This window comes from Sinohyriopsis cumingii, chromosome 3, assembly GCF_028554795.1.
Source record: "Sinohyriopsis cumingii isolate HCF-2022 chromosome 3, ASM2855479v2, whole genome shotgun sequence".
In the NCBI taxonomy this organism is placed as follows: domain Eukaryota; kingdom Metazoa; phylum Mollusca; class Bivalvia; order Unionida; family Unionidae; genus Sinohyriopsis; species Sinohyriopsis cumingii.
In genome coordinates, this window is record NC_142963.1 from 66,726,710 (window position 1) to 66,798,798 (window position 72,089).

Consider the following 72,089-nt stretch of genomic DNA (forward strand, 5'->3'; position numbering starts at 1 on the left):
AAGCTGTTGTCAACATACTATACATGCATAGCCACTGAGGTTGCTTATGTATAGTTAGACATTTTTTGCAACAAGCTCTGATTATGGGCAACCTGGACTGATTATGGTCAACCTGGACTGTTTATGGATAATCTGGGATTGATTAAGGCAACCTGGACTGATTATGGATAACCTGGACTGATTAAGGCAACCTGGGTTGATTATATTATGAAAAAGAAGGCAAAAAGCTTGAAATTTCATCATTTATTTCATTAACAATAAAGCCTACCTCTAAGACTAGAACATTCCCATTGGATGTATATGCCAAACGGATTAATGTAAACCACCAAATTGTTGAAAGGATTCAATGAAGATTACAAACTGTAAATTTTTAAAGATATTTTTTCTTTTTTCCAATACACAAAACTGAACTGCACACATGATGCTAAAGAGTAACTTGGAAAGAGGGTAATTTCACAAAGAGACATCTAACAAGACAAGGCTTTTCATACGTATGTCTTAGTTTATATTGACCTTTGTCCTCCTGTCTTGCTGACATCTCAACTATTCTGATATTCTGACATTTACTCTGAATTTCCACATTTTTTTAACGTGCAAGGTTTGTATTTGTGTCAAAATAAGAAAAAGAATTTCGTGTACTGCAGCTGCTACATTATCATCACAGTTCAAATATAATGACATAGAGAGGTCTAACAAGATAAAGCATTTCAAAAGTATATGTTAGTATAACATGCTTTTCCTCATCCATACACTCTCAAATCTCCATTCATACAAATTTTATAGTAGTATAATACCTTGATTTCCAAAAGGTAAAACATATACATACTTATGTGAGATAATTACTGTGTAAATTTACTGCACTATCTTACACATGAACAAACCCAATGGTACAGAAAAGAGCAGATTTCTAACCCTCAAAAAGCAAACTCCTAATTTTTGCCCTTTACTTAACAAGACATTTAAGTCATGTTAACAAGGTGGATTTTCCATAATGACAAAAAAGCAGACTTTACTTTTGCTTTAGAAATAACAATTTTACTTAAACAGTTCTCGGGTAAATGAGAACCAAATTGTCCTCAACATTACACAGCTCAGCATTACTTACACCAGTAGCCTTGTAAACACTGTGCAAAAAATAAATTCATATTAATGCGATCATGACCCCTTTTTAAAAAAAGAGATTTCTTGGAAATTTTAACAATTAAACTTTGAATCTTTGTAAAGTTTAAAATTTTAACTTGCAATCAGCACTATACAGTCAGTATTGTGCTAACATACTGTGAAACTACTTAACTATGCACTACCCACTAACCCACCTATGTACCTATTGTGACAAGGCACGTAAGACAGAAACAATAAAAAAGAATTTTCATTCATTCATATCAAAGTAGAGGTACCATAAGTTTATAAAATTTAGTGATTAATGATGGCTTTTTTCAAATAAAGTTTTAATAACTGTTCTTTAAATACTTCTATCAATATCCACCTTAGAAACCAGATTTTACTGGGTGAAAGTCACAGGCTTTGAGCAACCTTGGAGTGACAGCCTGTAGTACATAATTCATGTATCAGTTGTTGTTGTTGTTGGGTTTAACGCCATTTTTCAGCACACGATAGGCTATACATGGCGGCCAGTATTAATGGTGGAGGAAGAACCCGGGAAAACCCCAGAAAGAACCACTGATCCACGAGAAGCTACTGGCAAGCTTTCTCACATATCCACATTGGCTGAATCTGAGACTCGAACCGGTGCAGACAGAGGTGAGATGGCAGTGATCCATAACAGAGAGCGCTTTAGACCACTCGGCCACTCAGGGCCCCTCGTGTATCAGTAAGACGCAATGTAATGACATACATGCTCATCCTTACAACCATTTTCATATCCACTATATCATTCTGATTTCCCATCATAAAACACACAGAGATATATTTTTTAAAATAATATCAATTGATAACCAATTTCCACACAATCTTTTTTTCTAAGTAACATGGACGGATACAAATACGAATAACAGAAAATAGGTCATCTGTAAAAAATCTAATCAACAAATATTTTATGTTATTGTTCAATAAACAGTTCATTGCTATCCTTGTTGAAATAGAAATGACCTGGTTTTAAAATTGTCAGTAATTTAATTGGTACTTGGCAGACTATAGAGTATTTGTCAAAGATATCCTCAACTGAACACATCTTATAAATATTATCAACAACAAATAAACTATACAGTGTATGAACACATTGTATACAATAATTGCACTTTTATTTAACTGGCTCATGTGCCAATTATGCTGCCTGTATACTAGACTAATCTAGCAAGACATTTGTATGCATTTAGTTAATGAGGTAAACAAAGTGTTGAGGTTTTAAAAAAAATTATATAAACATGGTTATTCTATATTTTCTTACTGATGTTACAGAAAGGATATATATATATATATATATATATATATATATATATATATATATATATATATATAAGAGAGAGAGAGAGAGAATGAAAGAGAGAGGGAGAGAGGCAAACAAACAAATGTGCTCATGAGCTAAATACAAAAACAACCTAGTCAGCAAAATGTTAAAGTTAGCTCACAATGACAATCTTCTGTTGTATGGGTGTGGTCATAATATAGCTGCATAAAAACATCAGAGTTAATAATTCTAATTTTTAAAGTGCATGAGAAATAACCTAAAAACACAAAATCTAACCAAATATGGTACATAGTGACCTATTTTAGTAATGATGGCACGGTACTCGTCAAAATGCATCCCCTCCCCAAGTTTTACGATTACATAGTATGTCTAACAGGCATAAAAATAACCTATATGGTCATGAGCTGAACACAACAATTTAACCAAGAATGTAAAATTGATGTACAAAATTTGCTTCTTTAATTCCCAGATGACATGAAATCCACTCCAAACTACGATCTAGGAAATAAGAATGGCTTACAATGCAGTGATGATGTACATACATACATGCTTTTAACTTTGATACCAATGCTGATGACAGCATTATAATCAATTCCCTTTTGGTTAATCTATTTAATATAAAGTCATTGTTTCAATTCTACTGAAATAAAAAAATCCTTAGTAAAGTTATGCAGCAGAAACTGAAGTTAGAACTATGGGAAATCAGACACCATAATTCCTCCTCAAATAAAACTGACTAAGAATATCAGTAACTTACAGTGGCTTGTTGTTTTGGGGTTTTTTTTGGTGTTGCTGGTCTTAGCAACATATGCCAGCACATGACAGACAATACATGATGGCCAATATTTTCCAAGGAGGAAAATCCCATGAAGAATCACCAACCCAAAGGAAGCTAAGTTTTCTCAAATACCCACACTGGTCCAGATGAAATTTGAACATAGGTGAGATGATTTTTGAGTGATCTGCAAAGTCAAGTACTTTTTACCAATCAGTTACCAGGGTAATTTAAAGTGTGGGAAAAAGTGATAATTGAGTGATACAGATCATGGATCTTGGCATTTTGACTTAAATGTCATCATGATGATTATACCATTTGAAATTTTCATGAGAGATTTCTTTAAATATAGATATATCAAATGAGTGAAGTACCACATATGTGGCACCTGAATGATCTGTCTCACAAGTATTCTATGGAAAACTAAGTATCACTTTTGGATGGCATATTAATTCTGCTAATGCAGGTGAGTCAGGGAGTGCCAGCATATCAGGTACACTCTTGAAATGTATTGTAATATTCTATTAAAACTGCAGCTAATTACAGCCACTAAACATATATATAGCACCTTAACATTGCTGAAACTGACATTGCAGTGGTATTTTTTTAACCCAATGTCATGTCATTCATATTTAAGACAGTGAAGCTGAATGTACTAGCAACACAACAAAGTTACTCCTAAGCTGAAAATTGTACAAACGTGAGATTAGTACATTGAATTCACTTTTTTTGTCTGTTACAATTGTTGTGGGATACCATTTTTGTGGAATTTGTGTTGATATAGAACACCAATTTTGTGAATCAAACAAACAAAAGATCATTCTGTGGAAACAACAGGACAACTTCTATGAGTTTAAGTACCTACAATATTGTCATTTTTCACTAAATCACAAAAATGTATACCCACAAAAATTAATTCAGTGTCTTAAAATCTGTCCAAATTAAAAGTAACAATGCAGATAAAAAGCAGGCCACAACCATGGGCTTTCTTCTATGTGCAATCATGCTTGGTAATTATTGTCTTCTTCCTCCTCCTGCTCCTCTTCCTCCTCCTCCTCCCCATTATTAACAGATCTAAATGCCCCAAGTGTAAATGGATGACTCACTTCCATTTCCTCAATAATTTTGTCCAAAGAACCAAAATATTCATCCATTAAAATGTAAGACTTCAACCTACTGGCCAAAGGTAACTGCTCCACTTTTGAATGAATACCTTGTCCAAGGATCTGCCTTACAGCCCCTCTACAAATTTCCTGCAATTTTCTTGTATGTTTGGTAGCATTACAAAGAGCATTTAGAATCTCTTCTTTCAGCTGAGGGGAAAAATGCTCACTCATCTCTGGGGTTGATCGAAAGACATCAGTCAGCATTTTGATTGTATCTGTTGGCAGGGTATAATAGCAGTTGATAAAGAGTCGTATAAGATCAACATCTTTGTGAGTGAGAGCAAGAAAAAGGGGCTCCAGGCAGAAATGTGGGTGCTGGTCTTCCTGTTTCAGGCAGCATCTATACAACCTCTTAATGTGGTGGTGGAAATTGAGATCACAGTTGTATTTAAGTAAGAGTTTAACAATATGAAAGTTGCGCTCCTCCGTAGCATGTTGGACTGGTGTGAGGCCTTCAACATCTATCTGTCATTTAAAAAAAACAATAATTAAAAAATAGAATCTCTCTAAAAATTCAAACTTGGAATTAAAACAATTTTAAAATACTCTGGGAATGACATGTAAGGTGTTGATTGGTCTTAAAATGTGCAGCTGAAAATTTGTAATGTGCATGTCAAATTTTTTTTTATTATATGCCAATAAGAAGCTTTTATGATGTTGCATCACCAAAAACATTTTTGTTCTTTCTAAAACAATTCTTTTTATGTATAAAAGTTGACATTTTATCTTAAGGACTCACCTATTTAATATATCTTTCATTTTATATACTTTATAAAGAATTTTTACATCTTTTCTATCATTTACCTACAGGAATATATGTTTATCTTTATTCAGAAGAGTTTATCTTCCTATCAATTTTATCAACATTTTAACTTCACCATTTTTACTACCTAACATTGACCTGACACTACATAACAAGGATTGTACTGACATGTCTTTAAACCTTATCCACACAGGACATGTGTATCATGTATGTACATGTCCCACTGACATGATTTAGTTCGATGTTAGCAATGAAATATTGCAACACTGAATGCACTTCTACCTTGATAACTCACACACAAGTGGTCCAAAAACACAGACCACAGTTTAAGCAAGGGCACAAATTACTGAGGGACCTCTGAAAGTTTAAGGTGGGGATGCCATCCCATCTAGACAACAAAAAGATAGACAGGGGAGCTGTTTAATGGTTTAATATGCATTTCATGTTCATGCTGGGAAAAATGGACAATAAAATGCTTTTACTAATGAAGTTGTTCATTTTTCTGTATAAATTACCTTTATTTTCAAGACAGCCAACCTCTGAAAGATCATTAAAAACATTACTCCAAGAGGTTTTGAGACATATCATGTGCACCTTCAAAAACATTGTATATTATATCACTGCTTTTTCATGTGAATGTGGATATATTCAAGTGTTATTGCTAATTCACAACAAATTCTAGATTTCCTGGTTTTTTTCAAGTACTAGTGGCATTTAATTCTTCAAACAACAGTCAACATTTAAACTTAATTTTAAAAATATTGTTCTATTAATAAGATACAGATGCTGTAATTTCATTGCAAGTAATACTGAATTTTCTGCTCATCCTTGTGCAAACCTCTGAGTGCCATTTTAGGAATTTAAACTCAATACAAACTTTGGAACCCACTTCTCTATAATGAACTGTATTTGTGTAACAAAGCTTTACATGCACCAAGTATTCCTTTTGCTTCTCTTGCTATCATTGATCACATTTGTGAATTAGTTGGACAAACCATTGATTAATATTACATACTTTAATTATGTTACCTATAAGATAATATTTATAGCAGTTTTCAGTTGGTCAACTACAATGTTTTGACCTGACATATTATTGTGACTGCTTGCTCTTATATGGATAGAACTAAAAGCCATTAAACTTTTTGATTCAGTTTGATTCAAAAGATATTTAGGATAATACAAAAGTCTACTTTAACTGACTGAAAGAATACGATACATGCTTCAAAACACAGCACTTAATTAGGTTATCAGAAATGCTTGCTGACAGCTGTGGTGGGTGAGGGACACTTTCACATTTGAATAAAACACAAAAATCACTTATGATGTATTACACTGAAATTGAATTAAAGGACAGAACACAAGCATGAATTTTACTTGACAGAACTTATCTAACTGGCATTTATTTCTTATAGTGCTGCCGTATGTTTTAATTGCCTCTACATCAGCCATAAGCCCCAAGGACAGGTTTAGCTGAGCTTTGAGCAGGACTGTCTACCATTCATACATACTACAGATTACAGGCATATATCATGGTAGTGAAAAAAATATAGGCTTTTTGTTGTTGTAAAAACTTAGGTGCTAAGATTCCTGAAACTCATGTTTTTCTAAATACCACCATGTTATGGGGTTTGGGAGTCCAAAATCATGTTTTACATGCGATATGGCATGTTATGGCATGCATGACATGGGTATTCCCTATGGAATAACCTGTTGTACCTGATATTTACACAATTCTTCATTATAATTTTAGTAACAGATTTTTTTATCTGTTTACAACTTAGAATTTTCTAGAAATGAGCTTTGGACCCACATCCTGGCTCTTCTTTTGTCTTAGTTTTTTTAATATAATCTTCTTTACTTGAAAAATGATTCATTCTTGCACTAACATCTGAAGCAGAATTCACTTGTATTCTGTTCAGGTTTTGATTTGGGTTGATTTATTTATTCAAATTATTATTTGCTGGAAATACAAAGTACTCTTAAATAATAATTTTCTACAGAAAAATTAATTTGAAATTAAAGTAAATTCTTGGACTATATTACTGTGATTAATTGAAAGACTTAGTACATCATCACACTTCTGACTACTGGTACATTAGTATATTCAAGACTAAAGGCACATCAACACCTTCAGTACTGGATCTTTTTTCAAACACAACTGGAATTTAATTAGAACTTTATTCATTAGGACAGGTGAAAGTAACATTTCCATTGAATTGTGTTTATTTCTGTATGAACTGTAAGGAGAACTACTTTTCTAAGAATACCCACTTCTATAAATAGAGTTACGTGTACAGCATAAGATAAACACTGCCAGTGAAGGCAGACACGAAGTAAGCATTAAAGGAAAAGAACATTCTTACAATTTAAAAAAAAAAATATTGAATAAATTTGGCTTTGTTTGCCTTAAGGACTGGTATTATGATGACCTTTTCATGATCAAGCAGGACAATCCAAGTGCTATAAATAGCTACGTAACAGAAAACCCCAAACATGTATTGCTACGCTCAATTATGATTTCTGTCTGTTAATGATGCAAACAAAATAACATAACAAATAACTGAAATTTCAAATATAACAGTTTAACGTTTTTTTCTGAGTTTATCGTGGTATAAACTGTTAGTTGCCAACTCACACAGCTTACATAATGCCCTTTGGCTGTTATTTGCTGTGTGAGTTGGTAACTGACAGTTTATACCACAATAATTTCAGAAAAAACGTTAAACTCTTAAATCATGCCAATGATTTTTTTAACAATTTCCTTCAATAATATGGGCCAGGAAGAATGACTTGACATGCTGCACCAATGTCACAGATGTTGCATCTCTATGGTCATAATCTAAGTCACAGAAAGAAGCAAAACCAACAAGTTTTATAAAACTTAAAAAATAATTTAAGTATCGAAGTTATAAAATGAAAATTTAAGAGGAACTTACAGTATTATGAATTAAATCCCAAAAAGTTATATACAAGTCCAAAATAATAGAATGTACCAAATGAATTCAAGATCCTAGAATGTAATTGCCTGCCAACAGTCCTGATGTATCACAATGGCACTGTTCAGAACTCCTTTGAATAAGATAGACCAATGAGCACTATGTGGTTCCAATGAATAATCCAAATAAATATCTCTTCTCAAACTATAACTAAACACAACAATAAACAAATATGCTAACAGATATTAACATAAACACATGTGAAATAAGAATCTGAAATAGAAATGAAATAATTGCTCCTTATGTACATCTTCATGAGTCTATTATGACTCTATATGTTGCAATATACCCCACATTACAGACCTTACAACACAATCCAATATTCACAAGACTTACTCATATTACCTACAAAGTACCTGACTGGCCCATCCAATGGAAATAACTTAATTCTTCTAAGAACCAACCTGACTTCACTAACCAGTGAGAAATTACTCCAAACCTGACAACAGGTTCAATATATTGGTTGAATTTTAACTTGTAAACACCTATTTATAGCTCAATATCTTTAAAATAGAATGTGCACCCATGGACAAAATGTTAGCTATGTTATATCTTGTTTATAAATTATCACTACAATTGATAGTCATGAAAAAAAATTACACACAACATAGTTGCAGTTATGTACCAAAGGATACACAAAATATAGATATGCCTAACACAGAGTTGTAGTAACAAGATATATTTTTGTAAAAACCTATGACCCACCTCAGTCAACCTATCACCACCACTAACTTGTTAATTTCAACGAACAACAAATACAAACAAATAAACAAACAAAAAGAACCAAACAACAATTTGAACAAGAGACCCGTAGCTGACATCTACCTAAAAGTCAAATACAAGAGCTACTGGTCAAGAAATATCAGTTAGTATGGTACTTTTGGTCTAAATTTCTTTAAATTCTCTTGATTGGTAATGAAATAAGTTTTTTTAAAGTTTTTTTGGCCCATCCTCCTCCTCATTTGCACAAACTAAAATGCTTTAAACCAGGATAAAATTTGGTCAAAATTTTAGCTGATTTGGTTTTGGTAAAGTTGTTTAAGGTTTTAAATGTTTAGTAACAGCAGCCATATTGGAATGCAGGAACAGCTGCATAAACACAAAAGCCTTCAAACAATGCTGTCTCAAGTCAAATTTGAGTAATTTTGGAAAAGCTGGTGTTTATAGGTTTTTCTATTAAATTAATTGTTTTCATCCAATAATTCAAAGTCAATCATCATAATTTGTAAAAGAAATGAGTATCCTTCAGCCAGCATGTTTTTAGTCAAATTTATTCAAATTCACTTGAGACAATTCTCAGAAGAATTTTCTTAAGGAACAGAGCTATATTTGATGGAAGATTGGTTTCATTTGTACAAAACTGAAAGCCTCTTCGTCCAATTTAGTCAAATTCTGTTAAGTAGTTTCTGAGAAGTGATTCAAATGTTTGTCCATTTTTAGCAACAGCAGACATATCTGATGTCAGATCAGCATCATTAGTAAAAGTTTGAAAGGCTTCATGCCAAGATGCTGCAAATTTGATGAAATTTGTTCAAATGCTTTTTGAAAAGAAGTTGCTTAAAGTTTGGATTTTTTAAAACTATGCTGCTCCCAAACCTTGTCAACAGCATGGGCAAGTGTATAATAAAGCTTGGTTTCTAATGTGGTGTTAGAAGAGAAAGCACAATAGCGGTACATAAAAAATGGAAACAATAACTGACATTTTAATGACACTTTCATAGAAAGTGTATCAATAAGAAACTTACCAAATTGATGTCACAACCAGCATCAACAAGCATCTGTACAATACGAGGATGTCCACTGACAACAGCTGCATGTAGAGGTATTGCCGAAGTGCGAGTGATTTTCAAGCTACACTTGGGGTTTTCCAAGAGTCGCTTTACAATCTCATCATTTCCCTTCTCACAAGCAATATAAAGGGCAGTTTGGTCATTGTCATTGCGGATATTGATATCACACCCTGCAGAAAACAGCAATGAAAACTGAATTATCAGGACATAGTTTTCTACATCTACTTCATACATGTCATACATAATCAGCTGAACTAGATCTGTACATAAACAGTAATCCATTACTACATTCTTGGTACCAATGGATAGATTTTAAAATAGTAAGAAATTTACTTAATCACGCAAAATGCAAAAATGCACGAGCATGTAGTAAGTAAAAATCATTACAATAGACCCATTTATTATTGAGAATGCCTTTTAGTTTTAGCTACAAAAATAACTTCAACACTGAGGTTAATTTAATGTGTGGAAAGATGTATGGATGGACAGATAAAAAGATAGACTCCAGAGTGATTGCTATATTAAAATTCTGCAAAAGTGGGTTCAACAAAAAATACTTCTTCATCATGATGATGGTTACTGTCTTTTGACCACTTGACATGGATCTGCTAAAAGCAATGCTAATGTACAACATACTACAATGCTGGAGTTCTACTAACTCAATAAGAACTATATAAAAACTGGAAAATTATCTGTAATTCTAATTTTCCATGCCATTTAAAAAAAACAATAATAAGTGATGTTTTATGAGGGCTATTCCATTTAAATCTACATGGAAAGCAGGGGAAAGATGCTGTTTTTAAGAGTACAAGCACCAGAGAAGAATTAAATTATATAGCTCAAACAGTAAGGAAGATACAGAAAAAAAAATACATTCCCCCACTCTCAGATTCATTGAAAAAAGACAGCCATGAATCACAAATGAAGTCATTACTATCTGCGAGTTTTTATTGATAATACATGCAGTGGAAAAACATCATATTAACAGATCTCTTATGTTCAATGAAGCTGCAAATCACCACTGTCGTACTCAACAAGAAGAGAATTGCCTTTTTTTCTATTCTATCCATGATGAGAACAAAGACAACTCACCCGAGTCCATAAGCAGGAAGGCAGCCTCTGAATAATAGTGTAGAATGGCTCTGTGCAGTGTTGTCATGTTCTGTGCCTGCTTACACTGCAGATTCAGGTCACTGCCAGCCTCAGTCAGTAACCTAACTATCTGAGGAGCAGAAGAAGAAAATGGGAAGAATGTTTAAATGTTCAGGACAGACCTACTGCTATTCAAATTTGGAACTACCTCCTATGTTAAAACTTATACCACATATGGTTAGGTATAAGCAGTATTTTCAATTGGGATACTGAACAATGTATGAAATTTCTTGTGATATGTTTATTGATGTAAAGTAAATAATTTAGGGATGGTATTGTGCTATTATAGAAAACAACATGCCATAACTGAATTCTCATTACAGACCAACACTTCCTTTTTTACAGAAACAGCCATGTTTGAAATACTTATCAGTATCAAACATAATGAAATGAAACTGAAAAGGAAATGTCATTACATTATAAAAAATTAAGACTATTGGGAGAGAAAAATATTAAATTTTTTTAATGCACTGTATTAAAGACAACTGAAAATAATGACCAGATTTTTTTCTTGAAATTTCAAATCTCCTTTCTAATGTATGTAGACAAAATAAATAAATATCAGTTTTGAAACTCTTCTAAGACTTCTAAACTTTTCCAAAATAGGTGTTTCAATGGGAAAACATCTATGAAATGCTAAATATTTTGAACATACTGTATTCACCGTATATACTAGGACACCACATTTCTTGGGACACCATAAATGTTATTTTTTAAAGTAATTTTTTGTGCACTGTATGTTTTGGGACACAGCATTTTGTTCAAGTAGTAAGTTGTGGGAAACAATTAAAATCATTCAAAAATTACATGTCAAAATGCACTCAAACATAAATTACAGAAAACTTAAAATAATGCTGTGAGTGTTGTTTGTATATATTTTTCTTCCTAGATGCAAATTTGCTAAGAACAAGAGCTCAGGTATGAATGAATCACCCGTGTATATGAAAATGAGTTCAACTTTTTCTTTTCTAATTTATGCTTCAGCAAAGTTTTTTTAATTAAATGTCAAGGTTTATTTGCCATTCATGCTCATTACATAACTTAGATTGGCAAAGAGATAGAGACAGTACAGAATGACTATCAAACATACTAATTTCCGAAACAGAACATCTTTTATTTACACAGCAGTAATATCTGACATAATCCTAGTACTGCTGAACAAACCTGAATGCCGCTAATATCTTTAATTTAAATCCTTCAATCTGTCCACATTCTTAATCGCCCACTCAATCTCCTCAGGCTCAAATCCATCAAATTCATCCTCTCCACTATTTCTGCCATCACATTCAGTATCTGTTATGATACTGTCCTCACATCCATCCAAGTTATTGTTAATACCACAAACTTTAAATGATTTTCAGATCAGATCTGGTTTGTCCTGAAGCAATTCGATTGCTTTTACAATCCAGTCCACAACTGTTTGTTTATCTGCACTCTTAATATGAGACATGTTTTCATTTTCACTGGAAAGGCCTTCTGCTGCTTTACGAATAAAATTTGTCCAGCTTTAACTCATGTCAGACTTGATCAGTTTATTAACACTGACATCTAGTGGCTGCAGCTTGGAGGTGCATCCACCTGGAATAACTGCAAGCACCATGTTACCCCTTCTCAAAGCCTTTTTTACAGCATCTTTAATATGTGCCCAGAATGAATCCATCACCAAAAGAGATCATACCTTTAATCCACTGCAGCATCACCTCCTCATCAACCCAACCCTTCTCCTGCATACGTACGATCTTTTAGCTCTCTCACACCACAAAAAATTATCATTGGAGACAACACATCTCCTGCTGCAGAAACTGCAAGTGCTGAAGTTAGATGCTTTTCATCTGCACCAGTCGTACAAATTCTCACACTTTTAACACCTTTCTTATCAACAAATCATCTGGGAATGTGATCAAAGTACATAGGTGTTTCATCCATGTTAATTATCATATTGTCTTTGAAATCATCTTCTCTTCTTGCCTTTAGAAATTCATGGAATAATTTTAGTTTCTCCTCCAAATCTGCTGGACAATTGTTGTCCATGAACAAAGCACAAGGTTGTGCCGCTTTAAAAAACCTGTCACCCAGTTCCTACTGGCTTGAAACTCATTTTCTGGATGTTCACTTGATACCAATTCCATGGCATAAGTGCATATAGTGTCCACACTAACAGGGATCTGCAGATTGCACTGGATGAGAACCTAGTTTTTAATTTTTCTATCTAACTCATTGCCATATGATACTGGTCTTCCACTCCTTGCTAAATGCCCCAATTCATTCAGCTGCTAAGAAAAATCTATTTTTGACCAATCAGCAATGTCTGATTGGGGATTTTGAATTATCTTGCTGTTACTCAAATTCTATGCAATTTTGAGAAATTTACAACATCCTCCTTTTGCTTTAATGTAAAACGCATGTAATGCCCTTGCCTGACATCATCATTTTCATAGGCATCGTCTCTCTCCTGACTCAGGTCTCCAATTTCGTGTTTTTTTTTGCAGCTAATACATTTTCATTTAGATCACACTCTTCCTCTCCAGCACTTTTTGGGTCGACCTACAGGCCTCTTAGGTGAAGATTTAAGCAACGGATTTTCCTTCTATGCACGAGGCAAGGCCTCTTTACTACTTGAGCATCACACTACAAACTTATCCATAACAGTTGAGAGCTATAATGTGGTTTATTTTGTTTCATTTTTATTCCCCTTTATATATGCTATGTATGTGATAACAATGACTGCGAGGAAACACTTTTTGTGTAAATGCATGAGACGTTATCACTTCAAACTCTTCAATGTTTATATTTATTTTCAAAATTACAGTGAATAGTTATTTTAAAAAATATCCATGCTAAAAGGATTCCAAAGTCTGCTCAGGGATTAGCTTGCTTCGAAATCAATTAACCTTTGTATTTGATATACCAGTAAGTTCAGACAATGCGTTTACAGCTGTTACAAGGTGGGTTTATTCAACACCTGGGCTTTCCTTTGTTTGCCATCTGTAGTCATAACCGACAAAAACGGGCAATGAGTTCTTCAGTGTAAATAGTATACACAGCATTAACTTGCCTAATAATACTTTTTGTAACCCATGGATATATTTTTCCTTTAATAAATAAAGTCGAACAAAAAAGTGAATAAATGATAACAGTATGAGGTCAGTTTCTTTCATTTTATTATCAAATAAGTAATTTATTTATCTATTTTATTGTAACATGTGGTGTGGCCAGTTTGGTGGAGTGTATGCAAATTGAACACAATTTATTTAATTTCCTAAGTCTTGGGACACATGACGGAAGTAAAAAGAAAAGTTCTGGGACACATAAAAAAATTTGTGTATATACAGTATGTCTTTTTTTAAAAAATATATCAATCTGGAGAGCTTTACACTTTCAAGAGTGTTTGTAAAATATGTCCATCACCATAATTTTTACTACTGTAATGTGCACCTAACAGCATGCAGCATAGACTCAAAGCTGACATTGCATTATGAGCTGGTAGATCAGGGTCCTCACCATTCATTGTAAAAGTTAATACAGACAGATTTGCCACTGCATACTGAGCTGGTAGATCACAGTCAGCAACATTCATTCTAGAGGTCAACACAGACTCAGATCTGTATTGCAAACTGAGCTGGTACAGCGAGGTCCACACCATTCATTATATAAAAACCAACAAAGAATCAGATCTGCCACTGCAAAAAGAGTTGGTACAGCAGGGTCTACACTATTCATTCTACAGGTCAGATGAAAGTCAAATCTGTCATTGGATAATAAGCTGGTAGCTCAGGGCTACATGATTCATTCTACAGGTCCAGTAAGACTCAGATTACAATGCAAACTGAGCTGGTAGATCTGGGTTACACCATTCATTCTACATAATAACAAAGACTTGAATCTGTCATCATATCATGAGCTGGTAGATCAGGGTCATCAACATTCATTTTACAGGTCAACACATATCCATTAATCACAATAATAGTCCAAGAATTCACTTTGATTAAAATTTAATTTTTCTGTCCAAGATTTGAATCTATCGTCATATCATGAGCTGGTAGATCAGGGTCTACAACATTCATTTTACAAGTCAACACATATCCATTAATCACAATAATACAGTGCAAGAATTTACTTTGATTTCAAATTAATTTTTCTGTCCAAGAATAATAATTAAGAGAATTTCTATTTCCAGTGAATTATAATTTCAATAAATAAATCCACCCAAATCAAAACCTGAATACAACAAGTGATTTCTGCTTCAAATGTTATTGCAAGAATAAATCATTTTTCAAGTAAACAAGATTTTATTTTTTAAAAAAGGCAAAAGAAAAGAGAGGATTAGGATTAGGCTCCAAAGTTCCTTTCTAGAAAATTCTAAGTTGTAAACAGATCAAAACATGGGCTTATCTAGAAACAAGGTAATCATTGCAACATAAATGCTATGCCTACACTACACAGACATTCAAAGCTGCATCTGATTAGACTGCAGGCTCAGATCACCGAGTTAATGCAGCATGCATAAACAATCTGTAATTCAACCATGTTCTGACTGAAATTTTCTTTTTATATTTTGTTTGCAATGCAAGTTCCATAGTGATAAATAATTCTAATCACCCATGTTATTACGTATTGAGCCAACAGATTTGTTTTTACGATTTCAAACAAACAGCATAGATTATCTGCATAACGCACCATGAAATCTGTCTATTGCAGAAATATGACACAAGAGTAAGTACAATAGAAAACTCTGCTAAATTTGGGGAAGTATGGAAATTTATTTCTAATCATACGCGATGTACTTGAAAATGCTGAAGATTTAAGAACCAAATTAAGGCAAGATTAAATGTCAATATAGTTATCGGACCATGTATTTACCTTTATATCAGAATGGTTCAAGATTGCAGTCATCAATGGGTGTTCTCCTCTTTCATTTACTACATTAATGGGACAACCTGAAAAATAAAACAATTTGTCTTCACAAAACATTACTAAACCCTATAAGGCATGAACTCAAACAAAAACTCAATGTTATTTGTTCTACTGATTACCCCTAAATAAAACAACAGCTTGCAGTTGGACTTGACTTATAAGACTTATACATGGTTCTCAAAGACAAGATGAAGACTTATCAATAAAAAGATGGGCAAAGAAGAGGAGAGAAATTTATGTCAATTAAAATAAAAACAGTTATATATTGCATGAGTCCTTAATTTCAATTCTCTTTATCCCAGTATCTGAAGCAAATGTTACAGGACTTTTAATGGGATTAAAATTTTGCAACATTCATATTTTTTCTACAAGCAACAATGTTTAGAAACTAGTTCAAAGAACACAATTTGCAACAGCAAATGAACCAGGATTTTTAAGTTAAATAATTGCAATGAAAGAATTAAGATTTTGAAAAAATGTAAGAGGTCAAAAAACAAATTTAAAAGATGATTGTAATTAAAATGAGTGCAATAGCTCTTTCTGTTATCAAACATAATAATCAGCTTTGTTAAAATAAACATTCTGTAATTATTGACAGGTACTTGTAAGTCAAAATTGGTAAACTGCTACATAAAAGAATTCATAATAAAACCTATCTGAAACCATGTGATCAAAATAAAAGAAACAAAATTATGAGAAAATAGTTCTTACCAGCCTTTAACAACAATTCCATCATATCTGGTTTGTTTCCATATACACCAGCATGCAGAATACCTTCCCCTTTATTTGTAATGACAGTCGGATCAGCCTTTTTATCAAGAAGGTATTTAGTCAGTTCTGTAAATATAGTTAAAAGTTGTCTAAAAATAAAACTATTGTCTGACAACATCATCCAAAGGATGCAAGCAAACAACTATTTTTTATGATTCATGGACAATGCAGAAACAATCCAACAAACATACAAGTATGTATGCTTTCATTCAAAAGTAATGATAAGATTTTTAAGATGGCTGCTGTGCTGGCCATATTGGCTGTCAGAGAGCACATTTATCATTTTTAAATAAAGTTGACATTGTATGAAATCTTTTAGTGAAAACCCCATGTTGGTGTGACCATTCATTCAACATTAGTGGTAACAAGATTTTCAAGATGGCTGCCATGGTGGCCATACTGGAAAACCACTCAGTTGTAACCATGAAATATTGCATGTGATCGACTAAAGATCAAACTTTCAACCAAAGAGGAGAGAGGTCCAATGGTGGCTCAGTGGTTAGTATGCCAAACTCATGACCGAAAGGAGGCAGGTTTGAATCCTATCATTATACCAGCCTGAGTTAACTTTATAGTTACTGTGGTGTGTCCTTGGGTAAAGCACTTTACTCAAATTGCCTTGGCACTAAATAACCTATTTGTGTTGATGCACCTTAAAGCACGAAACCAAACCAATCCAAACCACAAAGAGTAAAATGACTACTTTATCCACCATGGCTATCAAGAGCAATCAATCAATCATTTAGTGCAGGGGTAGATGCATATGATTTGTACATCGGTGATCCATGTTTTAATCAATAAGCCAATAAATTAAAGTGCTAATGCAACCCATTTAAATCAATTGTATCATCAAGGTTTTCAGGTTTCTTCCACCTTCAAAGCTGATACCACCTTGCAAGATACAAATGTGCAATTATAAACCTCTTTGGGTTAAATATGAAGCTTTATGAACCATGAAATCTTATAATAAACAACACAAAGCTGAGGTCAGTATGCAGCTTCATGAAAATTTCTAATTATTTCTGAAGTTTTAATTAGTAAATATTCACCATTTAATTTGCTTAAAAATAATAAATTTAAGCTGCATGATGCAACAAATCTAGTGTTTTGTCATGTATGAGTCAATGACATCATGACCATGCAACATAATGGTTTCATGATTTATTGTATATCACATGAATGGGCCATCCTAATAAAGAATAAGCTCTCAAAACAAACTGTCTCATAAGATTACTTGAAAACTTGTTGCAAGCTGATGTAAAATTGTAATGAAAGTATTCAGAATACTAATGACTTTGAGTGATGAAGTGATCCTTGTTTACAAAAGGTCAGACTTCTTTTTAAAATAATTCTGTACTTTTTTACTACCATTACTGGAACAACATCCAAGTGAAGACTACTATCAGGTACAATAATTTTCTTAAATCTTAGTTCGCTCCCTTGAAACCTAAAACTTAGATGAAAGGATAGTGGATGTAATATTTTGTTACCAATTTTAGTAAGTCCATAAACACAGATAGAAAAATCAATTGCCTACGAGCCCAGGATAACTAAAATTTAATGCCAGGCAACTATTTTTCCTATTATGAAAGCCTGGTAGGGCAACCAAAAAATATTTAAAAAATGACTGTGTTAAAAAACTTAGAATTCTGCACATTTTCCTGCAGCAAATGTTTGGTCATTGACTTTTTCCCTCTGTTTAGCTAAAGCATATAAGTTTGTAGTTGAGTGAAGACTGGTGTTTGTAAGAGGCCTGCATGTGTCTACTCTCATTATCTGATTGTCAGAGGCCTGCATGCGTCTACTCTCCTTATCTGTTTGCAAGAGGCCTGTATGTGTTTACTCTCATTATCTGATTGTAAGAGGCTTGCATGTGTCAACTCTCATTATCTGTTTGTAAGAAGCCTGCATGTGTCTACTCTCATTATCTAATTGTAAGAGGCCTGCATGTGTCTACTCTCATTATCTGTTTGTAAGAGGCTTGCATGTGTCTACTCTCATTATCTAATTGTAAGAGGCCTGCATTTGTCTACTCTCATTATCTAATTGTAAGAGGCCTGCATGTGTCTACTCTCATTATCTGATTGTAATAGGCTCACATGTGTCTACTCTCATTATCTGAATGTAATCGGCCTGCATGTGTCTACTCTCATTATCTAATTGTAAGAGGCCTGCATGTGTCTACTCTCATTATCTAATTGTAAGATGCCTCACATGTGTCTACTCTCATTATCTGATTGTAAGAGGCCTGCATGTGTCTACACTCATTATCTGTTTGTAAGAGGCCTGCATGTGTCTACTCTCATTATCTGATTGTAATAGGCCTGCATGTGTCTACTCTCATTATCTAATTGTAAGAGGCCTGCATGTGTCTACTCTCATTATCTAATTGTAAGATGCCTGCATGTGTCTATCATTATCTGACTGTAAGAGGCCTGCATGTGTCTACTCTCATTATCTGATTGTAAAAGGCCCGCATGTGTCTACTCTCATTATCTGATTGTAATAGGCTCGCATGTGTCTCCTCTCATTATCTGATTGTAAGAAGTCTGCATGTGTCTGCTCTCATTATGTTTGTAAGAGGCCTGCATGTGTCTACTCTCATTATCTAATTGTAAGAGGCCTGCATGTGTCTACTCTCATCATCTAATTGTAAGAGACCTGCATGTGTCTACTCTCATTATCTGATTGTAAGAGGCCTGCATGTGTCTACTCTCATTATCTGTTTGTAAGAGGCTTGCATGTGTCTACTCTCATTATCTAATTGTAAGAGGCCTGCATGTGTCTACTCTCATTATCTTATTGTAATAGGCTCGCATGTGTCTACTCTCATTATCTGATTGTAAGAAGCCTGCATGTGTCTACACTCATTATCTGTTTGTAAGAGGCCTGCATGTGTCTACTCTCATTATCTTATTGTAATAGGCTTGCATGTGTCTACTCTCATCTGATTGTAAGAGGCCTGCATGTGTCTACTTTCATTATTTAATTGTAAGAGGCCTGCATGTGTCTATCATTATCTGACTGTAAGAGGCCTGCATGTGTCTACTCTCATTATCTGATTGTAAAAGGCCCGCATGTGTCTACTCTCATTATCTGATTGTAATAGGCTCGCATGTGTCTGCTCTCATTATCTGATTGTAAGAGGCCTGCATGTGTCTACTCTCATTATCTAATTGTAAGAGGCCTGCATGTGTCTACTCTCATTATCTAATTGTAAGAGGCCTGCATGTGTCTACTCTCATTATCTGATTGTAAGAGGCCTGCATGTGTCTACTCTCATTATCTGATTGTAAGAGGCTTGCATGTGTCTACTCTCATTATCTAATTGTAAGAGGCCTGCATGTGTCTACTCTCATTATCTTATTGTAATAGGCTCACATGTGCCTACTCTCATTATCTGATTGTAAGAGGCCTGCATGTGTCTACTCTCATTATCTGTTTGTAAGAGGCTTGCATGTGTCTACTCTCATTATCTGATTGTAATAGGCCTGCATGTGTCTACTCTCATTACTTAATTGTAAGAGGCCTGCATGTGTCTACTCTCATTATCTAATTGTAAGATGCCTGCATGTGTCTATCATTATCTGACTGTAAGAGGCCTGCATGTGTCTACTCTCATTATCTGATTGTAAAAGGCCCACATGTGTCTACTCTCATTATCTGATTGTAATAGGCTCGCATGTGTCTACTCTCATTATCTGATTGTAAGAAGTCTGCATGTGTCTGCTCTCATTATGTTTGTAAGAGGCCTGCATGTGTCTACTCTCATTATCTAATTGTAAGAGGCCTGCATGTGTCTACTCTCATTATCTAATTGTAAGAGGCCTGCATGTGTCTACTCTCATTATCTGATTGTAAGAGGCTTGCATGTGTCTACTCTCATTATCTGATTTATTGATCACTCACATCTCACCTCTCTCTGTGTCGATTCGAGTCTTTGATGTGAAACAGCTTGCCAGTAGTTTGTTGCATGTTGGTGGTTCCTTACGGGATCTACCCAGATTCTTCCTTTACCGAATTTACATGTCGCCATGTTAAATTCTATGTTAAATTATATCATGTGTTTAAAAATGGCACTAAAGCCACAAAACACAAACATTAACTAATAAAAGACCAGACTACCAGCTCCTCAGGAGAACCCATATACAAACAAAACTCACAATTGTTTGTCTTTTGTGAATACATCAACGTATGATATGGACTAAAAGTGAACTGTATAAAATATGCGCAACTAGGACTAACTAAATTTTCAAAACAGGCTGCCCAGAGATTACCACAGATTTTCAAAATTTCTTCTACCAACAAACCATATTTGGTGAGTACACATAATAGACACAATGAAATAAGAATCAAAGGACTGAAAAAAGCCAAGTAAAAAATAATAATACAGCACATTAGAAATTCGTATCTTACCATGATCTCCACCACAAACACTCTGATATAGGGGTCTTTCTCCCAACTGGTCTCCCACATTCAGGTCACATCCTGCCTCCACCAGGGCCCTAATCAGGCTCATCATGGTCGCCTTCTCCTCATTAAAGTACTTTGACACTGCCAATACAGAGAATAATAGGCAGACCTTTCTGGGTCACTATTATCACAAATGTCAATTATCAAAATCAATTTATTCAATGGATAAAAACAGTTCTATTAGAGTTACTTCCTAAATTAATCATCTAGGGAAGTGAGAGAATGTCAAACTCTTAGATGCAATACTTCAATCTTTACTGCAACACCATCTTTGATAGCCATGGTTCCAATGTGACAACTCTATCTACACCTTGACGTATCAAGCAGATATTTCTGTGCTTCAGGTCCATGAAACAACTGCATCCGATCAAAATTAATTTGTTCAAATTTGAACACTGTTCCTACATGATCAAGACAAGGGAAGCACACAACTTGAATGGAATCATAAATAAGCAATTTTCTAGTGCCAGTCTATGTTTGCACAAATACCTTTCACTCAAATACACCTGGAATGGCTTCCCTCTGGTACATAGCTATACTTTCGATGTTAAACTTCCAAAGTATCCTTTTTAGGTCTATTGCCCCCAACATTTTTGAACAATGTACATTGCACTACACTACTGGTTTTTTGGCATACATAATAAGGAGAAAACTCATGAAATCCAACAGATGTCTCAAAGACAAAGCACCAATATATGTTTAATCTGCTATTGTGTAGATAGGATTATCATATCAGAATCTTGGCTAGCAAATTAGTCTGAGTTTCCTCTGACCCTTGCCACCCCATTTTTGATATTTGGACATTTATGTTGGGGTGTAGGGTCAGAGCGCACTCCCTATCGAAAAGTTGGAATTCACTGACACCATTTGGTGTCGACATGGGGAAGCCACTTACTAGCAGGCCCTGCAAACTTGAATGACCTTTCATCTAGATATATCTGAATGAAATTGAAAGGACTATGATTTATTTTCTCAAAAATTGCGATCATAGTATTCATTATGTCTTTAATCCACTGACACATGAGATGAAAGTACATCGTTGCTAAAATTTGACCTGGATCTGGTCATTTGTTATCCTAGTCACGTGAATACACAACTCTCGCAACCAACATCTCAATGACATCAGAGGTCATACAGTCATGTAATATCAACAACAGACCATTTCTAGTGTTGCTGAAGAAAAACAAATCAAACATATAAATAAAAGTCATGTAATTTTTATAGAAAAATAAAAAAACATAAACTTCTCAAAATATTTACTGTATAAACAACGAAGAAAATCTATAAATGTTGAAGAAATTTGAAGAAAACCAGATTCACTACGAAGAGCACATGTCAATGTGGTAATCATGTGACACCAACAAAAAAACATCACTGACACGTACTCTGTACTTCTTGAAAATGGTTTCCTCCACCCTGCTGCAATACCGACAGGTTTCTGTTCGTTGTTCTCAGAATAAATATGTTGGGAATTAAATGTGCATTATATTTATTTACAAACATTAAGTGACTTCTATATATGTCCAAATTCTATGTACAACAAGTTGGGAAATTTGTTTATTGTCACGTGACTATATGACCTCTGATGTCATTGACATGTAGGTTCTGAGATTTGTATAGTCATGTGATTCGGAATGCAAATGGCCAAATCCAGGTCAAATTTCAGTAATGACGTACTTTCGTCTAGTCTGTCAATGGATTAAAGACACGACGATTGCTATGCTCATGATTATTGAGAAAACAAATCATATTCCTAGCAATTTCATGCAGGTATATCTCGATGAAAGGTCATTCAAGTGTACTGGGTTGGCTTGAAAGCGGCTACCCCATGCCGCTACTAAATGGTGTCAGCGAATTCCAACTTTTCAATAGGGAATGCACTCTGACCCTACACCCCAAAATAAATGTCCAAATATCAAAAAAATGGGGTGGCAAGGGTCATAGGAAACTCAGACTAATAGCAAATATGCTGAAACAAGATAATTTAAACTTAGAGACTATGTATGAAAGCTCAGAAGCAAGAGGAACTTATCCCTTTAAAAACAGGGATCCTCTAAAGATGAGCCACATTTTCTGGTGTCATTTGAGCAGTTCTTATAGAAACTAAACCCCTCTAAACTGGTAACCTCTTTAAAACAGATGAAATATTGATGCCAACAATATCTGGTTTAGGGACTTCTCACTGTTTCTACTGACATGAAACCCAGTATCTTCTGTGTTTATGTCTCTCTCTCTTTGTATGAGCATTTATTTTGGGTCACTTTTTATTTCTCTCTTTCATTTTATGTTAAATTATTCTCTTACACTTTCAAATTTTGTAAAACAAGCCTTTTTGTAGAATATTCCAACAAAGGCAAATTTCACAGCAACATTCAGTTCTTTCAAAAGACAGCGAAATTAGAGATGATCCTTGACCACTCCAACCTTTCCCCCACAGAAGTTGGACTGACTGATAAAAATGCATTGCCCATTCCCTAAACTTTATGCAAAGCAAGATTCATTAAATTCCTGTGAGTGGTTTAGAGCTGTGGGCTTGCATAAAACGTTAACATTTAGTTGCTACCACTGAAGCCAATGCCACAACCACCATCGACATCAACAATGCTATGTCTCACTTCTCCTTAATATTAGTGGAGAATCAGCTGATGATAATAATAAAGTTGTCGAAGAGTGGAACAAAAGACTAAATGATATATGCAGGGGATATGACAGCAAGAATATTTTTTATTGTGACGAGGCTGGTTTGTTTTTTTAGACTTACGGACAAAGTGACAGATGATGTGATCAGTAACAAAATTATAAAGACAGTTTTAAAACTATATCAAAGGTTACTCATAACATTCTTTTGAAAATGACAAAACAGTTTGTTTTACATTTATTTCACAACATGCATGTGATTTTTAAATGAAAATATTAAATGTTTTAGAATTAAATGTACTTGTGACTTTCTTGATATGTATTTACAATAGAAAACGACTAGGTTTTTATATTTTATGTTTGTATGACAATAATGAAACAATAAGACTAGTTGACCAGTGGTCTGTGGTCTTGACTTTAGCAAATACTGAGATGAAATTTTTGATGGATAAGAAAATATCAAAGGTCTTCCAAACTCATTTTAAAATGCATGTGGTGTTTTGTTATGGTGATGGACTTAATAAGGAGAACTAATTAACGATAATAGGTATGGTCTGTGAAGTCCTTTGTCCATTTGTTAACAAACACCAGTAGATATTGTAATGACAGCAAGAGAGCTTATGCACATGGGTGCCTGCAGGATTGTTTGCAGGGGGTGGGGTCAGTCAGTCACGGCCAGGATAGTTAGTATAGTAAGCAGTCTGAAACTAAAGCTGATATTTACTAAGCCTTTTGAACAGAATCTTGTGACATATTTTCAGTTTCATTTGCATGATTAAACTTGTCAGAATTTATATATATATATATCTGCAGTATGATTTTTGCAAACCTAAATCTTCTTAGTAGAAATTTTATGTTTGATAATTTAAAGGATTTTTTCAAAAAATACAAAGTGATATGTATGAAAAATTATGATACAGTTAAATAATTACGATTTTGATAACTGGATTGTACATGAAAAATTAATGGGTACAAAAAATATATGAATTATGGTATGTGTGTGTGTGTGTATGTATGTATAAATAATATGTCTAATGGTTAAATTCTATTGTCAATAATGGTGGTCATATTTTAATGGATCATGGTCACCTTGACAAATCTGAAAGGCCTTGATGTTGAATGTCCCCTGAAAAATCATGTTCAAACTGCTCAAGCGATTTTGGTAAATAACAATTGTGAATGAATGACAGACAATGCACAGGGAAAAAAAATCGTATCAAAAGCTCACTTGGCCGCACAGCATAGAGAGCTAATAAGTGCAAGTAAAATTACTGTTTGCAAGCATAGAGAGCTAATAAGCACAAGTAAAATGACTTTGCAAGCATAGACAGCTATCAAGCAGAAGTAAAATGACTATTTGCAAGCATAGAGAGCTAATAAGCACAAGTAAAATGACTATTTGCAAGCATAGATAGCTAATAAGCACAAAATGACTATTTACAAGCATAGAGAGCTAATAAGCACAAGTAAAATGACTGCAAGCATAGATAGCTAATAAGCACAAGTAAATTGACTCTGCAAGCATAGAGAGCTAACAAGCACGCAAAATGGCTATTTGCAAGCACAGAGAGCTAACAAGCAAAAGAAAAATGACAGTTTGCAAGCATAGAGCTCTTGCAATTTAGACAACAAATCCTGGCATAAAGTTATGTAACTAAAACCATCTGGATGAAACTGGATTATGAAAGAATGAAGCATATTATATGAAAAACCCAACTAGGAATACTCAGTCTATTTTGGTAGGAACCTGGGGTACTCAGCATGCAGATGTTAATAATGTATTGTATGAACATCTACCTAAAGCCACAGCAGCATGGATGGGAGCCTGATTACATCTGTCAGTTTGGTTCACATTACATCCTCCCTGGATCAGCTTCAAAGCCACATCCAAATGGTTTGTATAAATTGACTCTGGAACAGAATGGTAATACTAGGATTTAAAGGGTTTACAATAAACAAAATAGACTTCAAATATAGAGGGAATATAACAATTTAAGAACTAATAAAAACCTATATGAAATTTAGAAAAGTAAAACTCTTAGTAAATTATGTTTCTCAGTGACATCACTAAAATTCCACTACCTCTCAAATCCAGCTGTCTGGAACATGACATCCCTGACAAACATAACAATAGCAAGACTCTCCATCTGAAGGACAAACTTCTTTCCTAACATGAAGGCAACAAAACTGACATCCATGTAACATGTGACCTCAGTACACAAATCCAGTCCAGTCCAGCAAATGTGTTAATTCCATGTGCCTGTTAGGAGGCTTTGTTGACATTAACTGGTTTGGTGACTGTCTGGGCCAACCAGATTCAATTCTATTATCTCTGATGTTAGGTCTGAGAGACAGACCTTGGAAAGACTGACTGCATGCCAGCCAATGTATTCTATTACATCTCAGATTTAAACATTGTGTTTGAACATGAGACATAGAAACTACTTGAATCTCATGAGCTGAAATTGCAAATTGGGTCACTTTCTGTGCTATAACTATTTGGTCAAAGGAAGTCATGCCTTTGCTCAGGAGCATCAAAGATCAAAATGTAGAACAAGACGTAGTATGTGATGCCAGCTTTCGTAACACCCTCGAATAATGAATAATATGGGCCCAAGGTGTAGCAACAGCCCAAACTTAATGGCCTTTAATGAGTTAGGTGGGCCCAAGGTGTAGCAACAGCCCAAACTTCATGGGCTTTAATTCTCATGAAGGAAAGATCCCTCTTAGTAAGCTCTCTTGATTGTAAAGACAATCCACCAGACATCTAAATATCAGTGGATCCCTTAATAGGTATGAAGACACTTCCTACCCTTTCTTCTTGCTTCTAAAGCAACCAAAATGAACTGTAAAGAAATCTAGCTTGATCCATCTCTGTGCAGTCTCCATTTTTGCAAAAGCAGAAACTGGAGAGGGTGCAAGTAAAGTCTTGCTAAAGGGATCAGATCCATTGTGTGAGTTCAAGATCCCCAAGAGGATAGGTAAAGGTAACAAGGTCTTGGCCTGAAGAACTACCAAAAGAGACAGGATTCTGCATATCCTGTCCAGTGAACTCACCCTAGACTGGTGAGGTAATTTCATCTCTGCATAAACAAAATCCTGAGAATGGATTAGTTCTGATTTCTCTAGGTTCAGAGCAAGTACTAGCTGGGTCGATGTGGATCAGTATTGGGCCAGATCCTGTGAGAAAGACTCTTTAAGACTCTTGTGCAATAACAGTCAATGAAATACTGAAAGATGGGGATCACTAGATCCCTCTGGCGAGCGACATCTACCTAGACTCTCTCCAAAATGGAGAGAATTTTTTGTTCTCAGAGTCTGAAGGCTTGAGACACAAATCCAGGAAGATAAGAATGAATTTTATTTTACTGCCTTATCAAAGGAAGAGAGTTCCTCTTCTTCATTTGCACTAGCCAATGGATGGAAGAAGACAGGGGACAATATGGAGAAGAAATTGTCACAGCCTGTTCCTCAACAAACTCTGACATGACATCCTTCCATCCCATGTCACTCTGTTGAGGAGGACCTAGTGATAGAGGCATCCTTGTCCTGGAAACTCTTGACAAGGTGTAATGAAACTGCCCCTAGTAGCAGACTTTCCAGAAGGTCAAGAACACTTCTCATCCATCCACAGTCATATGAGTTAAAAAACCTGCACCACCCTACCTATAATTTTGACACAAGCTGACAATGTAGTTTCATAACCCACAACCTAGGCACTGTTGTTAGGCCAAGGCATGGTGTCATATATTGGAATAAATGATTCACTTCCCTGAACTGGATTTCCCCCTTTGGAATGAATAGGGAACATTGGAGGGGGATGGAGATACCAATCTGAGTCCATTCCTAGTCTGAAGTTATACACAAATTCCTTGTCCAAAGCAGGATTGATTGGCAGCATAGGGACAAGGAGCATGTCCATGTATCGATGACGGGGCTCTAACTGGTACTAAAAGACTGGGAAATGTACTCACCCTCTTCCAGTGTTTTTCCTCCCATGGGATGGATCCTGTTTTAAACCATAACCTGCATCTGAATAACCAACAAGAGGAAGATCCCAGTGTTCTTCTAATGAGCCCTAAGGACTCAGGGAAGGATTCAATACCCTCATGGGATCAAGGAAAACAAGGAAGCAGTGGCTTTCTCTTATATGTGCACCAACTCTTGGCAAGTTTCCAAACCTCACTGAACCATAAAATAAAATGGACATCTATCAATGCATGCATAATTCATACATGAAAGCCAGGTGGGAGTCTGTCCCATTGGGGCTTTTCTATGTGCATACTGCAAAAGTGTGGTGCATGTGATTTGGATTTTTAATGTAGATTTAACAATTTTTCAGTCATATCGCTGCGATCTCTTTAGTGTGGCAGTTTATAGTGACATCTAACACTAAGGCAACATTCAGCAGACATGTAGCATCATGTCCCAGCCAGCCACATTATCCTGACACCAGGCCAATCAGTCATAACACTAACCTCTTAATGCTGAGCGCCTAGTGAGGCAGCTGTTAGTACCATTTTTATAAGTCTTTGGTACGACTCAGGCAGGGCTCGAACCCAAAACCTCCTGCATCCAAGGCAGACACTCTAACCACTGCAAAAGAAAAGTTACTGCAATGGAAAAAGTAATATAAAAAATACTGATGATGATAACATTGTTGTGAGATATCTGAAACACAATAATGAATGGAGCATTATATATGAAAATCATCTTACAGATTCATCATATGATATTATGTAGATATATATTCAAGGCGCACTGCATCACCAGTATACCACAGTATTTTCTTTGTACCAGTACTTTTGTGGTTTTCATCAGCAAGGAATGGATATAAACTCCCAAGCAATGATATTAAAAGCATTTTGTAATTTTTCATGACAAATGACATAAAAAATTATTAACATTACAAAGTAGTTGTATGTGTCACAAATTAATTTTGAATATTACAAATATAATCATGTATATGAACCTTTGGTCACATGATTGACACGTGTCACATATGCCAATATGGCAGCTAAATGGAATTTTGTCACTCTGTACCATCGCTGCTAAGTAAGTTCCCCTGCTATCTGGCAATATTCAATCAAAGTTTGACTCAGCTTGTTGGACATGTATGTTAAGAGCCTAACAAAGAAGTTCAAAACAACTGACCTATCGCCAGTTGTCAATCATTCTACTCGATTGACCAATCAGCGAGCGCTATTATACACACCTCCAGGCACTGTTTACGTCCGCCATTTTCCTCCGACAAGCTGCTTCTGTTGATATCGACTCGGCTATTGTATATAATTAAATATTTCGCAACGGTTCGGAGAAGTCACCCCACTTTGCCTAGAAAAGTCGCCCCAAGGATCATATATAGTAATTCTGAGATGTCGCCACATGGTTAAGGCTTTATTTATTGTTGTTTTTCTTCAACATAATAACTTATTAAATTTATAAAATTTGCAATTTTTCAACTTTTCCATTTGATCAACTCCACTTCTGTACTTAACGAAAAATAAGTGTTATCTGTAAGTGCTCTGCTTTTCAAATTATAAGATGCAATTTAATAATATTTGTAGAGATAGTGTTGTCAATATTTTTTATCACATTTACATTTAAAAATGAAACATGCATACTAAATGCAGTATAAGTAAATTTAATCGTTGGGTGAAAATGATTTAGGCGATCAATAATTTTTTTCAGTTCTTCAGTTGAATGCTTTCAGATCATAAATATGTCATCTAAAAGTCTGAACCAAAGAGATGGATTAAACTTTTTGTTTTGAATCAAATCCTTTTCTAATTCACCCATGAAAGGGAAGAGTATATAGGAGTCATATTAATACCCATTATCTATATGTAATTTGTATTATTAAATTGAAAATAATTATTTTCCAAGGTAAGTTTTTATTATTTTACAAATATCTTCACTAGATAGTGTGCTATTATTAGGATTGTTGTCAAGAAAATATGTGCACGCTTCAATACCATCTGCATGTGGAATGTTGGTATATAGTGATGTTACATCTAATGATACCAGGATTGAAATTATCAGAGAGATGTGGAATAGACTTCGACTTTTTAATGAAAGTAGTTGTATCTTTAATGTATGAAGGAAGTGATTTCATTAAAGGTTGTAAAACAATATCAATACATTTTTATAGGTTTTCAGTATATGAATTACAACCTGATGTAATGGGTCGTCCTGGAAAATTTAAAGGTAAATTATGGTCAGGATTTGTACGAGTTTTGGGTAATATGTAGAATTGAGGCGTACGTATGTTAAGAGGGAAAGTGTCAAATTCCTCATATACGGAGTTATTATTTTTGAGGTCTACGTATGTTAAGAGGGAAAGTATCAAATTCCTCACATACGGAATTATTATTTTTAGCAATCTCATTAATGCATGTTGAAATTTTTTATTTAATTTCTAATTGACGTTCAACTTCTTTAACATAATCATCTTGATTCACAATAATAATAGTGTTTGACTTATCATCCTTTTTAATCACTATACTGTCATCATTCATTAGATTATATACAGACTTAATTTCATCCTTATAAATATTACTATGATATTGCTTTAATTTAGTTAATATCTCTTGTGATCGCGTATATATAAAAATATAAATATGAATCACATAAAAGATGACTTAATTCTGTTATAAAAAGGTTATTTGGGTGACAAATTTTGGGATGACTTCTCCAACCAATTGGGGCGACTTCTCCAACCACTCTGGGGTGACTTCTCCAGATACGTGGGGGCGAGTTCTCCATGGGGCGAGTTCTCCGCATAGCGACGTAACTTAAAGAACTGCAAGCCATGGATAAATTCTCTTGCCTTCTGTCTCTGTCTCAGTGTTGTTTCATTAGGCAAATATTGCTCACCAATATCGTCTGGTATATCTTTTAATGTTATCACACTTGCAATTTTCACAGAATGTTTGTCGGAGGTTAAGAGGTTGTCAAGTCATGTGTTCGGTAGGCGGAGCAATCTACCTTCTGGCGTAAGGTCAATTGGCCTGATTACTTACTTTGTTGTGACTGTTTGCTAAAGTCAATTTAACAATTGTTTGATTATAATTTGAAATGAGTAAAATTGTTTGGTAACAAAGTGTAGAGACATTTTTGAAAATACAAAATTGTCCATGCTCATTGGAGTACTTCCATTGTCAAATCTTCAGTTCTGGAGGTGTGTCATTTCTGCATGTTGTCAAGCTCTTCACTTTTACAGCTCAGTAAACTTTACATGTAGTCCACAATCCCCTGATATCTCAACTCAAATGATCCGTTTCCAAAAACACCAGAACTTACAAAGTTTTGGAATGTTGTCAAAGATATTTTTGGGTTAAATCCAACTTTTGGAAAAATTTCTGACTGAAGAAAAGAAGAAAAAAATGTCATTTTTACAAGTGTCTGTTAACGTGTAAAGTACATGTATTCCTCAATATGCTGAAAAGCAGTCTAAGATTTTCAGGAGAGGAGTTGTTGTCTGTTTGAATTTTATGCAATTTCTCTAGTCTATTAAATATTTTCTTGTTTGTTGAGTCGGCACTTTTATGTTTACTTGCCCTCTCTGACTGATATCTTGTCCAAGTGTTTACATCCCGAAGTTCTGAAGCCTATTATGTCAAGAGTGTTGCTAGTAAATTCAGTGTCAATAATTCCTATTTTTTATCAACAAGCTCAATAATGTCAGCACAGTTTCTTTATAGGTATCAGCTATAGTGTAAGTTTAATCAACGCACTTTAGTTACAGTTTTTAGATGACAACTTATACAACAATTAATGCACACATAACAATTTCATCTACTGTAAAGTACTGATTATTTAATTTTCATGTGAAGGGGTGGCTAGAATTTTCTTCTGAGCCAGCATATTTTTTTTCCTTTTATCTCAAGATAATTAATTCTTTTCAAATCATATAAGTGACACAGTAACATATTATTTTTATATAGATTAGAGCAAGTTTTTTTTCCCCAAAATCTGAGGGCAGGAAATGAAAAAACAAAACTACATGAGCCTCACCACTGAAAATGGAATTGAAGGTCCCTAATATAATTGCAGTATACCGTAATACATTTCATGGTATGTTCAGGCATTGACACAGAGGTCACAATAATACTGGATGTGAAGGGGAAAACACTTACAATAAAAATTCCAGAAACATCCAATTAATAAATTATGCTCATGGTACAGTAGTAGTAGTACAATTAGATGCCGATGGCACAGCTATTATCTACTCAAAGGGGAAGAAGGGTGTAATAGGACTATCTACTCAAAGGGTAAGGGTGTAATAGGACTATCTACTCAAAGTTGAAGGGTGTAATAGGTGTAATAGGACTATCTACTCAAAGTTGAAGGGTGTAATAGGTCTATCTACTCAAAGTTGAAGGGTGTAATAGGTGTAATAGGACTATCTACTCAAAGTTGAAGGGTGTAATAGGTCTATCTACTCAAAGTTGAAGGGTGTAATATGACTATCTACTCAAAGGGGAAGGGTGTAATAGGACTATCTACTCAAAGGAGAAGGGTGTAATAGGACTATCTACTCAAAGTTGAAGGGTGTAATAGGACTATCTGCTCAAAGGGAAATGGTGTAATACGACTATCTACTCAAAGGGGAAGGGTGTAATAGGACTATCTACTCAAAGTTGAAGGGTATAATAGGACTATCTACTCAAAAGAGAAGGGTGTAATAGGACTATCTACTCAAAGTTGAAGGGTGTAATAGGACTATCTACTCAAAGGGAAATGGTGTAATACGACTATCTACTCAAAGGGGAAGGGTGTAATAGGACTATGATCTGACTTATCCCAGTTTACTTGAATGAGCAGGTTGGTGAAAAGTGAAATAATGGTATTCATCTCTTTCAGAAAAACTGAACTTACCATGTGTTCTTGAAGGACACCATCCACATATATGATGTAGTTGTTGCTGATGAGGAAGACCTCAACAAGATAACAATGTAATTGTTTTCATAAATGCCCGTAAGCTGATATTGTGGCTGAATGGCTAAGCACTACATTAGAAAAATGCTCAATGGAATGCAAATTAAAGGGACTTGCTCAAAGTCAGATGTATAGGGATATAAAAGTATGGCTAAAGTGATCAGATCAAAACTAACTGCAACCTTAGCACTTTTGATGAAACCTTACTGTGGTATTTCCTTCTTGAGATTCAACATGGTTATGTATTTGATGGACCAGCTGAGATTATCAATAGTCTGAACTTGCCTTTGGCTTTTGGGATCAGAAAAAAACTTTAGTAAAACCCAAGCAAATTCAGTTTGTGAACTGTCTCTGCCACCTGCCTGGAGTAAAACACTGATTCCCTAAAGTAAAATTTCTGCTTTTCCAATCACCATCATGGAAGGGAAATATTAGATGGGAGAGGTTGGATAACTAGAATCAAAAGCCTTTATGAAACAGCTTCAATTGTCCATTACTTTTGTGGAAAAAGGTCTATCCAAACTGCCCATCTGGCACCTATAGGTTGTTTTTGGGTGGGTATTTCTGGTGTTAAGTATTTTTGGTAATTGTTGGGAACCATTTACAAGAAGAAACCCAATTTCTCTGCCCTTAAATTATGGACAAACAGCTCATGCTGCTCAAGAGTCAGCTCTGTAAAAGCACGTGACAGTTGTCCAAAATGTGACACATCCCTTCATAGAACTATGGTTGCTACATAGTATATATATGGTCAGCTGGACTAGCTGGTCAGCAACTGGAATGTCAGCATGTGGCAACTGGCAAAACATGTCATTCAGGTCAGTATCATACCCCATTTGCCCCGACTTATTGGCATCAAGGCCATGTTCAGGCAAGCAAGACTTACGACCAGTGAGCTGTAAAAAATTGGAAGAAAGGTCTCATATCACTTCCAAGATTGTATTGGAAAGACGGGACAAATGGTGGGGTAAAAAAGTTACTCAAAAGTAACAACTGGAAAGTCATCTCCTGAACAAGTCTCCTCATCTTCGACTCAAGCAATGCCTTAAATTGATGCATAATAGACACCTCCAATGCCAATCAATTCTTCATGTATAGTTATCTGGATGTGATGATAGCTGGTAGTATGGCTCAAAACATCGTAGAAGGGGAAGACTGCAGCATCCCACATCACACTAGCCACAGATGACATTTTTGGATGTCGCTATCCACTGACTTCAACTTAACCGGTTTCTCTCTCCCATAGAAACTTTTCTGCAGCTTAAGAGACCATGTCCTTCTGGCCATGAACAGCAAGTGCAACTAGATTACGTTGATGTGCATTTTGTACAGGTGAGGCATATGTAGCAACTGTCCTGCTGACTTTAAATTTCTTGTACTTGGTATATTTTACAGCCATTGTATATCTGAAAAGACAATAAAGGACAAAAGAAGGAATTGTGCAAGTGTGTTCGCTTTAGCTTTTTAACGTAAAAATTTTCCGTCATATCACTACAGTGTCTGTAGTGTGGCATTTTATAGTGATGTCTAGCACTGAGACATCATGCCACAGACATGTAGCATGATGTCCCACCCAGTCGCGTAATCCTGACACTGGGTCAACCTGTCCTAACACCTAGCAAGGCAAATGTTAGTACCATTTTTATAAGTCTTTGGTATAATATCAGCCAGGGTTCAAACCCACAACCTTTTGCATCCAAGGTTGACGTTCTAACCTCTAGCCCACCAGAGCAGTGCAAAAGAGGGAAATAACAACCCAAAAGTGTCAACAAAACCAATAACCATAATTGTTATAAATACAAGTGAGATGTTCAGATCACAAAAAAAAAACAATGATACTTTAGGCAACTTACCTTATAACAGAGCCTAATCTTTTACTATCTTCACAGCAATTAACATACAAAAAATTGTAACAGATAATAGAATAGGAAAGAAATAACAGACATGGCATCCTAATAGAAATTACTAAAAAGCTGTAAAGGAAACAAAATTCCTGCACACCATTTGCATACACAAAATTTAATCTCTACCCAAAAGTGGTGACGTTCCCTTAGTTAAAGGCAGATTGAGGTCAGCTTTTGCACAGATCAGCTCATTCAGAACTTCCACATGCCCCTTACTGGCGGCTTCAAAACATGCTGTAGCTCCCCGCTTGTCCTGAAGGTTGGGGTCAGCACCTCTCCACTTGTCTTGGAAGTCATAGTCACCACCTCCCTGCTTGTCCTCATGGTTGGAGTCAACACCTAGACATAACACCACAGAAATTAAATCTTGGGCTCAAGAAATAATGAATATTGTAATTTTTTTAATATATGTTTTTGAAGTACTGCACAAAGCTGGGACTATAGCTTTTGTATGTGACATACTGTTTAGACATGATATATAACTGATTGTTGTTGTTGTTTTAAGGTTTAACACTATTTTTCAGCACAAGATGACTATACAAGGCAGCCAGTGTAATCTGTGGGGGAAGAACCCAGAAAAACTCTACTAAGAACCACCAACCCATAGGAAACTACTGGCAGTTTTCTAACATACCCATATTTGCTGAGCCCAAGACTAAAACCCATGCAGACAGAGATGAGATGGCAGCAATCAGTAAAGGTGAGCACTTCAGACCACTTGGCTACCTGGGACCCTTATAACTGATTAAAGTGTCATTAAAATACCTTTAATGATTCTAAAGCTATACACTTGACAAGAATGAAAGTCCAAGTTACATTTTCCTTGCTTTGACTTTCCTAATGATGCTGAGGGCATGGCTATTTGATTGGTGGATAAACCTCTACATATACCCTAAATAAAGGATTAAAATAACTGAAAACATCAACTATGGTGGTCTCTTCAATGGTTAAATAATGCTATAAACAATATGCACACAAATCAATCACATGTCAAGATCAATTGCTAATACTCAACATACAAGGGAGCCAATGCAACCAAACACACTAAGCTAATTGGTTATTAAAATATATCTGCATGTTATCTTCCTTAAAACACTGTCCATAAACTTACACCATCAATTACCTTCTAACAATCATGGCATTAACAAAGTGGCTTAAGAGTTGCAAAATTTAACTGTCAGTTCATATAATGCCATCATTCCACATGTCAACCAAACATATGACCAGCTGCCTCTTGCTCAGTGCAGTCAGCAAGCAGTGTCAACATTTGATGTGTTCAGAAGCCTATTAAAGTACAAAGATGCAAGCTAAACTGAGTCTGCTTCTTGTATGTACCAACTTAAACCACTAAACTTTATAACTAGATTAAGTTGATTCATACTGAATATTGCAGCTCACATGAAAATGTGCAAAAACGTGAACTAATTAACTGTAACCTTGAGGATGCTATACTTCTTTAATTCAAAGATTTCTGGATTATTTGCCTGAAATTCTTTTGTGTGCATCAACAGACTTGATCGACACAACAAGACACTGTGGTTTCATCCAAAATTCAGCGAAGAGTGAGCTTCAATACTCTGCAGTAATTAGTGTATGTACCTAGTGTTTCATTAGTATGGTAATTGTACTTTAAACAATAGTTGTAGTATTTTACAGTCAGGTTGTTCATTGGAATAAACATGCATGGATAAAATGAGACATGCTTTCACAAGGATTCAAATTTTTTGACAACAGTTTCACCTGAATGAAGAATTGATTTGAAAAAGTATTAAATCTAATTTTCATTTACTGGTATCATTTATTATTCTTTCATTTTCAGTAATGCTAGTGTTTGAATACATTGTGCTTTTTCTCTTTTTTCATCTATCTTTACTTATGTCCAAACATATTGATTTGAGGCAGCGATTGGAAATTACAGGTAGTGAATACTGTATAGATACACGTGCATTGAAAGAATATACAATGCATTCAATTTTTTTTATTGCTTATAATATAAAACAAACACATGCAGCAGCTAATAATTTATTACCAGATTACAGAAATGATATTGATTTATCAAATAACTTTACTGATCTCCAGAACTGAAACACAGAAAGAAAACAGTGGTGTGGCTGGGAGGGGATTCTTTATATGTGTCTCATTTTTCTTTGCATCTTTAAATTTATGGTTTGGGTGAAAAACAAAATCTATGTCTGACAGTATAAAAAAAATATTACATTCCTCATATCTCCAAACAACAAAATTGTTATCTCATTCTAACACAGAAAAAAAATGCTACATCATAGTGAGATTCAAAGTGTAAAAATATATATTTTGGATTTTACTGCTGCAAATCTTGATGTTCAACCATTCCAAATGTGTATTACATTCACAGGTGTGCTGGAATGAGTTTTATGTCCAATTTCAAGGATATCAGAATGTGAATTACATTCACAGGTGTGCTGGAATGAGTTGTATGTCCTATTTCAAGAATATCAAAATGTGTATTACATTCACAGGTGTGTTGGATTGAGTTTTATGTCCTAATTCAAGGATAACAAAATGTGGAGAGTAATTGTTTTTATGTTATTATTTGTTTTGAATAACTTGTTTAACAGAGATAATATAACTGTATGAAATTAAAACTTTTCACAGTTCCATTAAAAACAAGGTGCTTGGCTCCACGACATAAAAAGCTATCTGGACCTGTCCAAGTATTTTTATTGAGATGGTCAAGAAATTTCAGTTGGATACTGCTGTTAATTTGATCAATCTCAAGAAAGATGCATTATCCTATTTGTGTACAGTCCCACTTCAAAACCTACCAATGTATAGGTCAGGGGATCTTAAAAATAAAACACATCAAATCACATAAGGGGGAATGATTACACATGATTTTGCAAGGAAGGAGAGTCAATCATGTTGTCACAACCTAACTGCATCATTTTAAAATGACATCACTGTCCTTGCCTAGCCAAAGACATAATATCTTCCCAGGGTAAGAACAATATTTGATGAAATTACTGTTAGGATACTATATTAAAATATGCAAGGAAATCTAAAGTGGAAATTTTTTAATTATAACTTTTATATTTGTATCCTATTTATATTTATCACATGCCTAATGTGTTACTTACATTAATATAACTATATTGTCATGCAAATTAAAGGAAAAATGACATGCATCCATATTTCAAAATCCATTCAATACACTATTCTGCGGTTTGATAAAATCACTACTTTCATCGTGCAATAATTAGAAACTTTAATTTGTGCTCATTTCAAATGAAATTTATGACACTTGTCAAATAATTTCAATCTTTTGCTTGAAAAGGTTCACCAAAAGGAAAAATTATTAAACTCATTTCATAATGATTATCCTTACACTAAAACCTAACAACATTCAAGGCTGTGGGTGTCTGAGTTGTCTAAGGTACTTATCTTTTCAGATCACTTACATCTCACCTCCGTCTGCGTGGGTTCAAGTCTCCGCTCTGCCAACATGGGTATAGGAGAAAGCTTGCTAGTAGCGTCCAATGAGTCGTTGTTTCTTCCCAGGTTCTTCCTCTATCAAATATTCTGGCCATCACTGTACAGCTCTCATGTGCTAAAAAATGGTGTTAAACGCACAAACCATAAACCACTTGACAACACTAGGAATTATGAATGGGGGTTTTCTTTGCAATACTTAATATCTTTCAATTTAAAAGCTAACCATACAATACTGTAAATTGTGGGACTTTTTTCAAAAAATGAGAGAAAAGAGTTACTTGTGAACACTGATAACTATAGTGGATTTGCAGGATCTCCATCTCAGAAAGAACTCTTTCACTCATGATATCAGATCATACTCATTCAATAGTACACACCTCCTTTCAGAAGCAACCTGGCTATGTCACTATAACCCAGTTCTGCAGCCATCATAAGTGGTGTTCTCCTTTCGAAATCCATCTTGTTTACGTCACACCCACCCAGTATCAGCATCTGTACTATCTCCTTATTACAAAGTTTGGTGGCTGTGTGCAGTGGAGTAAGACCATGGTCATTGGGCAGATCAGGGTTACAGTTGGCTTGCAGCAATAAAAGAAGGATATCAACGTAGCCTCGAAATGCACATGTGTTCAGTGGAGTGGAGCCATGGATGTTCCGATCATCAATGCCAGCATTATTATCCACCAGCAACTTGGCAATGTCTAGAAATCCTGAAAAGTTAAATTTACCAGACATGTTTAGTTAGCAGTGTGGAAGATTTAGTAATGACAAGCCTTGAAACAGACACTGAATGAGAAACAAATGGACAGACTACTGCATGGCATTCCTGACTAAGGCATACATCTCCATCTTAAAATGATCTTCCAACAGAAACTTGTTAAATGGAGAAAGATTTTCTTAAAGAGTAAAAATTTTACCTTAGTCTGGAATATAGGAAGAACTGGGAATAAAATCCCTGACTTTTGATGTTCACCACCCTTTCTATTGCACCCTAATACAGAAGGGTGTAAACCTTTTCCCCCAGAGATACCGGAAGGGACTGCTGGAATGACAACATGGAAGGTCTTGGAAGCAAAGCTGGTAGACCTCTGCTTGCAAGTGTATGCGTGCTTGTGTGCAGGGAAGGATGCATTATCCATGAGGTCTGACCAGGCTATAGACAAATGTAGAAGTGCATGAAGCTGAAGGAATGATTGTTAGAAATGGACTGTGATCATGTTCTTTTTTTATTTTATATTTCCAACAACTAATATGAGGAGAGAATGATGTCCCTTGGATTGGGGAGTATGGCCAGAAATAGATACATGAATGTAATAATGGCAAGTAATAAATATTAATAATAAGTTGTTTAAAAGCTTACAATTTCATTTCAATATCTTCCAGTGCAAATTAAGTCATTTCCTGCCCAAAAAAGAATTCACATACCATCCAAGTGATGTAGTGATGGTGATGACATACATATGCCCCCTTGCATACAGACTGAAAACATTGTTTCATATGCTGTTAACATGAACTGTCATACGTAAAGATTGCCACTTTATATAGGACCAGCAGCCTCAGTGAAAAGGATCTAAATTAAATCATATGTTGTTAAAGCAAGACACACTAGTGGTATATACTTGTAATTATAAAACATTTATTAACCCTTTACCTCATAGAGCATAGTGACAAAGTGCAGCACGCTATAAATAGAACACCTGTTACCTAGCAGACCGCATCCGCATAGGCATGCCTGTGAATTGTTAAGCAATGTAGTGGTGTTACGTTTAACAGCAGTTTTAACCATTTTACGTTTAAGGTAGACATCTATTATATATGGAAAAATTGAAGAGTAAAGTCCAATTGTTATAGCTGTGTAATTATTTTTCACAGAAGAATATTTAATATGCTTTAAAATCGAGAGAGAACTCATTCACCGTCATGTCAGTGAGGCCGCATGACCGACCGTAGCTGCCATTTCCCATACTCGAAATTTACACGTTTTTCGTCTGCGTCTACATCACTAAGTCATCTGAATTTGATAATCAATAAAAACTAATTGCTGCTTACATAAATATCATAGCCTTTACCAAAGTTATTGAATCTTTCGTGGTTGAGATTCTACTCGTGAAAACTTCGTTAAGTACTGAATGAAATCCTGCCTGTGAACTGTTAAGCAATTTAGTGTATGTTATGTTTAACAACAATTTTAACCATTTTACATTTTTGGTACACATATATTATATGTGGAAAAATTTAAGAGCAATGTCCGATTGTTATAGCTGTATAATTATTTTCCACAGAAGAATTTTTTTATGTGCTTCGAAATCTTGAGAGAACTCGTTCACCGTCATGTCAGTGAGGCCGCGTGACTAACCGTAGCTGCCATTTCCGATACTCGAAATTTACAAGGTTTTCGTGTGCGTCTACATCACTAAGTCATCTGAATTTGATAATTTATAAAAACTAATTGCTGCCTACATTAATATCAGAGCCTTTACCTAATTTATTGAATCTTTCGTGGTTGTTATTCTAATCGTGAAAACTTCGTACGTACTGAATGAAATCCGCAGCTGCCATTTTGGAGAGTGGAGATTATGACCCAGTTACTTTAAATAGCAGATATCGACCAGTGCATGAATAGCGACCACGTGATCTGACGTAATTGTCATTAACAGAAATGAATGTAGTATGTAATAGGGGGGTTTTCCCCGAAGGTGGCGCTACGAAAACTATCTCAAAATGGCTGATGTTTACAGCAGGCGTCAAAAGGCGCTTCTATGCGAATCTTGCAGTGGCGTCAAAAGGCGCTTCCATGCGAATGGAGTAAAGGCGTCCAAAGACGCTTGTATGAGGTAAAGGGTTAAGGTCACAAGATTGTTCAAAATCAACTTTTACTCTCATATGCCAACTTGTAAGAAACAAATTCAACTAATTCATTTGCAACTTGAGACACTGAAAAGGGGTTGATGAAAGTTAGGGACAATTACCTCTCCAACAGGCCATATTCAGCAAGTTGTTCAATTCTGCATCAGCCATATTGACATTAGCTCCCTTCTCAATTAGCAATTTGCAGATCTCATGGCATCCCTGTTTGACAGCTAGTTGTAGGGATGTCTGACTACGGTATTGAAAATCCACATCAAAATCACCAGTCAGGATCTGTTTTACTGACTCAACATCTTTGTTATCAATTGCTTCCTGAAGACCTCTTATAGTACGTCTCTTTTCCCTCTTTTCAAATCCAGCTCTGGAGTTGTCTGATGAAAGTCATAAGAAGCATTATTTGTGACAATCAGAGATATCTGTTGGAAAGCGCAGTTTACTCTTCAATATGACCAATCAAAACGCTATACAGACATGCACTCCAATCCTCACCCAAACAAATAATAAAGTTTCTAGGGTCTATGACCTTTAAAATAACCCAGATGGGATGTCAATAATACACTTAGTGTTATATGTCCATGCGTTCATGTATGTGAATTGATACAAATCAAATTAAATATTAACTGTTGTTTTAAACTTTAACATAAAAAATCATTACCAAAGTCTATTCAATCCTGATAGTTGAATGCTCTGCACCTTCAATGTCAAAAACAATCTTCCAGACCAAAATTATTAATCACTATGGGCTTTTACAACAGTAGACTGGTAGTAAAAGTATGGTCAAGAAGAAGGAGCATGACAATCCATCTGGTCTGTACTGGATCACACCTTTTGGTTGACTTCGTTCACATAATCTAATATCAATGTTGTCATACGTACTTCGTGACATAAATAATGACATTAGAAGGAATATAGGTGTATGAGGATACAAATAAAGTGAATCCTTGCCATTAAAAAATATGTATAATCAAACTGTAAAGAATGAATCTACTTAAAAAGTCGGTTCTGAATGCCAATATGAAGCCTCTATGCCGTAAGTATGACTTTTACAACAATCCGATGCCATTGATATTGCTGCGAGGAAAATATAAAATGATTAAATCCTTTACTCATTTTGTATTGTTTGATTTAACAACTATTTTCAACATATTCTACATCAATAAAAATACACTTCTACGGTGATTACTGTACCGTATACTTATATAATATTTCACATTTTCAAGTAGACATGTAGACTATAGGCTTTAATGTCATTATATTGTAAACAATTAAAAAAAAAAAAATGTATATTAAAAAATCAACAGACCGATTAGGCAAGTGGCTCCCACTAAATGTGGGGTCTTGTAAGATTTAGTGAGACCATGGCCGCAAATGTATCCGCATTACGGTGTAATTTGATACACGTACTGCCAATTTCGAAAATATGTGAACATCGAAAATAGGAGATTTCATGGGACGTACAATGCTAACTCAAACTACAAACATTATGGGCGCATTTTAATGACTGAACCACAAAACATGTCTACATGCATAATAAAAGCTACTGAAGAAGAAATATGGCTAAAGCGTGATTAGGTTTGTTTTTATCTACCTCGAGTATTTCTTCGCCCTACACTGTCCATCTTTTCCTCCACTGTGAAGATCTGCACGTGTATCTAGCTCTATGCTGTCAAAACAAGTTATTGTTTTTAGGTCTTGTAATCACGGGCTGTGAATTTTTATCCCTACTGCTAAACTTTCATATCCCCCCGACCCCCAATGTCGTAAGTCCATCACGAAAACTAGCTAAGATAGCCTAGTTTTAATTGGCGATTTAAACTTTCAAAGAATTCACTTTGGAATTGTTTTTCATTAATGAATGTTTCTCTAAGAAAATGGATGGCATAAAGTGATTCACAAAGCTTTGCAGTTCATAATCTGGACCTAGTCATTACACAATATACTGACCTGCTATGGATGATCGTGTATGTGTTCATGAAAATATTTGTAACTGTGGGCTTAATACTAGTCAGTGCCGTATTACCCATTAAGTACACTAAGCACCAGTCCAATTCTAATTAATTGTTGATGATAAAATTGAATACATTATATACGACCGTTTCGATCTGCATGTACGAGTATTTTGATTTAGAATGGAGGCTACACTGGTATTTTCCCACCTTTTTAGCCCTTAAAATTTTTAATCTATTTTTTGGGGGGAATGGGTGTTGGGGTTTCACATTTTTTAGGAAGGGGGTGGGCACCATAATATGTTCAGTGCTTAGGGTACTGGAATACCTTAATCCGGCACTGAATACGGTAACATTTGCGTAACATCTGCAGCAGCAGAGAGACTGAGCCCACCAACTATTTCGTCAAACAGAACCTTCTATCGAAAACACTCTTGATAGAAGATTTGTCTTCACAAAATAACCCTTCTGGTCAGAAAACACTGATAAATAGGCTTTCTTCGCTGACTAGAAGGGTTATCTCATGAAAAATGTCTACCTATATAACTACTTCTCGATACAAGGGTCTACTAGACGAAACATTCGGTGGCTCAGTCTCTCTGCTGCTCAAAATTCTAGAATTTTTAATGCTTGCATTTCTGGAAACACTAACTAAAAATTGTATCTAACCCAACTCGATACCGTGTCCGAGGATCATGTAAATTTATCGTCACAAATCCGTGTGGTTTTGCCTGAGCACGACTAAAGAAATTTCTGAATTTATTTATGTCCATGTCACCGCTGCACCAGGTCTGATGAATATTTTGTAACGTGTGTGCGTCAACGCCGTTAAATACCGCGAGAACGTTACAGTTATCTCTGATCACTTTCGGAATTTGTGTATACCGTTGAGTTACATAAATCACATCGGTGTTTTTGTGTCGTCCACGTGAAAATATCCTGGCGGGGTTTGATTGTTTGTCCAACATGATATCATCGTACACGACTAAATTATTAATACTCCCATCAACATCTTCTTCACTTATCGATTTTGCACTTTCGTTAAAATCTTTTAACACGCTGTAGCATCGCTGATCGTCCACAGATGGGACTATCAAATATAATTTATCCCACTTCATCCACTTCATTATTAAATTAAGTAACAACTGTGTCTTACCCGACCCAGATGGACCTATAATAATCATTCGAACAGAATTTGGTAGCACTGAGTTATGTTTAATTGGCTCTCGTCGCTTTGACGCAGAAAAGTCAGTAATCTCCATTAGATATATCATAAAATTAATATGAATTTATATTGTGTGAAATGCCGAGCACGTACCCCAACTGCGGATATGACAACAATTACAACAAAAAATAATCGACAAGCGCTTACAGGCAAGTGTGAACGATGTGGCACAAAAAAGTTTAAATTTATTATAAAAAAAGGAGGTGATATCGCAGCCAAGTTAGCCAAGTTACCAGGAACACCCTGGGCTAAATACCCAGGAGAAAAACATCTTCCAGGATATAATTACTGTGGTCCTGGAACCCGACCTTATATCAGACTTGATGCTCAGGATCAACCCAATCCAGGTGAGTATCCGATAAATGCTATTGATAAGGCGTGTCATGCTCATGATGTAGCTTACCGAAGTAAGGATTTGCAACAGCGCCATCTCGCGGACGTGAAATTAATTCATGCGTTAAATGCCATCACTGATAAATCTTTCAAAGAAAAGTTAGCATCCTGGATGATAAAATCCGCAATGAAAGGTAAATTAGCGCTAGGTACTGTATATAATGGAGTCGATTTATTATTCCCCAAGTGGATATTGGAGAGGTAGCGCAGCAATTAGTAAACTCGCTGAAGCAGCAAAAGTTACAAAAGTTACTGCTAAAAAGTGGTTATCCCGACAGGCAATATCGCAAATTTATCTACCGCGTCCTAAACAAATTCACTTTGCGCATTTCGATTTTAGTGTGCCAAACGAGGTTCATCAAGCTGATATATTATTTCTGCCACATGATACTATCCGAAGACGTACATACAAGTACGCGTTAACTGTAGTTGATGTTGCAAGTAGATACAAAGATGCGGAACCGTTAACAACTAAAACAGCATCTGAGGTTGCTTCTGCGTTTAAACGAATTTATCAACGAGGTGGTGGACCACAGAGTGGTCTGCGATGGCCAAATCTATTACAAGCTGATCCTGGCAAAGAATTTCAGGGTGCAGTATCATCACTGATGAAACAACATAACGTCACCATCAGACGAGGACATACTGAAATTCATCGCGATCAGGCAATTGTTGAGCGATTCAATCGAACACTTGCTGAGCGGTTATTTGGATATCAATACGCGAAGGAATTTATTCAGGATAGGAGATCGCGCGAATGGGTTGCAAGATTACCAAGCGTGATAGCTGCGCTAAATAATGAGATTACTCGAACAACCAACATCAATCCTGCCATCGCGATCACAAAAAAACATATACCCGTACGACGGGATTTTTCAGCACAGCCGATACTGGGTGATGTTACAGTTAGATATTTATATGAACCAGGTGAACTTGAAGGCGGTAAACGAAGAGCGACTGATCCTATTTGGAGTGTTACCACACACAAGATATCCACTGTGACAAGATCTACTGGTAGACCAGCAATCTACAGGTTGGATTCAACTGCTCCTCAACGTGGATTCACACGTGAGCAATTACAAGTAATTCACGAGGACACACAATTACCACCCCGATTACTTAACTAGCGCTAGCGCCTCTACGTCGATTGCACTCAAGACAGGTCAACATCATATTATCACGTGTATGACCGCGCTTGTTATCTTTTCTGTCTACGGTAAATTGTCTTGGATTATTACTCGAATACTGCCATAGCATTATACAGTTACAGCTCGCGCAGTGATTATTCTGCTGTTGTTTTAACTCAATAATAAATTCAACATCAAGGTCGAAATCGCGATTATTTTTTTTTGTCACTCTGTTTGTAACCGGCGAGTTTTCTTTTTATTACATCACCATCGGTGTTGTTTTTATCAGCTATTGAATCTTCCAATACAATTCTTCGCAGTTGAGATATTCTTCTGACTCTGGTCACCGCTAGGTAGACTAGGTTTGACCATTCGATTCGATCATCAACGATCCAGACAGTTGTATCACTGATAGTTAGTCCTTGAGATGAATGAATTGTCATTGCGTATCCTAGCGTCCACGGGGATTTATTCATATTTAGTGCATCTTTGACAGCATTAATATCAACTAACACAATATCATTCAATACTAAATTCTGTTTCCTTGACTCTGTCAAGGTCCCTGACGCAGTCAGGCGCCCTGGTATATCAACATCTATATTTTGTAACCGCGTATCAGCTGGTCTATAACATAACGGCACTGGCAACACTGGAAACTTTTCTTGTTGTAATTGAAATAGCTGCCGTTGAAGTGTGTCTCTGACTATCTTTCTATTTGCTACTATCAAATCGTCTGGTTTCCACGAGCTCCAAAAGTCGCTCATTGAAGTTTCAGGAATCATCTCTCGCATAATTTCACATTGAATTTTATTCGGTTGTAATCTGATTAATGTTTTAAATTCTTTCAACGTTGCATCAAGTGCTCTATGATCATCAGACACTTCTTCGTAATAATCAACAAAATCTTTTAACCAATCATGTGGAGATGCGCCGACAAACGGAGGTGGTTGACCGTGATCTCCGCACATAATCAATGCAGTATTTTTCGTTAGCAGCCAATCAAGAAATGTTTTTAATGTTTCCAAGGGCACCGTACATATCTCATCCCAAATTATTTTCTCGGGAATATATTTTGTTCCCATTCGATCTGACATCCACACACCGCCGCTGTATTTGAAAAAGCTGTGATAAGTACAAGAATTGACTCCTCGTTGTTTCATCTCCCTGGCAAGCTTGTGTGTGGGTGTTAGCACAATCATATCCGATTTTCCAAATAATTCAATCGCTCGAGTTGTTTTACCAGACCCACCCGGCCCGTTCAAATAAACGGTTTTGTGTCTAGTGATTGGATCATACACAGATGGCAACAACGATGAAAATGTCTCTGACATTTCTGATTTACAATAATCATCCTTAATTGCAACATCAGCGGATTCACAATATTCATGTAACATCTCCGCTTTTATTCTCCACGAACTCCATTCATCGTTGCTTGTAAAAGCCAGTGATTCTAAGTATCTTTTACTTAGATAAAATGAATCCGTTGCAACTCTAACTGCGGTGTCAGGAAATCGATTTATCATTGACAGCAAATTTATAGAAACATAAGCCAGCATTGAAGATCTTAAATGTGTGTATTGAGGCGATTCTCCGTCGACATAACTTACAATTTTGCCCAACTTTTTCCCGTCGGACAAGAACACATCCTCCCGATTACAACATATATTTCTCGCAACAGCGTCAGCAATTATAAAATCCAATTCAGCATCATCGATAATCAGTCGCGAGTGATGTAGTTTGTGATCATATGCAGCACCTTGAGTAAATTTACCGATTATTCTTCGTCCGAGATCTTTTGCTATTTTTTCACTATTACCGAGTTTGATCTTGAGAACTTTAGGAGCTTCTTTAATAATGACATCCATCGGGGTATTTGGACTCTCTCGTGCATACTCGCTAATAACTTCATCGAGACTGATACGCTCTGGTGTTGGCAACCAAACTGAGGTCTGCGTTTGATATGATATGATTGCTTCACTGACAGTCAACGATACCAGTATTCGGCTGCCAAGCATATATCGCAATAACACTATTGGTACCCAGCGCTTTTCACTGAAGTGTCTGCCAAACCAAACATAACAGCACGGATGAAGTCTCGCGGCGAATTCAAACGAAGTCACACGAGCAAATCCTGTTAGGTCAAAATCGGGTAAAGAACCGTTTATAGCAACTCGTGTCATCGAGTTCGTGGGATGTCCAAATCGCTTAAAGTATTCGCGACACTCGCTCATCCCGAGAAAGCTTCCTGGGTAGCAAGCAATCATATCCACGGAAATCATATCCCGGTAGTCATACCGGGTATTCCAGAACCCGCCATGCCCATACTCGACACAACTCAATTGTATATCCGAAAGAAACTGACTTCGGGTTGGTCTCCATGAATTTCTTTCTCTTGCGGCGTGAGCGGCAACACTTGGAACTGTAAAACAATTAACCAGTAACTGCCCAATGTTTTCTTCGATTTTCACATATTTCTCTGCGAGTTTTTTCATTTGTTGTTGCAACGACTCCGTCCGGTATAATTCGCCGTTGGGTTTTACAAATTGATCATATTCGCCATCTTCGGAACTCTTAAATAACCACACTGACACAGGGTCGGTTTTACTCAGCGTGTAAATAACATCAAATATGTTTTCCGAGTAAAGTTTTACAACACGATCTCGTGGAAATATTGTAACTGCATCAGTCCAGGCATGAGAGTTATGATCAATAATTTCAGTCGGTGATCCTGACTTTTTATAATGCTTCGAATTATATAATATTTCCCCGGTTAGTGTTTTTACTGTTATTGAAAATTTTAATTTACTTGATAGCACAGCAACATCATTTATTGATGCCCCAGTATCCTTGACTTGCTCAGCCCATGCTGCTATTTTTTCACGTCGCAGATCGGTTAAACCGTTTCCTCGTTTTGCGTTTTTAAAATGTTCCATTACTCGCTCGGCTGCACAATTCAGCCCCGACATTGACTTTGTCAATGTTGACGAAGTCATTGTCATCGGGGTGAGTTTATCAATTTTTGTTTTTTTTTACCGGATAGATTCCATAAACGACTGAGGTCACAGGATACGCTCGAGCGTAATATGGTTTATCAATCCCGGTCAGCATTCCTGGTTTGGAATCTTTACTTAACAGAATGGTCTTTCCGTTAGCAAGAACGGGGTCGAGTTTGTCACGGATAATCCACGTATCGGAATCTGCTTGCACAATAAATTTTATTCTGAAAAAATATTTCTTACCGCGTTGATGTTTATCAAGAGGAAGATAATCAATAATTGTTTTTGCTCGGGCATCAGTCATTGTAGCATCGATGACTTCGTCAACATCGATGCTGTCATCGATGATTTCGTCAATATCGCGGATAATTTTAAATGACGACCATACATAAGATGCGCCGTCGTCGCGGAATTCTTTTTTGGCATCCCTGATAATATTAAATAGATCAGTTAGATTCCGTCGTCGTGAGTCTCTGTTTAGTCTGTCAAGATCGAATCTCCCGGCGCCAAATAACTCCTTCATATTATATTTAAGACAAATATTTAAATAAGAAATATTATATATATAAATGAATAACTGCAAGTGGTTAAAAGTTGGATCTGTAACAGTCTGTAATAAGCCCTGCAGGAAGGAATTCTGCGGTGAACACATACAAAGCATCAAACGAGGAAGCACAGGACCTATACCGTGTCTTCGATGTGGCATTGGGGTCAGATGTAAAACACAGTTATGTGCGGGGTGCGGAGGAAAGCGATACCGTGAACTCAAGCGATACTACAATAAAAAAAATAATGGAGATGCGCTGAAATCCGAGAGCGATTATATAACTAAGTTTTCAGACAAATTATAAATTAGACAAATATATTATTATATAAATGAATCAAGAATTTGTCCCACATCCAACCATTAAAAATTATGAAGCATCTCGCGAGGGAATAGTGAGACATCGTAAATTGAAAAAACCAGTTGGTGCTGTTAATAATACTGGTTATCTTAAATTTAGGGTTTCTAGAGGCAAAAACTATTATAGGTTCATACACGAGTGTTTCTTTGGAATAATCAAAGACGGTTTTGTAATTGATCACATTAATGGTGTAAAAACCGACAACAGTTTATCCAATCTGAGGGTTGTGACGCAGAGCGAAAATTGTAGGGTTGGTAATACTGGCCGTGGTAATAAGAGCGCCAAGACAGTTGTATCCTTAAACTTAGATACAAATGAAGAAATAATATTTCAATCGATATATACAGCTGGCAAGCATTTTGGTATTTGTAGTGCTTCGGTACGAAAAGTCGCAGAAAAAATATATAAATCAGCTCTGTCAAAAAAATATAATAAGCAGAAAATTATTTTTCATTATCCCTAAAATCAGAGGATTTTCCAAACGGAGATAACTCTACAGCGACTGCGTGAAAGTCAATGATACAATTATTTCCCCCTTGTCACCTTGACAGCGTCAAGGATGACAGCGCGCTATAACACTTCACAGGTAACAGCAGACGGTTTTCTGTGTACAAGGAAGTAAATAACTTCCCTTTATTTTATCACCTTGATAAAATCAAGAATGACAAAGACAGGGACAAACACGTATTTATCTTTTTTTTTTCCTTGATGAAATCAAGGATGAAATCCTTATTTTATTACACTTGTTCGGGTTTATGGTACATCCGTATTTTCACACACGATCATATTTAAGAAAAAACGTTTTAAACAAATCACGCTGAGCTATTTTTGAGCTTTCAGGTATTAGTCGGTTTATATACAATATCGTCCGAATAATATACGGGGTTTCGAAACCCAACGAAGTTGCACAACTTTCTCCGTTATCGCCCCGTCAGGGGTGGTCTTTTACCACCCAACGCGATTGATTTCGGGGAGGGGGTGCAACTTTGTTGGACGTAGAATATAACCCCGCATCTGTCTGTGCTGTCTATATGTTGTACCGTCTTAAGATAAGTTAGAATTAAGTACCTAGGATAAGTTATATGTTATGTGTTGTCCCTATATGAACCTTGTTAGCATATCAAATGGTAAGCTAGGGGTTCACAAATGGGGAATGTCTCGTCGTTCGCAAACACACCCTCTGGGCTCTCTAGACTGTTATTTGACAGGTTAGGGGCTCATTGGGGATCGTGTTTCCGCTCCTGAGTTTGGTAGGATGTCATAAGACACCCTAGAGACTCAAAGGAGATGTGATGTTTTTTTTTTTAAAGATATAATATTTATATAAATATGAATCACCAAAATATCAATAATGTGATTGATGCTATTAAAAAATTAGAAAAACAAGGATTTAATATATCACTAAATCCTGAAACAATTCTGTCTGATTTTGAATCATTATATGAATCTAAATGCGCAGGGCGTTATATTCTTCCTGCTCAATATCGATTCATAAAGATGATCCAAAATAAGTTACACAAATCACTGCCAGCGTAGAAGAAGCACAAATAAATGAATTTGTTCCATTGTCTCGTGCAATTGAAAAAATTAGGTTGGCATTGGCAGCCGAGTATGAACAAAAAAGATAATAAATAATCGCGTTAGAAAATTGAAACATTGTATGTCCCTTGAAAATGCTTGCATTAAAAATCCTTTAGGATTTTCAGAAGTCAGCGATGACAGCGTCAATGAGGAAGTAAATACCTCACCTTGATTTACTTGGAAATCGAGTACCTTGTTAATCAATGAAGTGAAATCGAAAGTAAAAAAAATATTACTTTTTTACCGTCCGATTTACTAGTAAATAAAGTATTTCTGGAAATGTCTTTGACGTTTCTAACGCTAGCGTTTTTACTGCAATATCTTATCAAGATGATCCCGTGAAATACACGAGTGAGCATAATTCATGATTTGGTCTGGAAAACACATGATCATTGTGATATGATTCTCTTGTAGTTGTTTCAACTGTGATTCTGTCAGTAAAAAATCATCATTACCGTATTTATCAATAACTATTTTAACTTCACCTATCAACTACGTTCCGCTGAATACTTTCTTGATATATTCTTCAAGTACTCGTTTGTCGTGGATGGAACATTTCACGTGCTGATACATGCTATATTTTTTTTAATCATTTAATATAATTTATTTTAATGGTGATGGCACTGTTATTGTTGCCGACATCACTGTCGGTGACATCACTGTCAGAGAGATCACTGTCACTAACAATAAAATCACTGTCAGAGAGATCACTGTCACTAACAATAAAATCACTGTCGGTGCAAATGTCAGAGACATTTTCATCATCATCATATTTTTTCGGAAATGCTTTGCATTTCTGGGGAGTCTTTGGAAAATGTTTTGCATTTTCATTGAAAATCGACGATTTTTTGGAAATTATTATAATATGATATTATTAATTGGAAGTCTACGACTAAAAATCCTTGGAGTGTAAAACACTCTAGGATTTTACCAGCAAATTAATACTAATAGTTTCATTTCTCAGGTCCAAAAGTCTACCCTGTTGGTCAGTGACTTTAAAATTTATCCTTGTCAGCTTTGGATTTAAACACTGCAGAAATACTGGATTGATTGGCTCTTGTACAATCAAAAACCCAGGTGGTTCTTTAGGAGTAAATGAATATAACATAAACCCTTGCTTGGCTTGATTTGATACTGTTGTGTCTATGTTGTAACTGCCATCGATTACGTCACACACAAGATTGACCGCGACCACTTCAGTGATATTTACGATTCCCGGAGAAATATGTCTACCATCACTGGCTGTGGAATTATCATGTCTGAGGGTAGTTGGCGGTGGCAGTATTTTTTTGTGTTGGTCAAGTATGTCATCGAAGTACTCATCGATGATATCAGTAACAATTTTTTTCAAGATGACCGGGGAAACGTATCCTGGAAATTTATAATTCGGCAACGTGGCCTCTGTGAGTGAATATGCAGCTAGAAAAACTCGTTTATCGGTATAGCCGTCGGTATCAGTGTGATCAATCATTATCTGAACGATTCGCTGGTTAATATATTCCATGTCTGCGGCAAGCTGATTTAATATTTCGATTCGTGAAATAATTTTGCTGCGTGAACTTGTTATATCGAAAAGATGTTCTTGGAAGAACAGCCATAGCCACTTTAGTTGTGTTTTATGTAATTGATTAATTTCTTTAAAATATTTAATAATATCTTTTAGGCCAAGAACGAAAGCATCTTTTTGGGGTCCTCTTTCATAACCAGAAGAAGCCCAAGAAGCAGCATCTGGGGGTTTTCCTTCATAACCAAAAAAAACAATAAATTTCGTCCGCACTGTAGGAGCTCAAACCACTACTCAACGTTGAACTTTTCATAACATCCAGATGGTCTTTGTATGGCGGGGTAATTCCGTGATATGACTGCGCGTCAGTGATATAATCAGACTTTTTTGGTTCTGGTGGTATCGGTGGTGTCGGTGGTGGATTTTCAGGCCATCCTAATACTGTTCTGATTGAACTGTTATAAATGTCTACGGCGTAACCCGGTGAAGCGACTTCGATGATTGTTGACAACGTTGGCTCGTGAGCACTTATTGATATTTTTGCTTCTTTTCCGGTGATACGCTTCATTTGACGCTGTATTTCTTTGTTGATTTCTTCTATCTGATAAGACCCTGTTTGTAAATGAATGACGTCCCAATCTGGAGTACCGTCGGGGTTATTCTGATACGAAAATACAAAAGAATTATCTGGCAACTGTCCGTGAAATGATGTCGACCTGATGTTGGGCCAACTGTGATATACTCGTAATTGTGCCAGTGCGATTTCTTTTACTGGAATTGCAGTTGGAAAATTAATATTAAACTCTGGTTGCGTCGAAGATATTGTTATCATTGATGTTTTTACCGGAGCTGTGTTTGCGGCTATCTCTTGAAGTATCTCCGTCATTATTTATCTTCATCGTTTTCAAATGAAAGTACTTTGAAAAACACTTTGTGTTTTCGTAATCGTTGTATGCGCTGGACATCAACGTGAATTCGGAATCGGATATAACTGTATCGTCAAGGCTGGATGATATCAACGACGACAATTTCGAGTAGGTGCTCGTGGCCGCGCTGTTTAACTTTTCATATTCGTGTAATTTTGTTAGCGCACACGAGGATATTTTTTTCGCAATAATATTAGCAACTCCTACAATTGTCGCTGATGTTGAAACTGTAATTGTGACCGCGATTGCAGTTGTCACTGGTGTCAGCGCTGATAATAGCACCCAGTAGATGCAACTACCGCGGATACCGAATACACTATTGTGTCTAATACAGTTACACGCCGTTTGTATTTTTTTTTCTTTGTTGCGCATTTGTCAATAGTGTTTTTTAACTCTGACTGCCATTCGCGTATTTGATCATATCTATATTGCTGCGCACTTAATGACTCTGTCATTAGAGTTGTCGTTGATGCCATTTTATTATTTTACGCGGTAACCAATTGAGGCGTTTCAGCTACAAATTCCAAACACCACCAGTAAGATGTTGCGGTTAATTTCTTGTCGGCGGCTTCCAGTATAAATGTTTCTTCGGTTTCCTTGTTTAATATGATAGTCACAACCCCGGAATACTTATCGGTGGAATGTCTCCAGGGATATGTTGTGAAGATTTCAAATTTAGCGGCACTGAACACAGACAGTCTATACACACCAGTGGCTGTTGCTGTATATTTGATAGTATTATTTTGTTTGGACCATGTTGCGAATCCCGATGATACTGTATATACGATGTTGGTGATATGCCCGGGGGTAACTCCAGTGGGGACTTTAATCAGACTGGTTTTGTTAACGATCTCAGGAATTCCCGATACGATATCTTGCTGTGTTTGTTTGATCGTGTCAATGCTATTTTGTATCATCTGGATTTGATCTGAAAAACTTATACCTGTTCTGACTACACCTAACCGGGTATTAATCGCGTTGACTTCGCTGGCGTTACCAGTAAGTTTTTGTTTGATTTCAGAAAGTTTCATATCGATGACTGGAGGAACCCCAAAGAACTTATCCACGGCATCATCAGTTTTTGCGAAGTTTCTTCGAAGTCTTGTAAACGCGCCCACGTGAACATCATACTCTGCCCGCAACGTGGTTAGTTTACCATCAACGGTGTCTACATATTGTTTGTTTGCGGCATCTTCCGGGGATGTTGGATCTCTTAAAACGGTTATTTTGTTACCGTTCATGCTGAGTTCACCTGTCATTGTATCACCGGACTTACTTACACGTTCCCCTGCGGCTTTTCGTGCATCATCTCGCAGCATCGCAATTGATATCGACGAATCTCTGATTCTGCCGCTGTCAGTGAATACAACGATGTTGTCCGTGGTAGCTCCAAGGACCCTGCGAATTATGTCATTCCACTTAATGTTACTGGTTTTTAGCTTGCCATGTCGATCTTGAAAAATTACAACCTCATCTGGGTCTACCCCGGTTAGATTTAAAAGATTATCAATTTCATCTTTGGTCGCATACTTTGATAAATCGATATCTTTTTTTTCTTCCTTTGTTCTGCTTGATCTTCCGTAAATATCAACCATTATTAGTTATGGCGTTGTTTAAATTTGGAAATCACATCTGCGATTTCAACGTGTATTCATGCACGACTTTGTGAGGAGAAATCTTTGATTTCGAGATTGCATCAAGAACATTTAATACTTCACGGCCACATATCGGAGGATCGGTCAGTGTTTGTGTTGGTAACGTTGAATACCAAACCTTACCTGTCTTTGACAGTGGGATGTTTTTTGTATATCGAAGAAATTCAACTGGCGGTGCTAACCCATACGAATCAAAATAGATAATTCCACGTGGATCGATCGCGTAAGCAACCCAGTGAATTCCTGGACCGTTGCTGTTATCGAGATTAATAATTCCGGTTTCTGGATTATTCGGTCGTGCTGGTAATTGATCTCGCATAAAGACGCCTCTGAAATTTTTTATATTTAATTGTTTAACAGCATCAAGCAAATCAAAATTAGAAGCTGGAAGCTTCAACATCGGTGTGAAAACACTTTGTGTTTTTACGCTAGCGTTTTTCAAAACACTTTGTGTTTTTAGAACCGTTTTGGGTACCACGAGGGTGGAGTTCCTGGAAGTCTTAACCCGCGTCCCTTTTTTTTTTGTATCCTTTCCCTGTGGCTTTCTTTAATGCCATTTCAGCAGCTGTTCCAACAGCCCCTAACGCGGCTGCTTTTGCGACTGCGGGAGCAAAAGCAGCTATCAGTGCTGGTATTGCCGCGAGAAGAGGAAATATACCACCGGTTTTAACCATATCTTTGACCGCGGCTGCAGAGAAATCAAGTTGAGTTCCAGTCGTTGCTTGCTTTGCTTTATTGAAATGTTTTAGCTGGGTTTTAGTTAATGATAGTTTGTTTGGACCGCCCATTAGCTGATCGTGTTTTAGTGTTATTTTTGTCCCACATGTGCTCGCGTTCTTCGATTGTAATTTCTTCACCTGACCAGGAGTCAGAGTGACATTAACATGACTGTATGACATTTTATTTAATACGAGATTGATCTAATTGTTTACATATTGCTGCTAGCAATGTTACATATTTTCCACTGGGGCATCAACGACTCTCATTCGTCCACCAGCACCTTCAAGTAGCATTGTTTTATCAGAGAGTATGACCGCGACTGCTCTGTAAGGGTTACCAGAGTTTACGTTAGCTCTGAAGTGTAAATCAACAACAGATTGTTTAGCTAAATCAAGATGCTCCAGCGAAAAGTAATAAATCGGATACATACTCGTAAAATCCAACTGTGATATTTGCAAACCAGTATCAATATTTTGATCACGTCCCATAAATGTCATCAAACGGTGATATACACGTGCTACATTATTAGTGCCAAAATTCAATATTATATCCTCGGATGGTTCTTGATGTCCGTTTATTCGCAAGGATACTGCAGTGATACCAAGTTGATCAAATATCATATGAGAACGTTCTTGATTGTTTAATCGTAAATTAAGTTGAAACGCAACAAAGACATGTCTTGGTGCCGCAACACCTTGCTGTGATGATATATGCCACGTGAATAGCCCATCAACATAATTTTGATTAACGTCAGTGGTTGTTGTTAGCCACGACAGTATTGATTTACCATTTTGATCCATGAAAGAAATTAACCGCTGTTCTTCAGCGAGTGACGGAGTCATCACCGGCATCCACAGAGCAAGTCTTTTTATATTTACTTTACCGTCAGCAACGCCAGCTGCTTGCCAGATAGCATCATTGTCATCACCTTTTCGATGAAGAACAACTGTGTGTTTGGCTCCAAAAATGACCTTTCTAACATTTCTGCAAAATCCAAAGACGTGAGACAGTGGAATCGCACATGAAAATTCTCTATTATCACCTTTCAACATTAATTTTCGTGTTCCAAACCCTAAGTTGTATTCAGGGTTGGAAAAGGGTAAATTTTCCACATCGGCATTAGCATTTTTGGCATTGTTTTGTGGTCGCCTTGCGATGCTAGGTCTTCCATCAGGAAAGTTAGAATTGTCTTTGGCGAACATCATTGTTGGGCCAGCTGATCTAGTGTAATCATCTGAATATCTTGCCAGCCCAATAATTGTCGTAGCAACATCAACATTATCTTGAATTGTCTCAATTTCTTTGCCGTCTATGAGATATCTGGCGCTGGAAAATAGTGCCATGATGCCATTATTTACAAAGCCAACTTGGACATCAGCTGCATATGGTGTATTAGCGACAACATTTATTACGATTTCACCTGTAACTTCAATAAATGCTTTCGCGGGCAAGAAATATCTACTTGTATCCTGCACTTGTAATTCAATTCTGCCCCGCTGATTTGGTTCTCGTGCTTCATAAGAATAGTACTGATAATCGCGCACAGACTCATCCTTGAGTACTGGTGCATCCATATCGAAAGCTGGATCAGACACGCGTTTAAACACTTCATAGTAAATCACAGTCATCTAAAACGAAAACCACTTCCTGATATCATACTTGTATTTATTGGTTGGTCCAGTATCTCTGCTAGTTTTTTATTTGCAGTTTGATTTATTACTTTACTGACATCCGCAGGCATCTCTGCGGTGGCTGGTAATTTGACTGGTCTGCGTAATCGCGCTAATCTTTCCTTGATTGCAGTAAATGCCTTGCTGGCAATATTACCGATAGCACCAGGAGCTTTATCTTTAATAACATCAATAGCTTTCATTGATAGTTGTTTTGCAATCGGCGCTGCCTTGGGTGCTAGTCTTCTGAATAAACCTTGAATAACATCACCTAGTCCATCTCCGTAAATTGCTCTATAAACAGGTAGTCGTGAATTTATTACCCTGACCATGGCGGGTCCACGGTGAGCGTTATGTATGATCATTATTATTTATTTTTTTATCTATCTCGATGACTTTCAGTCAATGATTTCATCGATAAGTTCTCGATACGCGTGAACATCCATGATACCACCCTGAAATAATCGCTGACAAATACCAGCTGCTTCATTAATTATTTCCGGTGAGTTATTACCAGCTCGTCTGCCCCCGATGAGAACTTCTAACCGCGATACATCATTGAGAACACTATCAGGACAAGTAATGTGACTACCAAGACCACTACCAGTAGCACCGGGAGGTCCCCCTTCTTCAAATTCCTTAGCTAACTCCCGCCGTCGTTTTTCTAATGGTGGCCGAGGTGTAGTAAGTTGATATGAAGACGGTAGAGGTGTATCAAGCTGATATAAAGGCTGCAGGGATGGAATACGTTGAAGTGAAGGCGGTAGCTGTCTTTCTACTGATGGCGGAGGTGACTGAGTGGATAGTTGTTGTTCTGCTTGTTTCACTTTCTCATTATAAAGTCTCCCTACTTCTTTAAAAAAAACCCTCTGAATTCTAAATCATCGTCTCTGGCTTGCTTTTTATTTTTATATATACGATATATCCATTTGATAAGACTATCATCGTTTATTTTTTCAAAGCCGGGCTTTAAGATACTGGATTTATTAAATATACTAATTAATGTTTTTTTCTGGTAGTTCCTCACTTTTAGTATTTCTAATATCTTCGACAAACCCTTCTCTAAATTTTTTAATCATTGCAACATTTTCTTTTATTGGTTTAGGTGTAAGTTTTTCTTTTACTCCAGCTACTTCAGTACGAATTTCACTGACCCCTTTAAGTATTTCTTCACCAACAGGAGGATGAGCTGCAGCTATATCAGTTGGAAGTTTTTGTAAAATCTTTTTTGTTTGTTTAGTTCTCCTTGCAATTTTTTCAGTTTGCTCAGCGGTTTGTTTTAGCGTTGGAAGAATACCTTTTTTTCTTTCCTCTTCCGTAATATCTCCCAATAAAGCTCTTTCAGTGACCGCCGCAGCCTTTTCAGTAGCTGTTGTAACGGGTTTAAATAACTGTTCTGTACCCGTAGCAAATTCAACTTGTGCTTGCTGTCGTTGTTGAAGTTTTTCTCTAAAACTATCGCGGACAGGAAGAAATATTTTAATTGCTTCTAATCGCTCTCGCGCTAATCTAACACTATATGCTTCTCCGATATTTGCCATTATTATTGATTTTATAATTTTTTTAATTCACAGAAATCCTTTAGGATTAGAAATGCAAGCATTTTGAGCAGCAGAGAGACTGAGCCACCGAATGTTTCGTCTAGTAGACCCTTGTATCGAGAAGTAGTTATATAGGTAGACATTTTTCATGAGATAACCCTTCTAGTCAGCGAAGAAAGCCTATTTATCAGTGTTTTCTGACCAGAAGGGTTATTTTGTGAAGACAAATCTTCTATCAAGAGTGTTTTCGATAGAAGGTTCTGTTTGACGAAATAGTTGGTGGGCTCAGTCTCTCTGCTGCTTCTGCCAAAGCTAACACCACCACCACCCGCAATTTAAAAGAAAACTAAGCATTATATTGCAAAAAAAAATTTAGACAAAAAACAAAGACTAGTATTCATCGGATTCATAGATGTTAAAAACGTTAAAATTAAAATAAAAAACGTAAAATACGCATTTTTTTCTCAATAAATAAAAAACGAAAAAAAAAAAACGTTCCAGTAGTTTTTAGGCAAAACAAAAATCAATATGTTACTTATTTACACGCTACATACCAGTTTTAAAGTTTCAGTGATACAAATATGAAAAAATGCCAAAAGTTTTAAACCGTAGTCCAGATAACATTGAAAATTTGTTCACTCAATGTCGTTATCACCATCTGACTGATCTGACCACTCTATGGTTTCCTCCATATAATTTATATTGTCCAGCTTTTCCTTTAGGCGAAGATTTGCATGCACAAACACTACATCTCGCACTCTCTTGCACTACATACGGTTTCGCTTTTTCGTGTGAATAAAGTCATATAAATAACGCAAAAAAAAATAAAAAACGTAAAAATTCGCGTTTTTCGAGATAAAATAAAAAACGAAAAAAACGTTTTTATCATCTATGATCGGATTCAGTCTCACCTTGTTGAGAGAACGAAAAGAAAAAGAAAAGAGCACGATGCATCTTGAGAGTGTATACATTTAGAAATAAAACAACTTGTAGTGACAACAGAATCTTGAGTACCCCAAGTATTATCATTACGGGACTATGGATTTTTTTTGCTGATCTTGATCAAAGCTTTCTTCCTGAATGACTTTACCAACGAATCATATGCGAGTGCTTAATTTACACTAACCCGTGGTTGTAAGGAAACGGGCGACTAAACTTTCTACTGGTTGAGCTGTGCTACAATATATGCTTCAATAAATTGGTAATCGTGGTAACTCCAGGCCTAAGTGTAAATTGTCTATTTTAACATTAAACAGACTTGGGAGGCAGGATTAAGATATTCCGCATACATACCATTACACTGGTGAGCTTCACATCGTGGGCGCCCACAAGCAAAGTAACTAGACTAGGTGCCATAGTCAGGCCAATACACTATTATTGATTGGGATCAAACGGCTTATAATTCATTTTGCAAAGATGCCTTTTGTGTGAGACCCAAATCACTACAGGAACGATTATTGATTACGTCGATACCGCATATAAAATATTCTGATGTTACTGTTTTCTTTGTGTGACAATATTTTGTAATGATTGGGACTATACTTACACACTATTTATTTAGCAGGGATTGTGTGAGAATATTTTGTAATGATTGGGACTATACTTATACACAATATATTTAGCAGGGATTGTGTGAGAATATTTTGTAATAATTGGGACTATACTTATACACAATTTATTTAGCAGGGATTGTGTGAGAATATTGTGACTACAGTATATTTGACAGAGATTATGTGAGAATATATTATAGTGGAGAATTACCGAGGTGTATAAATATAATGGCAAAACCTTCAAAGATTGATGCATATGGTATTTTAAAAGGGTTTAATGGTCTATATAACGCAGGAATCATATTGCACGAACAATGGAAAACGATTAAATCACTATTTTGCTATTATGCATCACAGATATTTGTGAAATAGACTCAAAAGATTCATGATTTTTCAAACACGTATATGGAGTTCTTGATAAATAAATCGAGTCGGAAGAACAACAACGTAAGCTTTATCAAGGTTGTAAAAATAAGTCCCAAAATGTCATTGAGTGATATTGTGCAAGAAAACCGCAAGTCGCTGTCGTTGACTAGGCCACCCAGTGGAGATAGTGAAACGAGTAGTGAACACGTTAGTGATGATGTTGACACTGAAACAATTCGGAAAGTCAGTAGCAACTCCGAAGATCACCAAGGAGTAATCATCATGGAAACTGGAAAGTACTATCATATGTGAAATGTATTTGACAGCGACAGGTTGTGCAATCAAATACTATCTACTGAGAGTATTTCTACAACCCTGTACATTCAACGAGGAGAACATACGCTTAAAGTTATGTACACCATCAATCTGGAACATAGATGGTTATATCTATAAGCAAATACAATCCGAATATATAAATATATGCCATTACAAATATAGCAAATCACACTTAGTAGGTAGTGTCGTCGGTGCTCGACCATGCCTTAAATGTGGTATAGAAGTAAACTCGCATAATCATTTTTACCGACCATGTGGATCTGTTCGCAAGTATTACCGGCGAAAACTCACCAACCCAACAAATACTTCATATGTTATTGTAGAAACACCCGACTTTACAGCGCTGAGGAAAATTATATTAAATTCGGTTAAATAATAGCCAGGATTGAAGCAATTTATTTTAAGATCCTGGTAAGGTAAAAATCTTTAAAACATTCGTTGCGGATTTTTAAATTACACAGTGATTTTTTCCTCATATATACCACACAAGCGGCCGAAACAAGACTACATATGTTATCCGAGACAACTGCAACGTGTTCTTGATGTTTCGTGCTAATGACGCGCATTGTCTCACAAACATTCACTGAACTAGGTGTTCCACCAACAACTCGTGAGATGAGTTTCGGAATATGTTAGTGCGAATCACACTGGTCCTTGATCGTTTTCTCACAATTTATTTGGGTGGTGGACCTCGCAAGTATCGCTCTTGCCAAGACTCAAACATATCAGATGCGAATGCGTCTCCCACACATATTTAAATAATATGATAAATATATAATGCCAAAATCTGCCAGTGATATCATAACAAAGTGTGCTGATCAACACCGTAGTGCTGCCTGAAAACACTTGGAACTGATCTGTATTATCATATGCGGCCGCAAAAAGTGTCAAAATATGTTACAGTCACAACATACTGCATGGGAAGACCTCACGGCAGACTGCAAACAAAAGTTTGCCCCACTGATTAAATAAAAAAGAGATTGTAGCCAAGATCTGTCCGCAGAAAAGGTGCAGAAAGTCACAAAAACTACCAGCGACGATTGGAACAGAACGAAAACCTGTACTAATCAGACGTGCGTCAGTACAATTGTTACAAATTCAGAAAAGGTTCGAGGACATGCAGGAGGACGATGGTTAGAAACTTCCACAAAACAACAATCGATTATAAATCAAAGTTGGAAATAAAAGTTTTAATGAAGAGGTACGGCAGATCATTTGTGAATATCCCCTAGAGTTTGCCGCTAAAGAATCTGGTTCAAAAGAATTAAAAGATTATATGTTAGAGTCTGAAAGACATGCGGAATCGCAAACGAGTTACCTCAACATGGAATCTCACGGATTGGTATTCAGAGAGTGGGCTGGATTTCAAATACTATACGGTAATAAATGTATACGGATCATTTAAAAAAAATAAAGTTGTTGAACTCCATACAAAAATAGGTGAAGAGAAGGCCAATCCAACTCGGAAGAATTTTCTCCGTACACACAAAACTTAGCAAAGACATATTTATGGGGTTGTGTGGGTTCCTATAAAACAAGGATGTGCCACTCGAGGAGGATGTGCATCCCGTGGAAGAATACCTCTCCGAATCAGAGGAGGGACCAAATAAACGTGGACAATGTCTCGGTAGCTGCGCACGCAGACGTGGGACAACTAACATTATATGACAACAAAGGGTTCATCGACAATGTATAAATACGTGTCTGTGGACCCACAACCATCTTCGCACATCATTGTTTGATATATTAACCTGTCTAAACCTTGATGAATCGATCCGATATTTTCGTGCTTTCGCTAGCGACTTCCATTGGATTTTACGAGTTTCATCCATTAGTATTTAATGCCAACTAACCAACGGCATTTAACAACAGCCGAAAATGGAGGCAGGTGACTTTAAAATTATACTGTTTAAAATCAAACTGGAAAGAAGCCATTACATGTGTATTTGAGGGAAATGGTGTATTTGTGCAAACGCGGACTGGCATTTGAAAATCGCTAGTGTATGAGTTAATTCCAGCCGTGTGCTCCTCTTGTTTCAATCATGGATGAACAGTATTCAAATTTGAACTACTTGATTTTGAATGGATGCAGTGGCAGATCCATAGCACTCTAATATCGGATCGATCCACCAAAGTGTAGATAGGTTAGCATCTCAGAAGCCTGGCTAGCGAAGATGACCCACAACAGACCAATTAACTCGTAGACCGTCTGGAAACATTAGTGCGATCGGTTATTACGCACAACAACGAACCGGAAGTCATCAATGCTAACACGTCGATTTGTCAGAAGTTGATCACTTGCAATTTAATAGACCCGGTTACATCTTTTTTTGTTAATACACGAATTTTACTGATGAAGAGTACTGAGGCGTTTCTTCTAGAAATTAATGCCGTGTTGCATCGTGTAGTTGTAAATATAACCCCGAGTGTTATCTCATTATTACGCTCATCTACAAAGTCAGAATTGACGTTTTATGTCTCGATCGAATTTGCACCGTACGCGGTTCATATCACACGATCATCGATAAGAATAAGTATAGGCCGAACTGAAGTTATTTATGAAATTCCATTGACAAAAGATATTACCTCACAGATTTAGATTTATCTGATTTGTAACTTCATCAATGGTATTACGAAAGCGAAGCTCGCACAAGCGTAGCATTTTTGGGTTTCATTTTGTTTTTGTTTTCCTTGACTGTGGAACTGGGTGATCTGTTATCGATTATTTTCGCGTCACCTGTGTATCTTCCATGCCACAGTGGTAGGTTGGCACAGGTTCGTTTTACCTGTGTGCATAAGGATTGGGATATGTTAGCGTGGAGACCTGAACAATACAAGTGTTGATTAAAGATGGTTCTGACATTTGAATATAATGACGGACGTGCTTGGACATTTGATACATACATGTTGTCAACGCGAGGAAACTCGTTTACATGACACATTACGGAACTGGTCTTGGTAATTTCGTCCAGAGATTGTTGACAGGAGCCTAAAGTTCTCGCAGCTTTGTCTTCCCACGCGGCACTAAATCGCTAAACATGTTGCAATGCGAGTCGTTGATGTTATCAAATGCGTGGCCGTGAATGGGTTGAAAATCATGGATCGCGGGACTTTCAATCTTTTCGAGATGGACTACGACAAGTAGTAACTCGGACACCATAAGCGTTTCAACCAAAGGCGGTTGCACTTCTACTTCCATCAGTGGTAACAATTCCAACCTTGATCAGCAAAATCAGTAAGGACGCAACTCAACCAAGTCTGTCTGATTCACCGAATGTAAATCTGGCAATGGGAACTGGATCACGGTTGTGGACAGGGACTTGAAATCTAGTGGCCTATTAGACGAAATCGATAATATATAAGCAATAGCAAAATTTAAGGATACACTGGACATTGACATTGACGTGTCTGTGATAGAGGATCGAAGCAAAATATATTTTCATTATTATTCGTACCCGATTAGAGACTTTAAGCCATTAAAATTAATTTTCAACTGTGGGCCACTTTTTTTTTCACTCTGATGCTTTCATGGAAATCGAGGAAAAAGTTGTACGTGGTGACACTAGTAACGATGCAACAAACGGTTATGCCATCAACGAAAATGATATCGAAACAATTCTCCACAACCTTGACATTTCCACGACGATTATCGGACTCGCCAGATACATCTATGTTTAAACTAAGTATGCTGGCCTGTCATTGATGTTTTATAAGGACTCATCTAATCGTGCAGATCACACATGTATGTACGTGGGCAACCTTAAAATCTTGGATTGCTACAGCATCGATTACCACTTAAAGGGGCCTGAATGAGTTTTTATGTGCACTTCCTCTCAATTATATATTTGTCTTTTGCTGAGATGTTCGCAAGGTTAATTTCGGACCAAAACATTTACATTAACCCGTAAAGGCACCGTTGACGAAACAATTTGACATGCTGACGGTGTCACTAATGACTAAGTTAAGTTGTCCAGATTAACATTATGGATGCATAAGCTCTGTCTGTGTGTGTGTGTGTGTGTTCGTTCATCGGTGTCAATGACGACCACAGCTTCCATTATCTGTTATCAAGCAGTGTGTCCGGAGATTATAAATAAGGCCAATCAGGGAACGGAAGTCTCTCCCGCATGTGGAGCACACATGGGTTCGTATGGAAGTAAAGGAGTTAGCAGCTCCGGCCTTACGAGTGACACGTTTTCTCTGCGGCTTAGTAACTCTTTCCTATTTTTCTCTGCACGGACACTAGACGTGATCTTGCTGAGCCAGGAGGAACGGTCTTACGCAAGGTCTACCACGAGGCACTATTGATATGTAGGTTTATCAGAGACACCTTCAGTGATTCTTTGAACGCTTTTTTGTCCTCCAGCAGCGCGCTTTCACTCGCAGAGTTCGCCATAGAGCAACCGTTTTTGCGAACCGTTCATCGGGCATGCGGACGACGTGTCGTGACCATCAAACTTGGGTCCTCTGCGGAAACGTGAATAAGGCTTTCTGGGAATAGATCCCGCTCAAGATGGTGAATGAGGTGATTAAGCAAGACGCAAGAAAGTGTCTTGCCAGCTTCTGACAGGAGGAAGATTCCTCTGTGGTTGTCGCAGCACTGATAGTTTCCCTTTCGCTTTGAGCTGTGTACATTAGAGGTGACTTAAAATTCTTGTGAGACCACTCTTTCATTCCATGCTGCTTGGAAGAAGTATGTGAGCGTTTGCCTATGCTAACCCCTTCGCTGACAGCAGAATCGCGTTTGTGGTCGTTTATGGGGTCTGGAAATATGTCAAAGGTCACCCGAGACTTGAAGATATGCGATGTTAATGGACAGTTTGCATTACAAATAAATACCGAACATGTTCGTAACCACTAAAACATGTGTTCGTGCAGCTTCAAATGCAAATCAAAAGAATCACCAATAGCATAGTGCAATGATATTTGATCGGATATGAGTGCCAGAAGTTTTCTGCGGTGAAACGGTCATCCGAAACCCTCAGAACAAATTTCGCTTGACTTCACAAACAGTCACATTGCATAAATGGTACCCGATTTGTTTACTTTTGAGAGAGACCTCTCCGGTGGCCTAGTGATTAGAGCGTCCGCCTCGGATGAGGAGGTCGATCCCCGGCCGAGTCATCTAAAAGACTTACAAAAAATGGTACTAGCAGCTACCTCGCTTGGCGCTCAGCATTAAGAGGTTAGTGTTAAGACTGGTCGGCATTGTGTCAGGTTAATGTGACTGGGTGGGATATCATGCTACATGTCTGCGGCATGATGCCCCAGTGCTAGACATCACTATAAACTGTTACACTGCAGACATCGTAGCGATATGACTGAAATTTTTTTAAACTATGTTAAAATTCCAATTCACATGGAGTTGTTTGGGACATCTTTGGTCAACATGTATTTTCATGCATGTGGAAATACGGCTGCTCTCCCAGTTGCCCCCCGTTATAAATGCGGTGCTGTTATCCCTTGTGGAAAGATTCTCTTATTGGTTGGCGCAGATATCCTAATGGTGGCTATTGACGTGCATGTGCACAACTATAAAAGTTTTTTTTCTTCACACTAGTAACTGAATCCATTATGTTTTCACATAATGATGTCATATAAAGAAGTTAAGGTTATACTTAGTCCAAAATCAGCTTGCAAAGAAAAGAGCGCAAGTAGAAACGTTTGTGAGGTCGCATCGATGCTATCATCGGCAATGTTAACTGGAATTATCCCATTGTGGTTGACCTAAAAGCACTTAATAAGTTAAAGCAAAAGAACAACTCACTGATAATACACTAGTTAGAGTCAGAGGTGATACAAATGTTTAAGACTAATGGAATATTTCCATTCATCGCGGCCATTAGTGTTGTTAGTGACTGAGGTTCCGCGGTTGCGAAAGCTGCGTTACGGCAGGCGAGAATCCCGAGCACAAGAGAAAATGAAATAGATAACCTGGATATGACAACAGGATATTATTAGACACATTGTGTTGCACACATGATAACGCCTCTACATCTGTTGTAGTTTGACTCGTACGGGCTTGCATCACCACTTGAAGTTGTTAATTATTTAACACGAGGTGGTGGACAACAACTGTTTATTACGTCTACTCAGTCGAGCTTGTGATATTCCAGGATCAAAGCAGAAAACTTTGTAACATACACATGTAACAATGCACATCTGAAACTTAAAATCGGGGGGAAACAGAGAATCTGGTATATCGACTGCATTTATCAAGAACAGCACTGCTGTAGCCAAGGCTGCGGTGAAACAATATATGGATGCAAAGATTGTCAAGTTTTCCTCAGCACAACGCGTAGTAACTTTATTGAGTATAATTATTGGAATATAAACCAAAGAAGGGGAAGAAAAGACTGACAAACTGACTTTAGCAAACGGTCGTCATGTTTTTGGTTCTCTTGAAAATGGTTTTGATAGATGTAAAAGTCACATCTTAAAGGTACCCAAGTCCGGATCATGCTTATTTATCATATCAGAAAGTAAAGACTGGTGGGGTCATTAGGCGATGTTAAAAAAAAACGTCAGCGGCAGTTTTATTTGATATCGTGTATATCACGTATCAACAGAACTGATATTGGTGGTATTTACACCGCATCACATATACAGCAACAATGTCATTAGTCGCCGGAGATGAAATTCAATTCGAAATAACATCTATTTGGATGGGTTTTTAATCGTCTTTGCTGTTTGTGTTTAAGATTTATTATTACGTTTAAGTGATGGATTCTGAACGTGCTGACGTTGTTGCGCAATTCGCGAACGGGGTGTTGACCAGCTGAAAGCGGATGCAAACACTGATAACAATTTTGATCCACTTGTCCACGAATATCTCCATCAGAATGGTGTTACCAAGCCCTGATACAAGCTCAAATATAATCTGAGAGAGAGCAAGATATAAATTGACTGTTGGTACCATGATGTGTCACAATTATCTCGGGGAGCTGCAGCGGCTCGGTGGTTGGCGTGCCGGGTGCGGGTTCGAATCCTGCCATCGGCCAGCCTGGGTCAGCTACTGTGGTGTACCCATGAGCAAGGTACTTTATTTCAATTGCCTCGGCACTAAATAACCTACTTGTTTCGCTGTGCCGTAAGTAATAATGTGGGTCACTTTAGCGACAATGAGGACTTCTAATGTTAAAAATGTCCACTTTGGCAACAATGGGAATTTAACATGGGACATTTAAGATGGAGTAAATAGGGAATTGAACATAGCGACAAGGAACACCCTAGGGTCAATGGGACTTCTGTTAAATTTAGTCGTTTGTACACTGGGGACAATGGGAATTTAACGTGGGGAAATTTAACATGGGTGGGACTATAGCAGGACAAGGGAAAGTTTGACATAGGTTGGGCCTGTATAAGGACAAGGGGAATTGAATGGATTGGGTCTGTATAGGGGCAAGGGAAAGTTTAACATAGGCTGGGTCTGCATTTGTGAAGAGAAGAGAGGGGGTAGGATTACAAGTGATTACAATGTTTCAAAGATTTATGACCGGGAGATTGGAAGACTTCATTTAGTACCGATTAGACATTATATAAAGCTGTACTGCATGTCCAAGAGGTAACAGTTGCATTTAGAATCAAACAGACATGAAGTCTTTAAGTGAAAACTTCATGTTGCTATAATCATTCATACATCTCAAGTAGTGATAAGATGTTTAAGATGGCTGATAAGATGTTTAAGATGGCTCCCATCATAGCCATATTGGATGTCACACTAGTTCCACATTCATTCAGGACCAATTCAACATCATAAGTAGTCTATGACTAACAATTCTTGAGAACCTGCAACAGCAAGATTTAAAAATGGCCACAATGGCCATGACATGGGAAAGATGATTAGCCCATTTTCATTTAGCACCATCCTGACATGATTTAAAGTCTTACCGGATGTCCAAGCCGCAAAGTTTTTATTTAGGACCAATTACTTGTCACAAGAGGTTATAACTTAGGAAATAAATTTCATGTCAATACAATCATGCATGCACCAATTTAGGAGGGGAAGCAATAAAAAAAAAATTCCACATGGCTGATATGGTGGCCGTATTGGATGTCAGATCGGCACTAAAATAGACATCATAAGAAGTGAAAATCCCATGTTGATATAATCATTCGTCCTGGAAAAGTAATTATAAGGTTTTCAAGATAGCTGAAACAATGTTATTACTGAATGTCTAAGGAGGGTCTTTTTCAACTGGGACCAACCAGACATCAAAGAATGTCTTGTTGTAAAACCTCATGTCAATGTTACTATCTGTTCAATAACAAGATTTTCAAGATGGTCATTTTGGCAGTCACACTGAAAGTATCAGACTGACATCATTTTCATTTAGGACCAACTAGACCATGGGATAACTGCACTTAAGACCAACTAGACTATGGGTTAGCTGTGCTTGAAAAGTTTCAAATCAATTCTCCCAGCAGTTCAGGAAATATATCAATAAAATTTTGCTAATGGACAACAGACATTGGACGACCATGAAAAGACCATTGCAAAGCTCTTCTGGTTAGCAACTAGGACAGCTGAAAGAGACATCATAAATACTGGAGCATGAAAAGTAAGTTAATGAGACTTTCAATAACAGCTGACAACATGGTATCACCCAATCACTTGTCTGGCTTTTACTGACAACATCAGTTACATGATATAACACATCCACTTGTCTGTTTTTGTACTGACAATATGGGATGAACCATTCACTCACCTGGTTTTCACTGCCAAGATGGTATCACCCATTCACTTGTCTGGATTTTACTTACAACATGGTATCACCCATTCACTTGTATGGCTTTACTGACAACATGGTATCACCCATTCACTTGTATGGCTTTACTGACAACATGGTATCACCCATTCACTTGTATGGCTTTACTGACAACATGGTATCACCCATTCACTTGTATGGCTTTACTGACAACATGGTACCACCCATTCACTTGTATAGCTTTACTGACAACATGGTATCACCCATTCACTTGTATGGCTTTACTGACAACATGGTATCACCCATTCACTTGTCCGAATTTTACTGACAACATGGTATCACCCATTCACTTGTATGGCTTTACTGACAACATGGTATCACCCATTCACTTGTATGGCTTTACTGACAACATGGTATCACCCATTCACTTGTCTAAATTTTACTGACAACATGGTATCACCCATTCACTTGTATGACTTTACTGACAACATGGTATCACCCATTCACTTGTATGGCTTTACTGACAACATGGTATCACCCATTCACTTGTATGGCTTTACTGACAACATGGTATCAGCCATTCACTTGTCCGCATTTTACTGACAACATGGTATCACCCATTCACTTGTATGGCTTTACTGACAACATGGTATCACCCATTCACTTGTATGGCTTTACTGACAACATGGTATCAGCCATTCACTTGTCTAAATTTTACTGACAACATGGGGGTATCACCCATTCACTTGTATGGCTTTACTGACAATATGGTACCACCCATTCACTTGTATGGCTTTACTGACAACATGGTATCACCCATTCACTTGTATGGCTTTACTGACAACATGGTATCACCCATTCACTTGTCCGCATTTTACTGACAACATGGTATCACCCATTCACTTGTATGGCTTTACTGACAACATGGTATCACCCATTCACTTGTATGGCTTTACTGACAACATGGTATCACCCATTCACTTGTCCGCATTTTACTGACAACATGGTATCACCCATTCACTTGTATGGCTTTACTGACAACATGGTATCACCCATTCACTTGTATGGCTTTACTGACAACATGGTACCACCCATTCACTTGTATGGCTTTACTGACAACATGGTATCACCCATTCACTTGTATGGCTTTACTGACAACATGGTATCACCCATTCACTTGTCCGAATTTTACTGACAACATGGTATCACCCATTCACTTGTATGGCTTTACTGACAACATGGTATCACCCATTCATTTGTCCGAATTTTACTGACAACATGGTGTCACCCATTCACTTGTATGGCTTTACTGACAACATGGCATAACCCATTCACTTGAAAATTCTTATCTATTTAACAAATGAGTTCCATCAAGAAATTGGAAAATGCATTTTTATTGATGTTTTTTATATTTACTAATACTGACTGAAAACTATAATGCGTACAAGAAATAAGTAAATTAGCTAATTTTGAAGCAAAGAATGCATTTAGTAAAAATACAAAGTTAATGTCTGTTGAAACAAAGCCAGAGTGTAATTTGTATCACTAGTAAATTAGAAAGAAAACTGCTGAAACATGCCAAAAGGAAAATAACAGCCTGGTTTATTTGTAAAACTAAGTGGAAGGTAAACAATCAAACATGATTCAACCTCCCTACATGACTGTTGCACATCAAATAACTTAAGTGAAAACAGAATTAAATCTTTATTGAGCTTCTATAAGAGAATGTACCATCATCTATCACACATTTTTGACATTAAAAAATGAATATTTTTCTTTCTATCTGAATAATTTGTGCGCTAATAAGAGTGATCACTTTTCCCCAAATACATTATATAATGTCTTGAAAAATTATTTTTACTGAATATTAATATCCAGCAAGATCAGTGCCA

The 72,089-nt window shown here is 36.6% G+C and overlaps 1 protein-coding gene across 2 annotated transcripts; it reads right to left on the reverse strand.

The window, feature by feature from the left end:
• Positions 1–228: 228 nt before the first annotated feature.
• On the reverse strand, positions 229–42,831 carry LOC149803016 (uncharacterized). Of its 2 annotated transcripts, none has more exons than XM_089952571.1 (11): positions 42,637–42,831; positions 41,150–41,419; positions 38,558–38,890; positions 34,836–35,048; positions 25,663–25,776; positions 21,172–21,309; positions 16,696–16,821; positions 15,931–16,007; positions 11,011–11,140; positions 9,874–10,088; positions 229–4,834 (listed from the first exon to the last, which is right to left on the reverse strand). In XM_089952571.1, the coding sequence occupies exons 1-11, from the start codon at positions 42,665–42,667 to the stop codon at positions 4,205–4,207; spliced, it is 2,277 nt and encodes a 758-aa protein (XP_089808697.1). In that variant the 5' UTR covers positions 42,668–42,831; the 3' UTR covers positions 229–4,204. The 2 variants fall into 2 exon arrangements, with proteins under 2 accessions (XP_089808697.1, XP_089808698.1); XM_089952572.1 differs by lacking the exon at positions 42,637–42,831 and adding an exon at positions 42,352–42,446.
• Between the last annotated feature and the right edge of the window lie 29,258 nt (positions 42,832–72,089).

Bases quoted from the DNA above. Each gene is read 5' to 3' on its own strand.
- LOC149803016 (XM_089952571.1), bottom strand. From the start codon at position 42,667: ATGGACAGTGTAGGGCGAAGAAATACTCGAG. The intron at 25,777-34,835 runs GTAGAGATTAAA...ATTCTGTTCCAG, and splicing joins GGGAACGTCACCACTTTTGG to AGTCAATTTATACAAACCAT. The intron at 16,008-16,695 runs GTAAGAACTATT...TTTATTTTTCAG, and splicing joins GGAATTGTTGTTAAAGGCTG to GTTGTCCCATTAATGTAGTA.